The sequence below is a fragment of the Arvicanthis niloticus genome, unplaced genomic scaffold (assembly GCF_011762505.2).
Source record: "Arvicanthis niloticus isolate mArvNil1 unplaced genomic scaffold, mArvNil1.pat.X pat_scaffold_293_arrow_ctg1, whole genome shotgun sequence".
In the NCBI taxonomy this organism is placed as follows: Eukaryota; Metazoa; Chordata; class Mammalia; order Rodentia; family Muridae; genus Arvicanthis; species Arvicanthis niloticus.
Window position 1 is genome coordinate 1,374 of NW_023045951.1, and position 72,089 is coordinate 73,462.

General features: G+C 34.4%; 1 protein-coding gene and 1 pseudogene across 1 annotated transcript; both read right to left on the reverse strand.

Annotated features, from left to right (window-relative positions):
- Nucleotides 1-7,384: 7,384 nt before the first annotated feature.
- On the reverse strand, nt 7,385-42,421 carry LOC117701876 (kelch-like protein 1; the record flags this gene model as incomplete). Its single annotated transcript, XM_034493285.2, has 3 exons — nt 42,241-42,421; nt 25,862-25,998; nt 7,385-7,581 (listed from the first exon to the last, which is right to left on the reverse strand). Coding segments are annotated over exons 1-3 (411 nt in total), but the record flags the coding sequence as incomplete, so codon positions are not given.
- On the reverse strand, nt 17,241-17,592 carry LOC117701877 (ubiquitin-conjugating enzyme E2 D4 pseudogene; annotated as a pseudogene).
- Nucleotides 42,422-72,089: the final 29,668 nt, after the last annotated feature.

The window sequence follows — 72,089 nt, forward strand, 5'->3', positions numbered from 1 at the left end:
TAAATTTTCAGAACAGATCACCAGTGCCTCAGGCTCTAAGATCAACAATTGACAAATGGTATCTTATGAAACTGAAAAGCTCTGTAAGGCAAGGATACTAACAATAAATAGAACAGCAACCTAGACATTAGAGAAAAATCTTCACTATGCCTACATTCAATAAAGGGCTAATACCAAAATATACAAAAGAACTCAAGAAGTTAAACTGCAAAAAAATCAAAAAGCTCCCTACAGAGTTAAACCAAGAATTCTCAACTGAGGACTCTCAAGTGCCAATTAAAAGAAGCACTTAAAGAAATGGGCAATAATATCCTTAGCCATCAGGGAAACACAAGTCAAAACGACCCCTTGATTCCACCTTACACCAATTCGAATGACTAAGATCAAAAACTCAAGCAAACAGCAGATGCTGGCAAGGATGCAGAAAAAAGAAGAACAATACTTCTCCAATGGCTGGTGAGATTGCAAACTGATACAACCACTCTGAAAATCAATCTGGAGTTTCCTCAGAAAATTGAAATAGTTCTATCGGAAAATCCAGCTATTACCACTCCTGAGCACATATCCAAAATATTATCCACAATATCACAAAGACATGTGTTCCACTATGTTCATAGCAGCCTTATTTGTAATAATCCGTAGCTGGAAAAAAACTCAGATGTCCCTCACTGAAGAATGGATACAGAAAATGTGGTTCATTTACACAATTGAAATACCACTCAGCTAATACAAATAAGGGTATCATGAATTTTGCAGACAATGGATGGAACTATAAAATATCATCCTGAGTGAGGTAACCCAGATCCAAAAGACATACATGATATGTACTCAGTGATGATGGGATATTAGCCCAAAAGCTCAGAGTACCCACAATACAACTCCACAGACCATATGAAACCTAACAAGAAGGAAGAGCCAAGTGTGGATGCTCCAATCACACTTAGAAGGAGGAACAAATTAATCACAGGAGGCAGAGGAAGGGAGGAACATGGGTAGGAGAGATAAGGGGGGACAAAAAAAGGGAGGACATGATCATTTATAAGCAGAGAGAGGAGAGACACCCACGGAACCCTGAGAATGAATGAAATTATGCAGCAGTTTGGGGTGGGTGATGTGGGGAGCCACTAGAATGTTCCCAAACACCAAGAATATGAGAGGTCTCCAGGAACCAATGGGGATGACCTTAGGCAAAATGACCATCAGTTGGGAAATGGAAGCTGAAGCAACCACCTCCAGTAGATAAGACATAGCTTCCAATTGAAGAAAAGGTGCCATCCACTCATTTCAAAATGTTTGACCCAGAATTGCTTGTCTCTAAAGAAAATGCAGAGACAAAAATCTAGCAGATACTGAAGAAATGGCCATCCATAGACTGCCCCACCCTGATATCCATTCCATGTATAGGCACCAAACATCAACACTATTGCTGTGCCATGCTGTGCTTGCAGACAGGAGCCTGGCATGGCTGTCCACAGAGGCTCTTCCAGCACCTGACTGAGACAGACACAGATACTTACAGACAACCTTTGGACTGAGTTTGAGGATGTCTATGGAAGTGTTAGGGAAGGATTGAAGGAGCTGAAGGGGAATGGAACCCCAACAGTATCAACTAACAGGACCCTCAGAGCTCTCAGGGACTAAGCCACTAAGCAAGAGCAAATGACCCCTGTTACATATGTAGGCAGAGGACTGCTTTGTCTGGCCTCAGTGGAAGGATATACTTGGTATTGTAGAAGCTTGATGGCCCAGAGGAGGGGATGCTAAAAGGGTAAGGTAGGAATGGGCAGGTGAGTGGGTGAGCACCCTTGTAGAGGCAAAAGGGAAGGGAAATAGGGTGGGGTGTTTGTGCAGGAGGCAGTGGGAAGGGGGTAACTTTTGAAGTGTAAATAAATAAAATAATTAAACAAGCAAAACTGTAGAACTCTCAGCTCTGTCTCCAGCACCATGTTGGCCTTGATGCTGCCACACTTCCTGGCATGATAATTATTACTAAACTTCTGAAACCTGTAAGCCAGCCTCAACTAAATAATGTTCTTTATGAGTGGGCATGGTGTTGGCATCTTGTCACAGCAATATAACCCTAAGATACAACTTGAAGAATATGAAAAATACATTACTAGATTAGGGAAACATCCAAATCACACTATATGGCTAAAAAATAGGTAGGTAAGCTGAATCTTGAATAGTCATGGAGGAAGTCTAGGAAAGCTCAGGAAAGTTTCTACTAATGATTTCAAACTTCACTGTAATGTAAGTTTTTTTCAGAAACACTATGTAAGAAGATAGTGTCTTCTGTAAAACCTACCAAAAACTGCAATTGTTTATAACACTAATAGTGAGAGGCATAGCTTTTAAGTACTCACTTGGAACTTCATTTTAATATTTTCCTAAAACTATACAATCAATTGCCTATTTGTTTAAAGATTCTGTTAAAATATATATTTATCTTTCAATTTTCCTACGTATGTACTTGCTTTTACCTGTGTGGGATAATGGCTCTTGTGCTACTTTTCTTTGATATATGCTTTTCACTGATAAACTATAACCTTGAACTATTTGATGAGAGGAATTATAGGTTTTGATATTTTTTATCATATTCAAAAGGCAGAACTAACCTTAAGGCCAAGTGGAAGTTATGATGGTAGTGAGACATCTGTCCCATCAGGAAAAGATGCCAACTCTGAATTATACTTTGAAAATCCCATTCCACATTCATTTTTAACCCCTGATGCACTATTTTATATATGTATATAAGATATATTATATATATATACATAATATATATAATATATATAAAATTTAATAAAAGATGTATTGTAGGTAAGCTGAATTATTATTATATATACAATACATCTTTTATTATTACAGTATCTTTTAATATTACAATATCTTTTATTACATACAATATATCTTTTATTATTTATGTGTAAGTGTGAATGTCTGTGTGGATAATGTACATTTTTATACATGTGCTCAAAATGACAGTGGTGTAATAAACCTCCTGTAGCTGAAATAATAGGTAGTTCTGAACCATGATATGTTGTAGATGTGTATCGAACTCTGGTTTTTCACAAAAGCAATAAGTACTCTTAACTGACGAGCTGCCTCTTTAGCCCTTGAGTTATACTTCATATACTATTTAATATAAAAATTTACCTTGTTACTAAAATTAAAATGAAGAATGACAAGTGCATATCCTACTGGTTTTTTTTAATATAACTTCTTCACATCAATCACATAAAACCCATCTATTTTCATGGCCTATTTTCATTCAATGAAGATAAATCATACTGTTTGTTTATATTTTTGGTTTTAAATGCATCTTCAAATTATGTAAAAATATTTTCCTTCTTGTGATCCACATGATTTTTTTCATATTATACTTTACTGTTTTTGAAATGTGGCATTCATAATTACCTAATGTTTATTAATGAAAGATAATAAATTATTCAGTGACTTTCCCTCAGTGATTTTTAGAGCTGTTTCTACACGCATAAGCCAAAGATTGAATTAGTATTGGAGATTCCATTTCACACTGCTTGTCTAATATTGGGTTTTCAGTCAAAACTTTTCTACGGGTTTTACACATGAAACACTCACCTGGGTCACACAATTGCAAAAAACAAACTAACAAATGATAAGGTCTGGTTTGTGCAAAGCAAAGTTCTTAGGAAGCAAATAAAACTAAATCAAATTTCTTAGGAAGCAAATAAAACTAGACTACTCATGTGTAAACAATTTGAATAAAAATTTGAGGGAATCTACATTATGACATTATACAGATAGTAGGAAAAATGAGTGTTTAGTGTTACTGAATTCATTTTTAAAAAGTACAACTAAAAGTAATAAATATACTTTGAAAGCATAGATGATATAGATTGACTAATAATATGCTCCTGATTAAACAGAATCAAGAGGCAAATTTGTGATCAGAAATTATAACATCAAATGTAAACGACTATTTTTCAAGTGTTAAATGTTAAGGAAGAAAAACTACAAAGGACAAATGGGTAGAAATGGGTAGTAACTATTTTTCTCTTAAATATTAACCATGAACAACTGAAGGATACTGTATATTCATAGTTCTGAAATTTTGGACATAATTTAAATTTCAATAGACATAGTATTACACATAATTCATTCACCATCTCAAAGATAAAATTTTATGGAAGCATCAGAGCATACAATATCATACCTAGAAATCTTTCATTGTTTTATGTGTGCTTTCATAAATAATATACACATTAAAACTGTAAAATTAGTGTTAATTTTTCAAACAAAGTAAAGGCAGTCCAAGCAGCTGCAAAGAAAACATTTTTTATTACTGAATTAATAATTTCCAACCAGACCAGAAGGGACTATTATCCCTCTTGATATGGCAGCATACTGTTATTTGGCTAAGTAAGCCTGGGGCTCTAAACTGTAATGAAATGTGCCCAATTAAATGACAGCAGGTGGACCTTGATATTTTGGTTGATAAAGTACTTGTTTACACTGATTTTGAATGCTTTATATCATTTCAAAAATGGTGCTGTGACCTGTCATGGAATCTTTCCAAAGATTCAGTAAGAGAATAACAATCTGTTTCTTCTTTTATCTATGAGTTTTATCAAACTTTTAATCTGATTAAAAATTTAAAAATATAAACATTAGAAGATACTGAAATTCTAAGATTAATGATTAGGATACTTTTAAATATTGATTACATTTGTAACTTAAAAATGATTGTTCTGTTTTACTTTTGAAATAAAAAGGATCAAAAATTTTTACTTTTGCTTACTATGTGTAATTTTACTGTGAGTTGCTAATGAAATAGTCTATAACATTTTATTTATTTATTTAAATAATCAAAATCAAAGTTACTTATATAAAACATATTACTAATCTAGAGTATCCTTTATTGTATGTATGTGTATGACATTAGAATAATTGTACCTAGCAAGTGAACTATAATAAATATTGAGTTTTGTATCAATTTATACTTTCTTTACTGGAAGTAATATGAAAAATCCATCAACATGAAAGAGACACATTTAAAATGTACAACTCATGGGTTTAGAGATGACTCAGTGGTTAAGAACATTGTTATTCTTTTTTAAAAATAATTAATTTTATTTTCAATGTTCATTGGTGTTTTGACTACAAGTATCTCTGTGTGAGGTGTCAGATCTCTGGAACTAGAGTTAACACAGGTGTGAACTGCCATGTCAGAGGATTAAACCATATTCCTCTGGGAGAGCAGCTGAGTCTCTTGACTGCTAAGCCATCTCTCTTGTGTCCCCGTTGCTGTTTTTGAAAGTGACCTGTAGCGGCGTATGTTCCCATGCTAATTATGCTACCAAAAAACCTGTTTTCAGTATTCCTGCACATGAAGCTAAAGGAAGCCTGTCCCCAGTGATGGTTGACTAGTAAATAAAGTCAATGAGTGGGCAGGGAGATAGAGGTAGGACTTTTAGGATTCTTGGGAAAGGATTGAGGAAAGAGGAAGAGGGGAATTCTGCCATGACGAGGGCATAGGAGAAGGACCACTTCTGAAGGCGCAGGAGGGCGAGACAGCCAACATGCAGGTTCAAAAAGAAAGTGGCCCCAGGAGAGCTGCCCAGCAGGGTCCGGGCAGTAATGATAAAATATAGATTCAGTAAATGGTAACTTGGGTATATCGGAGGTGAGTGTCTTTAGCCAGTGGAGTTAGGGAGTGGTCTAGCCATTGAGCTCTTTAAGGTATTTAAAATATAACACTGTGTATGTCTGTCCTTCTAGGGAACCCAGAGCATTGGGGCAGTAGCAAGAAGCATGCACATGTACCCACTGGGAAGTAAAGAGCAGATTAACATAATGTTTTATAGAGTAAATTAGCATAATACTAAAACAGTGACCCAGGTTCAATTTCCAGAAACCTTATGGAGGCACACAGCAAAAGGTGCACATACATACATACATACACACATGTGGATCAAACAACAAAAGAAATAAGATAAAATAAAATTTTAAAAGTTAAAAACATAAAAATAAGGTATACAATTAAAAGGACTTTTACAAGCTTTATAATTCTGATGAAAGCACCACTATAGAATGAAAGTTGTTGCAAACCAACCACAATTTTGAAATGTTTCAAGGATATTTGTTGACTGCTTTGCATGCCTCTTATACTTTCGAATTATGAAAACATTTTGTAAAGTTAACTTTAGAAAATACATACCAAGTGTTGTCTATTTGTAAATATTTGCCTTGAAAAAAATTGCAAATTTGTATACCAGACAGGCATAAGAACTGGCAAGGTGGGCGGGCTCAAACCCCGGTATCTCAGAGATCTGAGACAGCAGGACTGGAGCTGCCTTCTTCTTGCCTGCTCTGTAGCATTGACCATGATGCCCAACTGAGAGGACCTCAGGCAGTCAGTCACATAATGCAGCACCTCAGATGCCTCTCACATGCTAACAAAGCATCTCAGTAAACTTAGACTTCAGCTAATGACCTTCCCTTCCTGGATACTCTCATGCCCTTCTCAAAATAATCCCTGGTTCATCCCAAATAAAGTATATGCATTCACATGCAGAACCAATGAAGAAACACGAACAAGCTGAGATAGTCTCAGAGAGCTGTTTTTTTAGAGATGGCCAATCAGAAGAAAGGGGTACAACATTATGACTAAAGAAGAAGGCTTTCTCTCATTTCCTGCAACTGAGGCACTCAGCACGAGCTCCCACTTGGATTGGACCCTGTTCATCTTCAGGTCTAGCATGCCATGACATTCTCAGGCCAGTAAGAGAGATGGGGATACCCTGTCCCCTGCTGTTCCTGACTTCTCCAGGCAGTAAATTAGAGGTGCCCATGTACCCAGAAACATTTATCTCAGACCAAGCTTTCATTTTTCTGGTTTGGTGAACACATTACTCTGATGCCCTGAAGGGGGCTTCAGACTCTGCCTTCTCTCTGAGCTGGTGTATTGGCAGTACCCAGACACAGCTGGCTGAGAAAGACTGAAGCAGGGACCCATACCAATGACACAAATAAACACTGTACACTACCCATTTCAGTTGCAAGATTAATATCCACAAATCTTTCAGATAGAGTTGCCCTATATATAATCCTATATGATAGACTTTGAAAAAAAAATTGGTTTATCAACATTTAGAATCCTAGATAGTCAACATCCAAATGTCAATATTGTGTATAAAAATAATAATGTCATAAAATTAACATATGGCCAATATTATTATTTACCTTGAGACTTTAAAATATTATGTAATAACAGTCAAAATGAAAATATACTAATCACATGACACATTTTAATCACAAAATGATTATAGGAAGCCATAACAGTTCCTGTCTCATTTGATATTATACTGCAATACTCCACTGCTTAAATATTAAGTCTCCTTACCATGGTATAGCTGTGTGCCACCTTCATTAATTCAATACATCCTTGAGCATCTGCAAATGCCCGGATTCCTAAACAGTTGGATGGATGCAGAAGTTTCATGAGGAAGTGACAACACACTTCAACCACTTGAGGGAGCTGGAGAAGGCACGCAGCTGCAAGGAGGTTTTCAATCGTGTCTTCTTTTAATTCCAAACAACCTAAAGTGCAACCAAAAAATTGTATGAAATTTGTTTTTTTTAGCGTTTCTCACATGGCTCATATAGTAACTAGGTCTTTCCTCACTTAAGTTGGGATGTTTGACTGTCCTGATAATGTGCCAGTCTTATACAGGCAGCATAGTTACTCTTAATTAATATGTACAACAGTACACAAACAATTAACATTCTTTAAGAGGTATTTTCAATCATTTTTTCCTAAGAATTGATGACATTTCACCTAATATATGGAATATATTTTAAGTTCTTGTCATTAAACTGTCAGCAAAAGGGAAGATTATGTATTAAAAACTGTAACACACTTAACCTGCCCTTCATCCACGCATGCCCTCCTCTACTAGCTGTTTCAAGTGATAAGTAAACCCTTCTAGAGGAGGAATGTAAGATACAAGAGAGACATCTAACATAAATCAAAACATGGACAGTGTGGTACACACTAGAATCACTAGCTTAAAAATGTTATTAAATAACAGATATAATAAAATAAATATTTAAATATGCAAATATAACAATTCATAAATATATACCTGTATTTATAATAATAAATTAAAAAATAGTAAAGACATCTCAAAATTTATAATAATGTACTAATTATTGAGTCTAATGTGCTAATTATTGAGTTGAAGTCAAACTTTACAGTTACATGAAATTCAAAAAATATTGTCATTATATTATATATTTGGGAAAATATTTTCTAAATTATTTAATAAAGTCTTCAAAAGAGTAGAAACATACTTTCTAAACAAAGATGTGAAAATCAGATAAATGTTGATAGCATATGTTTAGTAGTATAACTCTGATTTGAAATAGCAGACAGATAAATATCTTTAATTTTACATTCTCTCAGTAGAATTTGTACACAAACATCAGGCTTGGCTTGCTATTTGTGAGAAGCAGTACTTTCCAGAATTATTCTTGGCTGCAGTCTGAGAACTTTGGCTCAGAAGACTAGAAACCACTGAACTTTCACATATTTCCTTCTGCATGTCTGGAACACTTGTACATTGCCATTAAAGGTTGCCTAGGTGACCAGCCTCTAGTATAAAATTTCTAGTTATAGAGTCAGTAATGAGTCTCCCTGCCTGGTACAACTTTACATATTTTATCACGAATGAGTATACTGGATCCCTCAGGCTTGCACTGGATGAGAGCTTCAGGAGTGTGGACTTCATGTTCTTTGAATGTATTGGATGAATCTTTGTCTCTTTCTCAGGGTGCTTTATATTCTGGTTGTCATAATAAATTACGGGCATTGGTGCAACAACGAGCAAGCTCTGTTCAATTATTTTGTGAGCCACTGTATTTAGATAAAGTTTTGGAAATTTCCACTTACAATGTTCTGACCATAAAAGTTGGAGTTTTGAGCTTAAAAGACAAATGTGTCAGGGTTTCATTCATCCCAAATTTATATTAACATCCATTGTAATTATATTTAACATTCTACAAACATTTTAATGGAAATGTAAAATGTGAATTTATTATTGTTATGAGTATGTGATGAACCCAGACAATCCCAAAATTAAACAACTAATAAACAAATTTAAAAAACCACTTAAAAATGTAGTACAAAGTGAGAATAATTAAACTGGATAAGGTAGCTCCTAACAAACACAAACAGAACAATGGATATGAACAATGCATCTATAAATAAGAACATACAAAATAAAATCACATGGAAAGCAATGGCTAAAAGTAAATTGAAAGGAAGATAATCACTGAACAAGTCAAATAATCATGAACAAACCATGTAACACACTTTATAAAACTTATCATATATAAAATTTACTCAAGAAAGATTATAGGCATAAAAGTTAAACCCTGATTATAAATCTTATTTAAAACTAAAAGAAAATCCCTGTGACCTTAAGTCAATGAGGTATTTTAGATAAATATCAAAGTATAATCCTATAAGGATGGAAGAAATTTGACTTCATGAAATTCATCTCAAGCAGCACAGTATGAGAAACAAAGAGCTAAGTCTTGAATTAGGAAGGTGCCTACATATCATATACCTGATAGAAGATTGTCCAGATTGTACTAAGATCTCAAAAATCCAACCATAAGAATAAAATAATGTAAAGGTTTCTATGTTTCCTTTTTGTAGATAAGCTCTAAGTAAAATGACCTGATCAAGTTCTAATCATGGATTAGAGATTTTTATTTTTATTTAGTTTAATTTGTGGGCTGCAGGGTTTTCTCCTGTTGTGGAACAGTTTCCAACATTGCATCCGGAAGGGAAGGGAGGCTGTTTAAGCAGGAAGGCAAACAAGTCAAAGGACTTCAGGAAGTCCCTGAAACTGACCAATTGACTAGGCCTGTGCAAAGAAGAAAAGCTTTCACAGAGGAGCTGGGCTGGAAAGGAGACTCTCAGAGAAAAGCTGAAAGATGGCTCTGAGACCAAGCCAGCTGCCTGAAAGAAATAGAAACAAGCTAAGCAGTCTGTAAGAGTCTCATATCAGAGTCACTCGCAAAAGACACTCTCCAATGTTTTGAGCTGCTTGCAAGCTATGTCGTATGCCCCGGGTTTCCCAGATGTTGTAAGCTGGGATGAACCTAGGTGATGAAGCTGTTTTTGAGTCATTTCTGTGCCTGTCACTCATCACTCATATCCCTGTAAGTAACACCAATAAAATTTATTGGCTCACCAAGTTGGAAAAAGAAAAGGAAAAAAAAAAAAAGAGAATAAAAAAGGCAAGAAAATTTTAAGTAGAAAAGGTTTTTGTTTGCTTACTTGTTTTTCCAGCTGAGATGTATGCATTAAAATTAGTGGATGTGATCAGTGTTTCTTGAGATCCTCAACACTACCACAGTGAAACGATGTGAATCACAGTTAGCACCAGAGCTGAACCTTGTTTGCTGGAACTCCACAAATAAAGTGGGAAATGCTTTTGCACTTTGACTTTTTCTAACACTCATCTATTCTATTAAGATTCAGCTGAGGCCAAATAAATGAATCTATCATACACCCTTAAGCAATCATATATGTACTGACAAGTCCTAGAATGAGTGGAACTATCCTCAAGAAAACACCTCGCAGTAATAAGGAAGATGCAGAAACATGACTGTACTAAGTGATGGTGATGAATAGGAAGAAAATTTCCCCAAATTAATACAAATTTCCAAGTCACTAAAACTCTTTAAAAATTCTGAAAAATACTGTACTTATGCATTCAGAATATATATATATATATATATATATATCTCCATTCTAATTCTATTTCATTCTAGAAATACATATATATGTATATATACATATATATTTCTCTCTATATATACATATATATATATTTCTATATATTTATATACACACATATATACATACATATATACATGTTCAGTTTGGGGTGGAAGCAAGAAACTTATTTCAGATACAGAACCATAAAATAGAAGCTTTATTTTCTGAGTACTCAGGGAGGTGTCCAGTTGCAGTTCTGAACTGTATTCCTGAAGGGAGACTTTACAGCATTTTTAAAGGACTGGGGAGCTGCAGTGTCATTCACTTGTATTTTGTATTATTTTGTACTTTGGATTTTGACATTATGGGTTAAGAAAGATCGTTTGTTTGAAGACTGGCCCATATCCAGGGCACCTGGCTTCATTCTCTTAGATATTAGGTCTGGATCTCATAGTGACAAGGGGACAAAGGAGCAGGCCAGCTATGTGTAGTCAATAGGAGCATAACAAGCAGTTGGGTATTTACTTTTACAACTTATGTACCTTTGTTTAAACAATAGCCATTGTAATCTTTACTGGTTAAAAGGCAATTAGCAAAACCTTTGGAGAAGTGGGACAGGTGTTCTTTCTAGGCCTGGGGACATGAACTTGTCTGACACTGCCATCCAGACAAGATGTCTGGACTCCATAACTTTACAACTCCATTTCTTTACAACAGAAGCTGTTCAGCTATTGGGAAGTCCCCAGATTCCCTAGGGCCTGGGACTTTGAATTTTGTCTCTCCCAATATTAGATGATGTCTGAAAATGGAATTGCACTAAGTTTATTTGGCTTGTTCCCAACACATATACTTATTAAAATGTGTACAAATATGTATGCAACAAGAAATAATGGAAAAGGAAGCCATGAAATTTGAAAGAGAGCAAGTAGGTATTTATATAGGGTGAAGAAAAGGAGATGTGGAAACAATCCAAAGAAAAGTTTTACAGCAAAATGAGGTCTTCCAAGCTGTGTAGGTTTTGGGAATAAAAAAAAACAAAGCAAAACAAAAACAAAAAAACAAGAAGATTCCAAAAGGCATAAGAAAATTTTGGTGTCAATAGATGCATGTATTGCTTTTGGTAGTTATTACAGGTTTATGGCTGCATACAAATGACAAATTGAGGAAATTGCTTATTAACAATTTTAATTAATTAAGTATGTAGTATATTGTGATCTTTTTCTATAATACTATATTGAATAATCTTAGGGTAAATTATTGTTAATTTTAGTGATTAAATTAAACTATGAACATTACCTGTCTCAGAGAGTTAAAATGCTTTATTATTTTCAAGTTCAAATATATCCAATGGTAGAGAATATTTTTAAAAGCCAGAAGGCACAAATGGAATAACAGCAAGTGTTGAGCTTGAATGCACACAGATTGAGCTAGCTCATGCATGATATATTTCTTTATATATCCATAACTTGACCATTTATTTAACATACTCAGATGCTAAAAAGGCAAAAATTGGCCAAGTATTTCACTTTAAAGTTGCCTAAAAATATGTGAATACTGTTAACGTGGAGAAAATGTAATTTTATGCTGTTATTTAAAGCTTACCTTGGAGGCATAGTATTTCTGAGTAGGTTTTGTAAAAGGGAAATTCTATAAGTTGGCACTTGGCTTCTGTTATAGCTTGAATTGTAAATGTTCCCTACAGGGTTAGGTTTACATCCTTCATTCCCAGCACGTAGCATTATTTTGAAAGCTGTGAGAACTTTAGAAGGTGAGCTACCTTGCAGAGGTAACTCACTATTGTGATCTATTGCTGGCTACATTTCACTTTTTTCTGTTTTCTCAGCTTCCTGCTCTAGCCCAGTGAAGGATACTTAGAAGTATGCTTCTGGCATAGTGAACTCTGATTTTAAAAATATGTTCATTATTATTGTTATTACTGTATCTACAATTCAGCCATTGCTCTCCCCTTCCATTCCCTGCTCTCACACCCATCGCATTCCTCCTCTCTCCTGTCTCTGAGAGGATGATCCCCCATCTTCAGACCTCCCTGCTCCCTAATTCCTTAAATATCTAGAGGATTAAGTGGATATTCTCTAACTGAGGTTAGCCCAGGCAGTCCTCTGCTGTATATGTATCCTGGTGGAGGGGGGACTCAGACCAGCTCTTATAAACTGACTGGTTGGTGGCTCAGTGTCAGATCTTAAGGGTCCAGATTAGCTGAGACTGCTGGTTTTCATATAGGGTCAACCTTCTCCTCAGCTTCTTCTAGCTTTTCCCCAATTAAACCTCAGGGGTCTTGACTTCAGTTTAACGTTGGGTGTAAGTATCTGTGTTGTTTCAGTTTGCTGCTTCTTGGGCCTCTCTGAGGACAGCCATGCTAGGCTCTTGTCTGTAAGCACACCCAGCAATAGTAATAGTGTCAGGCCTTGGTGTCTCCCCATGATATGAACCCCCAGTTGGAGCAGTCACTGAATTACCTTTTTCTACGTCTCTTTTCCATTTTTGTCCCTGCAGTTCTTTTAGACAGGAAGAGTACTGGGTCAGAAATTTTGAGTGTGGGTTATTAACACCTTCCTTCCACTTGAGGCCCTGTCTATCTACTGGAGGTGGACTCTTCAAGTTCTCTCTCCCCATTCTTGGGCATTTCGTCTAAGGTCATTCCCATTGAGTCTTGAGAGTCTCTTACCTCCTAGGTACGTTCTAGAGGGTCTCCCTACCTCCCACCTTTGAGGCTCCATGTTTCTATTCATTCTGCTGGCCCTCTGGGCTTCTCTTGTGCTAGCCTCCAATACCTGATCCTGTTCCTCCCTTCCCCACCCACTCCCCTCTCACACCCAAGTCTCTTCCTCCCTTTGCTTCCCATGGTTATTTTCTTCTCCCTTCTAAGTGGAATTGAAGCATCCTTACTTAGTCTTTCTGCTGGTTAAACTTCTTAAATTCTGTGGGTTGAATCCTATGTATTCTGTATTTTTTTTTTTTTTTGGCTAATATCCACTTATTAGTATATACCATGCATGTCCTTTGGTTCAGAGTTACCTCACTCAGGATGATATTTTCTAGTTTCATCCATTTGCCTGCAAAACTCATGATGTTCTTGTTCTTAATAGAGGAATAGTATTCCAGTGTGTAAATGAACCATATTTTCTATTTCCATTCTTCAGTTGAGGATCATCTGGGTTGTTCCCAGCTTCTGGCTATCACAGATAAGGCCACTATGAACATACTGGAACATATGCTCCTGTGGCATGGCGGGGCATCTTTTGGGTATATTCCCAAGAGTGGTATAGCTGGGTCTTTAATTATGTCTATTTCCAATTTTCTGAGGATCTGCCAGATTGATTTCCAGAGTGGTTGTACCAGTTTGCAATCCTACCAGTAATGGATGATCTCCATGTCCTCACCAGCATCTGCTGTCACCTGAGTTTTTGTTCATAGTCATTCTGATTAGTGTAAGGTTTTTCACTAATTCAGGGTTTTTTTGATTTGCATTTCCCTGATCACTAAGGACTTTGAATATTTCTGTAAATGCTTCTTGGGAATTCTAGATTCTTCTGTTGTGAATTCTTTAATTAGCTCTGTCCTTTTTTTAGCTTAGGTGTTTGGGTTTTTGGAGAATAGCTAATAGAGATTATTATTATTATTATTATTATTATTATTATTATTATTATTTTAGATATTAGCCTTCTATTGAATGTGGGTGTTAATGAAGATTTTTCACAATCTGTCAGCTGACAATTTGTTCTATTGACTGGGTCTTTTGCCTTACAGAAAGCCTTCAGTTTCATGAGGTCTCATTTATCAATTGTTGATCTTAGACTCTTAGGGCATTAGTGTTCTGTTTAGAAAAATTCCCCATGTGTTCAAGATTCTTTCCCATTTTCTTTTCTGTTTGATTCAGTGTACCTGGTTTTATGTTGAGGTCCTCGATCCACTTAGACTCAAGCTTTGTGCAAGGTGACAAATATGGATCTATTTTTATTTTTCTGCATGTAGACTGTCAGGTAGTCTAGCACCATTTTTGACGATAATTTCTGTTTTCCATTGTATGTTTTTTAGACTCTTAGTCAAAGCTCATGTGTTCTTAAAAGTCTGGGCTTATTTTACTCCATTGATCAACCTGTATGTCTTTGTAACAGGACCATGGGTTTGTTTATTTCCCACTATTGCTTTGTAGTACAGCTTGAAGTCAAGGATGGTGATTTCCCTCAGAAGTTCTTTTATTGTTAAGAGTTGTTTTTACTACCCTGGGATTTTTGTTGTTCCAAATGAAATTGAGAATATCTTTTTCTATGTCTCTGAAGAACTTTGTTGAAATGTTGATGGAGATTGCATTGAATCTGTAGATTGCTTTTGGTAGGATGGCTATGTTTCCTATGTTAATTCTACCAACCCATGAGCATGGGAGATCTTTCCATCTTCTGGGTTCTTTGTTTTCTTTTGTCAGAAATTTGAAATTTTTGTCATACAGATCTTTCAATTGCTTGGTAGTATATTTTATACTACTTGTGGCTATTGTGAAGGGTGTCATTTCCCTAATTTCTCCCTCAGCCCATTTATATGATTTGTATAACAGAAGGTTATTAATTTTTTAAGTTAATTTTATATCCAGCCACTTTGCTGAAGTTGTTTATCAGCTATAGAAGTTCTCTGGTAGAATTTTCGGGGTTGCTTATGTATACTATCATATCATCTGTAAATAGTGATATCTTGACTTCTTTTCCAATTTGTATCCCTTGATTCCTATTTGTTGTTTTACTGTTCTAGATAGAACTTTGAGTACTATATCAAATACATATGGGGAGAGTGAGCATCCTTGTCTTGTTGCAGATTTTAGTGGAATTGCTTAAAGTATTTTTTCATTTAATTGGATTTTGGCTGGTGGGTTTGCTTTTTCACATTCTGGTGAAATGAAACCCTTAAGAACTATTGGGTACTTCTTCTTTTTGACTTTTTCAGGGTTGACTTCGTCAATTTTTTTGTATATAAATATGAAAAATATCTGAAAAATTATAAAAGTAGATATTCTGAACAATCAAGATAGATTGTTCATAATGGAAGTGTGGTTAATTTTAATGTTTCGCTCACTCTTTTTTTTTTCTTTTTGTTTAATTGGCTATTATATTTACATTTAAGATTTTATCCCTTTACCCCACTTCCCCCCACTTCACTCACTCTTAAAGTAATCCTCGAACTCAATTAAGGTCTCTGTCTCTGAAAGATAAAGACTTAATATTCTATTAATCACAATCCACTGTAGATTAACTAAGATTTTCAAGTGTAAAATAGATTAAAAAATATTCAAAATATTACATTAGAAGCAATAAATATGTTTAGACCAATACAAAAAAAATGAGTATTGGGCTGTTTACATTTCTGGGAGACATATTTGACTCCCCTGTTCTAGAGAGCTGACTAGAAGCTAGAGTTATTAGCTAATATTAGATAACTAATGTTTATTTTCTTTTGTTACATTGCAAATCTAATACAAGATAATGAATGGAAATATAAAAATTACATTAGTGAAAAAAATTAGACAAAAATATATACAAATCATAGTTAGCACAGAAAAGTATTTGAAAGGCACTGGGACACTTGATAGGATGCCATGCAATCCTGTCTAACTTCTCTAATTCGTAAAGCAGGAAAATATAGTTACCAAACTCAGAGCAACATTAAGATTAATTCAATCTAATGTATTTTTTTTTCACTTCTGAAGGAATTTCCTTTTCATTTCCATTTAAAATACCTCTCCTTCCTTGTGTTCCAGTCTGTGAATGGCTTATGCTTGAATTTCATGTTTAGTTCCCAGTGGGAAAGCCTCATTACTTACAAAAGCATAACCCAAATCTCTCCATGTCTGAGAATCCCATCCTCTTTCTCAGGGTGTTACATGCATTACATGCCCTGATGCTCCTCACATGCTGTTTGCAGCATATAGAAGAAGGTAGCAGAAGATGGCTTTCAGGGGATGTTGCTCCAATTTCCAGGAGCCTCCAGGATGCACTCTGACTCCTGAGAATATAGTTCTGTGGCAGACTCTGGCAGACAAAGTAAGAAGAGGCCCACTCTGTGGTCATGTGGTCAGAGAGCAGGCTGGGCCCCTGTATAGTGCCACAGTGAGTAGTGGCACCATTTGAGGACAGGTACAGGAGGCATGCATGGCTTGGTTCCCCAGACACCAGCAGACAGGCTGGAGCCTAGACGAACTCTGGCGTAACCAAGAAGATTGTTGATCCAAACGGTAGTTGCTGATTTGGCATCAAAGTGTGGTACTGTCAAGGCCACAATGGCTGAAAGTAGCACCAACATGCTGTAGCCAGAGAAGTGAGTACCAACACTAATCAAAGATGTGTGAACAGAAGATGTTCTGTGAGTGCCTTAGCCAATAGCTCAGAGGTTTATAGGAAGACCACTCTGCCTGGCAAGCTTATTTTGGACAGGGTCTCCAATGGAGCCTTCAAGGCACTTATATAGCATATTTCTCTGTCCACTCTCTTGCTAGTCTGTTGTACTTCTCTCTGTCAGCCTTGTAAATGTGGGCTATTTCTGGCACCAGTGGATCATCAGGGTTGGGGTCGCAGAGCAGAGAGCAGATGGACAGGAGAACTTTAGACACAGTCAATGCTGGGGACCACTGTGACCTGAGGGTGTCCAGACAAATGCTGCCATTGCTGTTCATATTAGGGTGATAGATTCTGGTAGTGAAAGCAACAGTCATCACGCACAGGTCTTGAGGAACACTGAGCAGGAAGATCCCTCTGTAAGTCGGTCAGTTCCTTCTGGATCCGTTTCAGAGCCATGCTCCCACTGGTAGGGCCCCACAGGCCCATGGGGCATCCTAGGGGGCCCAGTCTAATGTCTTTAAGGAATCAAACTTGGCAGAAAGAAAAAAAAAGGGATGTGCTAACCCACTAAAAATTTAGAAAGTCATTATGTGTTGTACTATGGTAATTGTTAGAACTTGCAAATAAGAGTCAAATATGTACCCTGAATAGCCAGCCTATTAAATACCATAGATTGTTCAATAACACTGAAACTCCATAGAGTACCTCAAAATATAAATATATATTTTTTATTATTTCCCCAAACTAATCTTGTAAAATTCATTTTTACATGTATTGGTAGATTAAGAAACATATACACACAAGTGCTAAAACAAATAAGGCTAACTTACTTAATTGATTATTTTTATTTTTTACAGTAATTTTCAAATTTTCAAAAATTCTAGGGAAACTAACTAAAGTTTTAAACAATGATAAGGCACAAAATCAGTCTTTGAAGAGCCAGTATGTTATATTGAATTTAGAGTTTACTGTCTATTAAATTCTCTAGGATTAAAATGAGTATTCTGCTAATGTGCTTGCATAATTCATGCCACTTGAATTAAACCAGTTATAAAAAAGAATCAATGATTTACTTTTAATTATCGTAAAGAAGTCTGGGGGAAATTTAGTGGGTTAAGTCCAGGAAGAACATACATATTTTATTATTAAAAGAATATTAAATATCTTAGTGCCTTTGTACTGATATTTATTTCACTGGAATGTTGGCAGTAAGCATAAGCTTTCTTAGCATTCCCTATTTATGTACAAATATTTTCACTTTAGTAGCACCCAAGCATCTTTTACAAACGTGTTAACTCTTCAGTATGATTACACTTTGCTGTTAGGCAGTTTAATTTCCTATCCTTCTTTTTTTAAATTACCACGATTAGATAGACAGCTTCCTGTATTTGAACTTTGTCCTTATCAGTCGTTCCCAGGACCTGAAACTCTATTGGTAAACTTGCATTTCCACCAATCGTATTCATTAGAACTCTATTTCCTTAATCATCAATGAGCACAGTTTATTTTCATTGTTGCAGGGATTATATAAGCAATGAACCAAGAAGAAATTTCTAGAAGTGTGAATGAAAGCAGTATTTCAGTACGATGATCTTATGTACATTCTTTAAAAATATTATTTTATCTAAATTTTCATCTGTGATTAAAATTTGAGTACTGATACGTATATGTGTGTATATATGTAAAAATTATGTATCAAAATATACATCTCTATATATCAAAAACATTTTTATACCAAAAACTAATTATTATTGGTTGTAAAGTTCCAACTTAATTAAACATAGGTTCCATGTGCAATTCAGCATGTTGTTATTAAGAGATTAGTAAAGGGTACAAGATAGTAGATGTATAGTAAAATAAGGTATTTGAGTACGTTCACAGGAAATGGGGCCTCACACATTAACTTCTTCAAATATTTGCTATCTATAAGCCACTAACTTCGTGGCTTAAAGTCATGGGGATGATGAACAGTGCTTTGAACAAGCCACTATAGAGCCATAAGGGTGTCAATTTAAGTGACCTATTTTATTTTGAGAGAGAGACTTATAAGTCACTCTAATGAACTCCTGTCATAACATACTCTGTAAAAGTAAAGAATGATAGAGAATGAAACATTCAGTCTGTGTTCTGCCATTCATATTGTAGTAACAGGCTTATTGGATTATTATTGATCTCTGCAAGATTGCATATCCTGACCTGACTGGGCTGAATTTCAGTAACATTAGAGGTATTCCAATTACAGTCTAAAAAACAATGTTTCAATATAGTAATTAAGAGGATAGTTTAGATTTATCTTAAGGTGAGCTTGTCAGTACATTTTTGTAATAATTGTTATTCTTCAAATACTCTTGTAATTTGAGCTTTACACATTCTTAGCATCTTCAACTACACATCGGAATAATTTTTAATAGCCAGAATATAATATCTGACTATCTAATCATATCTAACTCATTTCTAAGTGATTTGAAATTAGAGTAATGCTATATTTAATGCCTAAATTTTTCTTCCTTAACTCGGTAATTTTTTAGATAATTTATGGGATATTTCCAGAATTATCATTGGAATCAGTATACCTAATTAAAGACTTTACATAAAACAGATTCTATCCAAGTTCATATATATGAATAAGTAAAGCTAAGAAAGGAATTTCATGTAGAGTAAAATAATTTCTGAAATATTAAGTTGGTTTAAACCTGAGCCCTTAAGAATATCAGCTGTTACATAGTAACTCAGATAATTCATGTCTAGTTGAATTTTTGGCAAACAGCATCCTGTGCAAACCACCAAGCAACCAGATTATTGCCAAAGCTATTGTTATCCTTTCATTAACTGATGGTAAAGCTCTTTTCCTGAGGACACAATGTGAATAACACTTTGAACATGGAGAATTTGACCTACCTAGAACTACCATACCTATTGAATAGTGATGAAGGTACTGAAACATCACTCTTTATGCTACCAGAAGAGAAAGGTAAATATTCACCCAGTTACAAATGCTTTTTATTTATTATAAGACCCGCCTGCAAGATAAACTGGTACAAATATCTGACTGTAGTTAAGGCTCACTCTATAACCTGGTACCCATGCCTGACACTGGTCAGCTGGTCAGAACCTGATACAACAACATACATGGAGGTAGAAGAAAAGAAATATTTCTGTTCTGCTAAATAAATGTGGCAATAAAATAACTCCTATCCACATTTTACTATACACATAGATCAGTGACTTGCTGAGGAATCATCCATCAGAGAACCTTCCCCTCTAACATATGAGAACTGATACAGGAACCCAAACTGGACAACATGCAGAGTGAGAGACTTTGGAGCACTCAGTACAAAATAGAATAACTTCATTAAATAATTACCCTCTGGGATTAGGGAACTCTAATAAAGAAGAGGCAGGAAGATTGCAAGAGCCAGAGGGGATGGATGACATGAAGGAAAGAAGGCCTGTTTTAGACACAACAGGACTGATGCAGTTATGAACACACAGAGACTCTGGTTGCATGCACAGAGTCTGCACAGGCCTATGCCAGATGGGATCCCAGTGCTGACAGAAAGTGGATAAAAATGCCCATATCTAACCTAGAAACTATTTCTATTTGAAAACCATACTCAAAGGAAATATTAATTTTTTCCATTGGAGTCTCATTTGGTATACAAACCACACTTTAGGGCAGGCTCATGCTAAGTAGCTCAAATGCATTATGGAGACTTTGTCTTACTGTACTTGGTCTGGGCTTTCCCCCCTCCTTTACAGGTCTTCTGCTTTCCAAGTTGGTTTGTGTCAGGTTTCTGTATCTTCCCATCTGTGTCTTAGTGTCCTTACATGCTCTTTGTGCTTGTCCTTTGGTCCTGTTTTGTGTGTTTGTTTGTTATGTTATATTTTAGTATGTTTGTTTTTTTTATTATCTTATTTTATCACTACTATTAATTTTGCTTGTCTATTTTTATTCTAGTAAAAAAAAAGTGGGGGTTACCTTGATTGGTTAGAGAATTAAAGAGAATCAGGGAAAAGGCCAGCAGGGAAAATATAATAAGAGTATGTTTATATGAGAAACATATCTATTTTTAAAAATTTTAAATAAAAGCAGAAACAGAAGAAAAGCAGAAAATATATATATTTCTACATGCGTACGACTTGGCTCACTAAAGATCAGTAGTGTCATAAGCAGAATTTTTAAAGATAAAGGGAAAATAGTATTAAATGAAAAAAATTTAAGGAAAAATTTGAATTTTCTTAGTTGTTTAATCAATAAAGTGTTATTAACCTTATGACTAACATCATTGTTATAATTAATATAAATTGTCTGTTAATATCTCTATAACATCAGGGCCTGTGAGAGGATGAAAGTATGATATGTTCTAGTAACAAGAGAAATTTTTTTATTTTCATTTTTAAATTACCATCTTATATACAACCAACTCTTTAATTGTACAAGCATATAGATAACAAATTTATATATCTATATATATCTATATATATCTCTCTATATATATAATATGGATGCCATATATATATAATATATGTATAAATATATAATATATAAAATATATATGTATATATATGGCATATATATGGCATATATATATATATATATATATATATATATATATATGACAGGCTACAAAGTAGAACTTTAGAGTTTGGGAGATTATGTCTAAGGTTCTGTTTCCCAGAATTGGAAAAATCTAAAGCAAGTCAATTCCAAGGAAAAATCTCTCACAGACAGCCAATCAGGAATTCAATCATGAATCTGCCCCACCACCTAGCTTGAATCAAGTAAAGTCAATCAATAAAAGTACCCCAAGTCTCCAAGAACATTACTCAATCACAAAGGCACCTATATTGGAGACAGAACTAACCAATCAAGGGAAAGAATGGTCAAAGTCTCCCAATCCTACCCTAACAGGCGTTAAATTGACCCTGGATATCCACACCTCTGTCTTCCATCCGGAAGTATGTTGAACCCTGGCTATTTGAGTCTGGAGAATCATTCTTCACAAATCGCATACACTTATATTTTATATGTAGAAATATATAATATTCTTGAAATATTATAATTTTTATTTTTAACATATATTCTGATTTCCAATTTAGTTTCTAACAGTTTTTTTTGCATATACCTATGTGTATTTCAATGTCTTTATGTGTTCTTCTGCTATTCCTTTGGCTCTTTCTTATCTGTCATTTTGTTTTACTGTATTCTGTTATGTTTGTGTTTATTTTACCTTATTTTATTATTGTTTCTATTATTTTTGTATTCTTATTTGTATTCTAAGGAAAGAAAGGGCGTTATTTTAATTGGGTGGGGAAGTGGAGAGGATCTGGCAAGATGTCCTTGAAAGGAAAATAATTAGAATACATTTTATTTTAAAAATCTATTTAAAAAATGACATAAAAAGAGAAAGTAGAAAAATGAGGGAAAGATGCTTACTCTTGCTTGTATATATTTTTCCTCACTAAAACATACAATAGCATGCTTTTTATTGTAAACTATTAAGATTATCCTTTTTATGTATCTTTCCTTAAAGTAACTCATTTTATTTGAGCTGGTAAAACTCCAAAACTTCTTTGTTTATAGCAGACAGAACAAATCATATCATTGTTGTTTATTTATTTCTTGCTGATATTTTCTAACTTTTGATTCAATTGTTTCTCATTTTTGTCCTTAACATAGGCAAGAAGCAGGGAAGGTGTTTCCCACACTTTGAAATGCATCAACGTATATCAGCAGCATGATACCCGGAAGATGGCTTTTCTTGCTTCATATTTAAGTTCTTCAAACTCTACAATCATTAAAGACTGCATTGTTCAAAAACAAGGGCATATAGGGAGAGGGGCTATAATTTGACAATAAAGATGATGAACTTCCAAGACTCTTAGCTTCGTCTTCAAATTCTGGCTATGACATTCAAAACTTTAAAGCTGCTGTAAACAAAGGTCTTGTGGTTGTTTACCTATAAGACCCTTGCTGGTAGACTGGCTCAACAAGTTCAAGCCCTGATCAGGACATATTTACCCAACAGTTGTGGGCCAATTAGTATCCTGTTTTTCTTGAAATTGGCCAGACATAAATTAGATGAGGCAACTCCCCTAAGAGATTAAAGAGACCACTAGCATTCAATAGGAAGCTTAGATTTGGATTCAGGGTTTCCCCTTCTGCTTTTTGGAGGGTCTTCATCTTTATTTCCTGCTTTATGTCTTTTCTCAACCCTAATAGAAGCCTTTCTTCAACTGATGATTCTGTTTTTATTTACTTTTTCTCTATAGTTAGCTGACATGCTCCAAATTTTGACTTCCTTTTAATTACTTAACTGGCAAAGCAAATGAACCATTTCAAGACCTTCTTTGGGTAACAGGCAGTGGGAAGGAAAAAGAGAAAAGATTCTCAAGTAATGTTTTATTTTCTTACTTGCTCATTCTTTTGGATGAATGTAATTATTTTAGGTCTTTTCAAAGTAGTCATCTAGATCATGGAGATAGCCTGTAATTAGACACATGTAGAAATCTTGTATTCTTCCCTATTTGTAGAAGTGAACACTTGCCTTTTTCCATGGTTATGAGTTTTACCTTGTATGCAACAAAGCCAAGTATATAATTGATACTACAAGTGCTGTAGTATTACCATGTCAATTTATGGCTTATCTGGTAAACTTACGTAAACATACAATTGGAAATACATCAGTCTCCTAATGTAACTGTGCTTAATAGGCAAAGGCCACAGTACAAATATGCATGGGGTGGGGGAGAAGTCCAAAGTATCAGTGCAACTGGGAGTTAGATTTCTATTCTTACTTTCCTCTAAAAGTAGAGGCATATTTGGGTCATTCCTCTCAGCAGGAATTTCTGAAACAACATCTAACCGTGTATAACAAGATAGCTAGTGTCTTTGGCCTAGTTTTTGCTCTTTGCAAAGGTAAGTTGGCCAGGGCATGGAAACTGGATATGGGAACTGTGCTTTGCTCTTTCTGGAAGGATTCCTAAAATATTAGCTATATTACCCTTCCCCATTCTAGAAAAAAAAAAAGGAATATAAATTTAAAAATAACATTTATTAGTTTTTCTATTTAAAAAATTTATACACTTATAAAATTAATTCTGGTTCCTCTCACACCCTTACATTCCTGTCTTCCTCCCTTATTATTAACACTCCGTCCTCTTTGTAAGCTCCCTTCTCATATCCACTCCTCTTTGTGACTCAGTGACTTCAATGTGAACTATATTTGAGACCATCAGTTTTTGAGCATCCACTGGAGACTGATGAGCTCATCTGTCATTAGTGGGGACATCTAAAAAGCGTGGACATCTGTCAAAGTGGAGTCAGTCCCCCCAGAATCCAACAGTAGCCAGATGTTCGTAGGGGTTTGAGGTGGTATTGTCGATCACTCGATATCTATAGTTCACTGATAAGACTTTTTTCTATGACTATCTATGTTGTCTATTTAGAAGTATAAATAGACTCTAATTAAATTGCGAAGTTCAGAATAGTCCTCTCCATTTGAGAAAGTTTTACACAGTAGTTTTAATGCTGGTAGACCTTAATTTTCCTAAAATCATCTATCTCAGAATATTTAGAATTGTACATACGTTTTCTCTATTTCTTTGTGATGTGTTTTCAAAATCTTTTTCCAGTTTTATATTCCAAAAACATTTTTCTCAGTGCCTTGAATAGAGCCTTAAGGGAATTGGTAAGTGTTTTTACTACCCTCAACAACAAAGATATGCAAAGATGACTTTTCTCTGCTAACCTAAGTAGACAATAAAAGGAGTTAGTGTGCTTTCTTCCTCATCTCAAGGCTTAAAAGCCTGCTCCCTTAATTCAATCCAGTTATAGTCAGACTAAACCAAGGTCTTTTTCTACTATTATAATAGCTTTCAAAAAGTCTTAGATTTTATAGTGAAAATTCTGCTGTGTTTAACTATATATTAATTTTTTGAGACAAGAAATGTCTGATTTCACATCACATAGCTGAAGCTAATATTAAATTCTATATGCAAGTTTCATGTATTTCATCATTTCTTTATTTATTTCTTTTAAGATAATCATCCTTTTTTCCCCTTGTAACTCTATGTATCCTAAGATAATTGATCTTCATGAGAGGAAAAAGCCAACTTATTTGTTAAATCATTCTTCTTTGTTATAGCTCAGAATTGCTTATGTTTGACAAAGAAAATTTACAACACTATGTATTTTCAAATAATGTAATGTCCAAAGGACTATAAAAATATAGTAAATTAAAAAAAAACTTTTCAAATCTCTAAGGGTAGTGATTCTCCAAATTCTATTTAGCATTATTGTACCCTTCAGCTCAGTTGTCAAATTGATATAAAGGTCATGAAAATTTTTAACATTAAGTAACACAATAAGAAAAATGAGAATTATCTTATTAACTCATATTTCTAAAGAGATTCTTTTTATATGATTAATGTTCTAGCCAACTATGTGTTGAATGATTAACTCTCTATTTCTTTTTAACTTTATTCCATCCAAATACTGGCTTTATTCATGTATTTAATCCTATGTAAGTATTGTGTGAAAAATACAAAAAAAAATCTTTATCCATTTGTGATTTCACTAAATATAAAGACCAACTTTTGTATGTAGCCCAATATGCAGCCTGTAACTGAAAATTTAATGATAAAAGTTCAGTTGGTTTTTTTTTTTTTAGATTTGAAAATCCTAAAGCCAGTGTTAAAATAAACATGATTTCAATATGATCTTATAATTATTTTACTGTACCTGTATATGCAAATTGCACAAGATCCCAGAGTGCATTTGGGTCTATGCCTTCCATCTTGATCTCCTCTTGCTTGGCTTCACAGACATCACTTGTAAACATGGCAGCAAAATAGTCAGAGACAGAACTCAGAACAAGCCTGAAAGAGGCACAGGTTCTATTTTAGGCAATGCATGTAGAGCACACAACACTGAGTTCAGCAGACACAATGTAGAACAATGAATCAACCATCAGCAAATTGATCAAGTTCTAAATTTATAGCTTAAATTTAAAAGATAATAACAATAACAGTGATGACGATGGTGATGACAAAACATGTTTAAACAGGTGTGTCCTGCATGTGTAGATACTGACATTTCAAGAAGTAATAGGTTTTTAAAACCATTGGCAGGTTGTGTATTATCTGCAAGAGGTTTACAGAAGTATCAGAAAAAAATACTCTCTTTTGCCATTCTCCTTGTTTGCCCATCAGAAGTAGATGTTTTAACCCTGAAGCAGAAACAAACAAACAAACAAAACAAAACAAAACAAAACAAAAAAAACAAACATAAATTTTGGATACAGGACACAGAGTTTGCACATGGAACTGACACAAAATTTTTTTTTTTTTTTTTTTTTTTTTTTGCTAGCTAGGATACATTCTTCCAAATATTTATATTCATCAAAGCAATGTAAGCTTAATTTGTTCTATACTGCTTGGATTATGAATATTACAATACTGATCTACTGGGAAATACAAATCTTTTTATGAAAACACTATGCGTATACTATGACTGATTTTGAGATATTTACAGACTGTACTTTGAGACCTGTTCTACAATAAGGAATACAAAGCTTACTACTGTAAGCCTAGTCAAAGGCCTGTCACTGTTCATGACACAAACTAAATCTATGACTGTTATTTTGCTAAGTAAACATGTATCAAAACATTCTTTTAAACATTCAGGGCTACACCTAGGGACTAATGCTATTATTTAGCCCTGGGCAAAGTGGCTTGTTTTTTTACACTGGACAGTGGATAATGAAGAGACTTGACCTGTTGAAAATAAGTGAGATCTAAGTGTTCAACTCTAAATAAGAGGTGGTATCTATAACCTCTTCTAAGGATACTGGGATGTTTTAGAAGAGAGAGAAGAACGAATATAAAGGCATACTGTGTGACATACTATGACACACGGAAGCTTACACAGCAATATGTTTTCGTTTTATTGTTTGTTTGGTTGGTTGGTTTTGTTTGTTTTCTTTAGTCGGGGTGGAGAGGAGTGACTGTGATGAGACAAGGAGATGAGTGGCACTTGGAGGCTTGAAGTGAAAAATTACAAATAATCAATAAAGAAATTAAAACAGAAAGAGCCTACAGAGGAGAGTACTGTTAATAAGGGCTTTTTTAAATATATGGCACTGGTGTCACAACCAAGAATGCATAGCAGCTACGGATCCCTAAACTGGGTTTGAAAAAAGAAAAGAAAAGGAGGGGAGAGGAGAGGAGAGGAAAGATAGGAGAGTACTAGAGAGAGAGGAGAGGAGAGGAGAGGAGAGGAGAGGAGAGGAGAGGAGAGGAGAGGAGAGGAGAGGAGAGGAGAGGAGAGGAGAGGAGAGGAGAGAAAAGGAAGGCATGTGTCCATTATTCTTACACTGATTTGTGATGGTGGGAGTATGAGAAATTGAGGATGTATAGGCAATTAATTGTTTTTAGGGAAGGGCTATATTTGTAATTTTATTCACTGATGTAATTATTGATAAACCTCCATGATCTAGTTTTCTTAATTGTGTTCATATGCTCATATATGCAGCTTTAATTTATCTTTAGTGGGTCAAAACAAAACAAACATGACAGTGGGAGAAGAACATGAGGACTTCAGGGACAAAAATGATGGCCCTTTAGTCTTGTGAAGGCTGGATGTCCCAGTGTGGGGGAATTTGAAGGCAAGGAGATGGGAGTGGGTGGGTTGGGACACATTCTCATAGAAGCAGGAGGAGGGGGGAGGGGATAGAGGGTTTCCTGGGGGAAGGGAAATGGGGAAATGAGATAACATCTGAAATTTAAATAATAACCAATTAAAAGAGAGAGACAGAGAGACAGACAGAGACAGAGGAAAAGGTAGTCTAGTGACAGGCCCAACTTGGGATCCAGCTGAAGGAGAGGCTTCAAGGGTTGACACTATGACTGTTCTGACAGACTGAAGCCTAGTGTAGCTGCCTTCTGAAAAGCCCAACAAACAGATGAAAGAGTCAGATATAGACACTTAACGCAACCAGTGGACAGAAGCTGGGGACGCCTCTGGTTGAATTATGGAAAAGCTGCAAGAAGCTGAGGAGGAGGGCAACCTTATAGGAAGACCAGCCTTTTCGACTGACCTAGACACCAAGATCTCTGACTCTGAGCCACCATAAAATTTTAAAAAGAACAAAATAAGAAAGGGCGAGAAAGGAAAAATAAAGGGTTATAAAAATGATTAGTGACAATATATTGCATATATTCATGAAATTATTACACAGAATTAAATTAAAATTAAATAATGAAATATACCTTTTGAAAGTATAATATAAATAGTACTCAATGAGCCATTAAAACCTAAGCTACACATTACTCTTGGCTATTATATGACTTCATGATTTCCTGCTTTAGCAAACACAACTTGGTCATCAAATACATTTGTACCATTTAATGAAAATTATGTAAAATTAAAGTATAATTATTCCTTGCTCGATTCCACTTCAACAAGGATTTAAATATATAATGTATAATTGGTAATAAAAACTTATATTTTCTCTTTTTTCTAATATTCATTATTTCTCTTTAAAGCATCAACTTCCTATCAATAGTAGAAAATGTTTTTTTAAGGCTTATTTTAGTGTACCTCTGAGGACAAAGGGATTTCTAGCTTTCATTTATTATAAATATTTTTCTAGTTGCATCTACAATAAATCATAAAATATTTTTACTTAATAGAGGATAGAAAATTTATTTCTTTCATTTATGAAGAAAAGACAGTACTTCATTATCATCCAGACTTTATTAGTTTTAATAGAAAATGGGTTTTCAAACTTTTTTATGTTGTAATGTAGCATTTATTTATAATTATTTTAGATTTGTCTTAGGATTTGTGTGGGATGCTATGGCAAGGCCTTACTCTTGGCAAACACTCACCCTTGGCTCTCCTATCTACTATTCTTCTTTCTGCTTACCTTCCATGATTCACTTGTCAGTTCTCAGAACTTCAAACAAGGCCTCATAGCAACCCACCTTAGTAACTCTTCCTTCTGATCTCTAGATTTAGCCAACATCCTACTAGATAGATATTTTTAGAACCCCTGGTAATGGTGAGGCTTTGTGAGAACAACAGGTATAACTTAGACCCCTCAGCTGCAGCTAGCTTCCTCCACCTGCAAAGCCCTCTTTTGTTTCCTACCCCTCCCCATAATCTGTTTTCAAGTATATAACCTGTGTGAACAATAAAAATTTTGCCAGTTTGATTAGACTTGTTGACTTGTTGACTGTGACTCCTTATTTTCTCACGCATCTCAGTCCTCTCACAAAGGTCTAAGGGTCCCACTTGATTGTCCAGCTGGACTGGACAGATTTGTATCATTTTTTTCAGTGTTACACACACACACACACACACACACACACACAGAGGTTTTTCTTCAAGGACAAATGACAAACATACACGTGTATATGAGTGTGTGTGTGTGCTAATCCATAGTTACTTTCACTTTAATTTCTGACCTTATGTAATAGTGAGATTGACCATTTTAAGCCAATGATCACAAACTGTTTGTATTGCTATTCACACCTCTTCATCCAACTCATTCCCCACTAAGTCTAATAAAATGTGTTTTAAAAATTCAGAGTACCCATCATATAAGTTTTCTTTTATTGCGTGCACAGCACCTTGTTTTCCAGTTAATAGAAATATTTCTCATGTGCTATTTTTATATACCAATATAACAAAAAATATTTTGAATAGTTTTCATTGTTACTTTTATAAACTTAAAGCCAGGAAAAGTGGCTCATACCTGCTTTCTTATCTTTTGGGATGCTAAATGAGGGTGATCACTAGGTTGACCTACTTACAAACTAATAACAAATAATAAATAGAAATATCAGCTAGAGATATGGCTCTGCAGTTAACAATACTGCCTGCTCTTTCAGAGGAAATGGGTTTGATTACTATCATTCACTAGACAGCTCATAATTATCTTTAAATCATTTTTATGGAATATGATGTCCTCTTCCGAATGTGACGATGTCAAGCATATATGCAGTACATAGTCATACATGTATGCAAAACATTATTTACATGTTACATATTTATATAAAATAATATCTATACTAGTAATTTTAATTTCACTTAAAAATTATATAAATATAAAAATATTCACTGCAAGTCAAAAAAATAAATGAGTATAAAATGATCAGTTTTATCAAAGTGTTAAGTAAATGTCTCCATAAATATCACGTAATAATTAGTAATCATCTCCATAAACATCAGGTTGGGCATCTCTCAAGGAACAAGTATTTGAATGTAGATTAAACCAGTTTGGTCTTACACACTAAGTTGGTATTACAGGCTGGTCACATTTTGAAGAGCAAAATATTTTGTGACCTACACTGTGCAAGTTTGGATCATCAAATAAAATCTGTGTCAGCTCTAGGAAAATGCTGCCAGCTCAGTCATAGTAGTGTGAAAAGATTAATTTTGCATTTAGATTTAGTGACACAAAAGATTTGAAATAGAATTTAGATTTAATATTTGGCAAAAGTTAACATCTTTATACATGCATATTTACCTTCAGTTAATGTAGGGAAAGCTGGAGCAAAAACTGATGCAGTGAGTAAATGCAGCCACTTTTAGGAAAATCTCTATTTGGGGACACTAAAATGTAGTTCTAAATCTATTAAAGATTTTTATATTCCATTTCAATTTATTATGATGTTAGACACTGTCAACCTCACACTTTTTAAACCTACTTTTATTTAAGTGAGAGGAGTGCAGACTTTTTTATTTTATCTCAGTTTTACCCCTTATTCAGTAACTTCTCTTCCTTCTACTCTGTGACCTGTCCTTTGCTGTAGACTAATATGGGTTTCTGTGCTTTGCTTTAATATTCATTTTTGCAAAATCGCCTTTTTAGTACTACTTTAATAATTTGTATGATGGCATTAAATTTTACTGTGATACTGCAGTACCTCTTAAAAAAGAAAAAGTAATACAATGTCCAAAAGTTCTACCAGCATCTGGCTGTCTTTATACTAAATTCAGTGGACTGCCTCTAATTTTCTTATCTTTACACAGTCTTATTTCCAGTTGCTGTTGTGCCATTAGGGTTCTTCCAGATGACATGGAAGTTTTCTGGTACTTTTTTTCCTATGTTAAATAAAACACAAATTTATCTTTTAGTTTGTTCTGGGTCTATGTCCTTTTTATAAGACCCAGCCATTCTGAATCTGTATTAACATAAGGCAAAGGAAAAAGGACACTTCTTCCCAAAGGCTTCATTGGTCCAAGAAGGCCCTTGCACTAGAAGGCCCCATCCTCTCCATCTGCCAACATCATCCTCACCTCTAAACCAGTAATGGAGCTAATAGTAACCAATACTGCTACATCATGGCCTCAAATGCTGCCTCTGTGAAGCACAGTATATCTATGTGCATCAAATAAGTTCTATATGCCCCTAGAAAGCTGAAGAAGACAAGGTTTAATCTTTGATTCATTTGTTCCTCTGCCCTTGTGAACTTTTGTTTCTTCTAAGAGTATTTTATACACAAACTTTCACACATGCTTTCTATGCTCTGGTGTTACCAGGCCAGTCTATGTAGATAAAGTCCTCTTTATCTTCACACAGCCTTCATATCTGGTGTAGAGTAATGGTCCAGCTTCACTGACCATCTGATATTTTCTTCTGTGCTTATTTTTATGCTCTTCTTGGTCACTATATAACATGTTATAATATGTTGGAAAGATAGTCTTTTCGGTTATGATACTCCTGTGTGTTTTCAAGACAGATGACATATATACCCATGTTTTCAGAGTTTGTATTTTACTATTACCAATTATCAAATATATATCAGGTGCAATGAAAACCTTTCATGCCTTTGGTTTTTCACTTTATAATATTTAAAAAAAACTGAGAAAATAAAGATTTTCATTTCATTTTAGAAATACTCAAATTGTGTTAAACAGTGCCAGATATACAACCAAGACCATGAATTTTTCCCCTCAAAAAATCTGCATTAGCTTTTAATTAACTATACATAGTATTTCAAATCCAAATTTTCTTATTGTTATTCAAGATCTCTCAGACAAATCTTTTTCTCAATTTTATGTCTGGATGAAGGCTTAAAGAAAACACAATTTGATACCACCAGAAAACTATGATTTCAAGCTGGACAGTGGTGGCACCTGTCTTTAATCTCAGAACCTGGGAGGCAGAGGCAGGCAGATTTCTGAGTTTGAGGCCAGCCTGGTCTACAGAGTGAGTTCCAGAACAGCCAGGGTTATACAGAAACATTGTGTCTCGAAAAACAAACAAACAAACAAACAAAACCGAAGACAATGAACATTTTAGACCCTAGAATTATTTTCTTTAAATCCTGGTAAAACATTATCACTGTATATATTCATCCTTTAACTTGTACTTCCAGTCTGGGCCAGAGCACTGAGTAGATCCTGGGCAGCAGCTGTGCACCCAATCTCACAGAACCCAGAGGAAGTGGGCCTCCCAGGAGCTCTAACCTGGGCAGTATCTTAGGTAAGAAGAGAGCAACACCTGCCCCAAATAGGGAGTAACTGGGACCCACTAGGACCCAGGAATTCACTCCTGACCTGAGTACTGATTCCTTTCTAGTCGGAGCCCTAGCACTGAGCAGATCGTGGGCCCCATCTATAACCCTAGAAATAACAGCAACCCACACAGTTCTGAAACAACCAAGATAATAGGAAAGACAAGATCCAGACAGAGACAGAGCAGGTAGCACTAAGGAGATCCAGATGGTGAAAGGTAAGGACAAAAACATAAGGATCAGCAACCCAGGGTACTTGGCATCATTAGAGCCTAGTTCTCCCACACTAGAAAGTCCTGAATTTCCCATATCACCAGGAAAGCAAGATTCAGATTTAAAATCACTTCTAATGATGATGATAGAGGACTTTAAGAAGGACATAAATAACACTCTCAAAGAATTTGAGGAGAATACAGGTAAACAGGTAGAAGCCCTTAAAGAGAGAACACAAAAGTCCCTTGAAGAATTACAAGAGAACACAACCAAACAGGTGAAGGAGTTGAACAAAACAATCCAGGACATAAAAATGGAAGGAGAAGCAATGAAGAAATCACAAAGGGAGATTACCCTGGAGATAGAGAACCTAGGAAAAAAATCAGGAGTCATAGATGCAAGCATCACCAACAGAATGCAAAAGATAGAAGAGAGAATCTCAGGTACAGAAGATACCATAGAAAATATTGACACAACTGTCAAAGAAAATGCAAAATGCAAAAAGTTCTTAACAAAAAACATCCAGGAATTCCAGGACACAATAAGAAGACCAAACCTAAGGGTAATAGGTATAGAAGAGAGTGAAGATTCTCAACTTAAAGGGCCAATAAATATCTTCAACAAAAATATAGAAGAAAACTTCCCTAATCTAAGGAACAAGATACCCATAAACATACAAGAAGCCTACAGAACCCCAAATAGACTAGACCGGAAAAGAAATACCTCCCGTCACATAATAATCAAAACACCACATGCACAAATCAAAGAAAGAATATTAAATGCAGTAAGGGAAAAATGCTAAGTAACCTATAAAGGCAGACCTATCGGAATTACACCAGAATTCTTGCCAGATACCATAAAAGAGAGATGATCCTGGACAGATGTCATACAGACCCTATGAGAACACAAATGCCAGCCCAGGCAAAACTCTCAATTATCATAGATGGAGAAACCAAGATATTACATGACAAAATCAAATTTACACAATATCTTTTCACAAACCCAGCATTACAAAGGATGATAGAGGGAAAGCTTCAATACAAGGAGGGAAATTATACCCTAGAAAGAGCAAGAAAGTAATCCTCTTCCAACAAATCCAAAAGAAGATAGCTACACAAAGATAATTCCACCTCTAATAACAAAAATAACAGGAAGCAACAATCAACTGTTCCTTAATATCTCTTAACATCAATGGACTCAATTCCCCAATGAAAAGACATAGGCTACCAGTCTGGATACCTAAACAAGACCCAGCATTTTGCTGCATACAGGAAACCCACCTCAGTGACAAAGACAGACACTACCTTAGACTAAAAGGCTGGAAAACAAATTTTCAAGTAAATGGTCATAAGAAATAAGATGGAGTAGCCATTCTAAAACTTCCAGCCTGAGAACACAAAGGGAAGGACTCATGGCTCTACCTGTATAGGTACTTGAGGGTGGTCTTGTCAGGCATCTGTGGAAGTGGAGGGCCTTGGTGCCTGAAAGTTTGGATTTCCTAGTGTTGGGGTATTCGAAAGCAGGGAGGTGGGAACGGGAGGATGGTGGGAGCACACCCTCATAGAAAATTCCGGAATTATATGGATTAGACATGACAGAGGCAGGCCGCCAGAAGATTAGATTCCAGAATTCAAACAAACAATTATCTTGATACTAAAATATATTTTGAGAATTGTATATTGCAGAATACACAGCCTAGGTGTATCTACTCATCAAGCAAGCTGAGCAGACCTGGTTGAACTTCTGATGTCCTGGAATTTCAGCTGGATGCAGTGAAGACACAGCATCAGAGGCTTATCAATTTATTTTCCCCTGCCCCTCTTCTAATATCTGAATTCCTGTTATCAGCTTGAAGAAGTTAATGAAGAGTCAGCACCCCTATTCCCTGGGCTTAGGAAATGAGGTGGTTAATATTGGACTGTCTTTCTATGGAAAAGTAGTGGTTTTGTGGGAACAGGGAGGAATAGCTAGGATTTATTGCATAGCCATAACCTATTGGTAAAATTTGTATAACTGTTATTAAGCTGACATTATAGTTTATTGAATGGTACAATATTTACTTTGATTTCAAATTTAAGGGTTTTTTTCCCATTGGTACAAGTTTCTTACTGATATAAAAGTGAGATTAATATTGTTACTCTCATAGGCAATGTACCTATATTTAGGAATACAAGGTTTAGACCCAGTCCTTCTTTAAGTTTTTTAACTTATTTGAGATGGATAGCCTGTAAGCTAAGGTCCTATAGTGAATTCATGTCTCTGAGTTTATTGTTAGGGTGTTTTCTATATTTTATTTAGAAATATCTGAGAGGAGTTAACAGACAACAGTCCAGATTGCCTTACATGAAGAGTTGATTTTCAAAAGGTCAGAAGGCCACAGTATTGACACTACAAACATTCCTGTATTAATGTTCATTTTGATTAGAGACATGTCTGCTCCAGAAAGCTTTTTGTCTTGGATTCTGAGAAGAAATTGAGCATCTTTGGAGTTACTCCTGTTGTGGTTAGACAGCCACTAGGCAAGAATTGCCTCTTTTCATCTACAGACAAATTACTGTCCAGAAAAGGACACACTTGCAGAATAGTCGACTGATTATATCTGACAAGACAGAGTAATCAGCCCTTAATAATTCTGCATCACTAGGACTGTCAGATGATCTTGGGCCAGAAGGCTAAAGATCGGATGCTCCAACATTTTGTAGTACAGAGACTCTCCAGGTGTTTAGTGGTCTCTATAAATTGGCTAAGTTTTAGAAGTTATTCTTTTTGCTTCCCATAATTTCAGTCAATTCATTTTAGATTTCTGACAGGGTTGAAGACTTATGTAGTCTTATAACCAATGCTGGCTATTTACTATGAGAGAAAAGATTTGAGAGGATGGTTTTCAGCTGACATTCATTCTAAAGCCAAGAAAAAAGCCAGGTTCAAAACTAAGTCTTTTAGTTAGGAGAGATGACAGAGGTTCTGGTTAGTCAAAAAAAAAAAAAAATTGAACTGGGTATTAGGTCTATCTTGTACCTTACTGATACAAATTGGTATAGTTATGCTCTAATTGTATTTTTAGAGAAAAGTTTTATTTTAACAGGAAGGGTGTCATGTAGGAGGAGCTAAGGTGGGAGTGTAAGGAAAGAAAGAGGAGGAGTAAGGAGAAGAGGAGGAACAAGGAGAAGAAGGGGACATGGAGATGGATATTGGCGTGTCTCTGCCAGTCAAAGATAGTTGGTATATCTAGGTTGGGTATTGGGTTACACTTCTGATTGTGTGGGCATCTTGTTATTGAGCATTACCAAACTTATAAAGCCTTTGATTAACATTTTAAAAATTATTTATAAAAAAGGTGTATTTTAATTAAAAAAAGAAAAAAGAAAAACAACAATTTCAAATGGAAAAAAATAACATGAAATAAATTAAAAAAAAGAAACCCAACTTGTACTTCACCAATTTATTGCAAATTATTTCAAGCCATGACACCTAAATTGGATACTTTTAAGGACATGACAACTAATGCTTCATTTTCATCTTTAGTCCCTATTCTTGCTGAATAAGCTTTAAGAATTTATGGTGCATACTCAAACATACTCTTTCTAATAAACAATAAACTTAAAATCATAAAATCATTTCAATTGATGTAATGGTTTTCATATGTGTGTGTGTGTGTGTGTGTGTGTGTGTGTGTGTGTGGTTATTTCATTAGATATATTCATTACCCATGATTGTTTGTTTTAAGATTTCAAATAATACCAAACCATGAATAAAATGAGTATTTTAAAATAATTTTTGAAATTTAAATATAATAATATAATTTCTCCCTTTCATTTTATCCCTTGAAATCCTCCCATATACACCGACTCTCAGGAATGCAAAGACAAAACTCTCCCCCTACCTCTCCACCCACCTTCATCTGACCTGCAGAGCCTGAAATATTCAGGTTAGCTTCCATTCCTTAAATAATGTTCTTGCTCACTGGGGTATTCCAACCTGTCCTGTGAAGCCTGCTATCCCCCCAAAAAATCTCTATTCTCTAGTCACCCTCTGCCTACCTTCATCAGACTTGCAGATCCTGAACCATATAAACCTGCTGAAGTGGAAGCATACAGCACAAAGATACCTATCAGAGGGCTACTGAATCAGGACCAAGTTCAAGGTCCAAATTTCAAGGTCTCTTCTGAGATTCATCTAATCACTGAAGTTTACTGCTGCATACAGACACCATAACCAAGTCAAGTCTTATAAAGACAAAATTTAATTGGTGCTGGCTTTACAGGTTCAGAGATCGAGTTTAGTATCATCAAGACAGGAGCATGGTAGCATCCAGGCAGGCATGGTGCAGGAGAAGCTGAGAGTTCTGCACCATTATCTGCAGTCTTATAAGAGAATACTGACCTCCAGGCAGCTAGAACTAGGGTATCAAAGCCCACACCCACAATGGTACACATGGCCATAACTAATACTTTTATTCCTTAGCCCAAGAATATACAGATCGTCACATTCCAATCCCTAGCCCCCATAGGCTTATATAAACATATAAGTCTATGGGGACCATGACTAAACATGCCATAATGCTAAATACATTCAGTCCAGCTTCCAAAGTCCCCATAGTATATAGCAGTTTAACTCAATAAGGTTAAACGTCCGAAGTTCAAGGTTTCTTCTGAGATTCGTCTAATCACTGAACTATAATCCCCCAAGCAAGACAGGAAACCAGCAGGACAAACTCCAAACTCTGCATCTCCATGTCTGATGTTAAAGTAGTCTTCAGATCTCTGACTCCTATTTCATCTTTGTTGACTGAAACAAACTCCTTTCTCTTGAACTGGTTCCACTTCATTAGTAGCTTTCCTCAGCAAATAGCCCATGACTCTGGCATTTCAACCATCTTGGGGTCACCAAAGCAACATCATAGGTGATTTTTATAGAACTTGGAGGACCAATTCTCAAATTCATATAGATATGCCAAAAACCAGGATAGCCGAAACAATCCTGAACAATAAAATGACATTGGGAGGAATCACCATCCCTGACCTCAAGCTGTCATACAGAGCAATAGTATAAAGGACACTGTCAATGAGACAAAATGACTGGAATAGGATCTTCACCAACCCTACCTCTGACTGAGGCTAATATCCAAATTTATAAAGAATTTAACACCAACAACACAAATAACCCCATTTAAAAATAGATACAACCACTCTGGAAATCAATTTGGCAGTTTTTCGGGGAAAATGGGAATAATTCTACCACAAGACCCATCTATACCTCTCCTGGGCATATACCCAAAAGGTGATCCACCATTCCATAAGACACTTACTCAACTACATTCATAGCAGCTTTATTCATAATAGTCAGACTCTGAAGAATGGATAAAGAAGACATGGTAAATCTACACAATAGAGTAGTGTTCATCTATTAAAAACAGAGACATCATGAGTTTTGCAGGCAAATGGATTGAATTTAAGAATATCATTCTGAGTAATGTAAGCCAGTAGCAAAAGAATATGCATAGTATATATTCACTTATCAGTGTATATTAGCCATAAAATACAGGCAACCCATGAAGCTAAGCCAGGAGAGCTCAAACAAGGATATTTGAATCTCAGTTAGAAGGGTGGATAAATTGTTATAGGAAGCAGACAAAGAAAGAAAACTGGGAGGAGGAGAGGATGAGGGGAAAGATTAAGGGTCAGGTGTGGGGAGGGGAAAGAGAGATGTCCAAATGCTAAAAGAATGAATGGAAATCTGAAACAGTTGGGGGTGTGGACATAGGGGACATTTCCAGGATATGGCATAGACCTTAGATAAGGAAGGTGCCAAAGAAAAAATGAGATGACATTAGCTGTGACTCACAGCATTGAGGATATGGAACCTGATGAGGTCACCTCCTGTAGTCAGGCAGGAAACCCAGTGAACTATAGAGACACCAACCTACCCACAAAACTTTTGACCCAAAATTTATCCTGTAGACAAAATACAGAGACAGGGGATGGAAGAGAGCCTGAGGGAATGGCCCACCAATGTCTGACCTAACTTGAGATGCATCACATAGTTAAGCAACAATCCCTTACACTATTAGTGATTTTCTGCTCTGCTTGTAGACAGGAAGCTAGCATGGCTGTCCTCTGAGTGGCTCCACCCAGCAGCTGACTCAAAAGGATGCAGAGACCAAAAAGGGAATAGAGTTCTGGGACTCTTATGGAAAAGTTGGGGAAAGGATTTTAGGCTCTGAAGGAGACAGGAACTCCACAGGAAGACTAAGAGAAGGTGAGGGGAGTGGGTAGAAGGATCATGGGAAGGGGTGACAGGAGGGGCAGTGAGCAGAATGTAAAGTGAATAAAAGGAATTCAAAGATACTTTAAATCTATCTATCTATCTATCTATCTATCTATCTATCTATCATTCATTCATTCATTTGTGTGAGCCCGTCTGTGTCTGTGAACATATGGATGTATATTGTAAATATAACCTGCTCAGACTGCTTAATTAGTTTTTCAAATGTTTCAATTGTTTGTTCAGAGGTTTACACTTAAATAAAATAAGATTAGTAATAGATTATATTCAACCAAAAACATGACATTTTAGGTATGGGTTAATAATTGTGACCATAAAGTTAGAAACTTTCATATACTATACTAATCATTGTCATCGGTTGCTTCCTGGACTTGAAGGTAAGTTTCTGTAGCTGTACATTCCATACACTTCAGTCACAAGAATATGAATAATCTATCTTGACTGTCTCTAGAAATCTGCTCCCTGAATGTTACTATCCACAGTATGTGAATATAATATTTGAGATATCATGTGTTTTTAAACAAATATAAACATCATTAATTAATGAATTTATGATCAAATTGAAGTAAATTTAGTCATATTAAGTAAGAATAAATTGAATTTTGAAGGATATAACTGTAACGGGTTGACATGTAATAGGTATTGATAACTTACAAATATATATTATATACATAATGGTGAAATTAAATTTAATATATAGGAAAATTATTGAAAATATTTTAACACATAGGCAAATTACCTATTTTATTAACTATATAATCAAAAAAATCTAAAAGTAAGATATCTCATTCTCTTGCTATCTACATGGAGTTATGTTCGGTTTCCTTATTGATACTAAGATTCAATTATGAATTATTTGCTTATAATACATGTGTGTTATAAGTATACTTCCTATATACTTTAGATTACTCAGAATTTTATAATATAAAGTGGTAATACATAAATACTATGGTATAATATACAAAATATTATGATAAGAAAGATAATATACATGTTTAGTTATTGTAATTTTTAATTATTTTAAAATTATTTTAATTTTAAAATTATTGTAATTTTAAACATAAATTTACAGTAAATTTATCTGTAAAAACATAATATCATGTAGAGTTCATGGAAGTAGAATTATTAGTCTAAATTAGGCAAATAATGTGTGGAGATATTCTCCTTAAATATATTTGAGTATAAAATAACTTTTGTGCTAAAAGTTGATGTTGCATAAATGTAAATGTTAATTTCAAACTTAAACTAATAACTTTTTCACAATAACCTTAATTGTTTAAACAAATGATAGAATAAAATATCTAATTTCAGATATTAAGCATATTTGTTAAATTATAATTTCTTTAGTGTCAATAGATGTCAGATAAAAATAATTAATATGGTCCATAGTTATCTGTGATGGTGTAGTACACTAAAAATATCTACAAGAGACGAGCATTTTTTCCATTCTTACATCCACAGTTCATAATGTATCTTGAAGTAAGTTAATACTCACAAACATTACCCTCCTCTGTACTCAAACTGTGTAATGTGGCTTTAAGAAAAAGCATAAAGGAGGAGGGCGAATGGGATAGGGGGTTATACAGAGGGGAAATAGAAAAAGGGGATGACATCTGTATTGTAAATAAATAAAATATCAAAAAAATAACCCCAAACCAACAAACAAAAAACAAACAAACAAAAAACTGATGGAACCTTGCTGACAGGAGCATGATATAGCTGTCTCCAGAGAGGCTCTGCCAGAGCCTGACATATACAGAGGCAGATGCTTGCAGTCAATCACTGGACTGAGCAAGAGGTCCCCAATGGAGGAGTTAGAGAAAGGACTGAAGGAGCTGAAGGGGTTTGCAACTCCATAGGAAGAACAATAGTATTAAGCAACCAGACACCCCAGAGCTCCCAGAGACTAAACCACCAACCAAAGCATACCCATGGCTCCAGCCACATATGTAGCAGAGGATGGCCTTGTCATTCATCAATGGGAAGAGAAAGGCCCCCCTGTGAAGGCTTCATGCCCCACTGTACAGGAATGCCAGGGCATGGAGGTAAGAGTAGGTGGGTGTACCCTCATAGAAGCAGGGGGAGAGGGATGGGATAGGGGTTTCCAGGGGGTAATTGGGAAAGGGGATGACATTTGATATGTAAATAAAAATATCCAACAAAAAAAGAAACACAAAACAAAAACAATAAAAAACAATGAAACAACCAACATTACTTACCTTAGAATCCCATGTAGTCAATTTTTACAACATAATCTAATGTATAGCTGTAATCATACTTTATATATTCTTCCATGCCATAAACAAGATGATAGATGTATTTTTTTTTTTGCTGAAAACAGCAAATATAGATGTTGAAAGCAACGTTCTAGAATCTACCATAATTGATGCAACATTTATGAATACTGATTGATAACCAATGATGGTTGTTTCCTGGATCAGGTGGGATTAGTTGGAGACAGTAACTCAATCCTTGTAAAACTCTGTAAACATTTCTATAAAGTGTCCCATTCCTTCCCTATGCAACACACTTTATGCTGTTTACGAGAATAGGAGTAAAACCCTTTGTGAGGAGAAGACACACGGTCACATGTTAGAAACACACAGGAGGAGACAAAGACACATGTGCAGAAAAATTCATGAGACAATTGTTTTTTCTTTCTAGTGGTGCAGATTCAGACTAATGCAACAGAGGATTGACAACATTGGTATCACGAAGCAGAGAATTCAAATCTAGACTGGATTTTGGTTGAATCACCCCAATTGAAAGTGCTTTAATTTGTTCTCTCAATGTGACATCAGTGAGTTATTGGTAACTGTGAGTTAATTACTATAGCATTTAATATATACAGTTATTACAAAATTTATAAAAATAATTATTTTAAATCTTTAGATTTCTTTTATTTATTAGTGGTTAAATAATTAAAATAATGTGATAATTTTCCCCTGAATGTAAAGTAGTAGTGCAACAGCAACCCAAAATGTCAAGAAATTATAATTTTTACTTATTACAGTGCTAGATAATTCTGCAATCTAAAAACTAGTCTATTAGTTTTATAAATATGGATACACAATTGCAATATTGACACTCCCATACCTATGAGCAGGTATCTTTCGATTCCCAACTATCAGGATGACATCACAGAGCTGCTGTTGCTTTAAATAATTCTCCATCTTTCGAAATGATTGCTCAGCATGGTGAACAGCTTGATAGAATTCTTCAGAGCTACTGGAGTCCAAATCACTTTGAGGTGTCAATGAATGATTGGTTGCTGTCAACCTGTAAATCACACACACAGCAGAAAGAAGATGTTTATAAAGTGTCAGAAATGGTCCAGAAATTTATGTCTAGTTTTACAATTTTGGGAGCTTTTATTTTTACATACATTATCATGGAAAACAAATAAACAAAAATGTCTCTATCTATCTATCTATCTATCTATCTATCTATCTATCTATCTATCTATCTACCTATCCTTCTATCTATGCACATATTCACATCTAAAATGCTATCCCAGCTCCCGGTTCCCTGCTCACAGAGTCCCTCCTGCATCCTCCTCTGTTTCTTTGAGAGGGTGGGTTCTCTAGGTAATCTATCCTGGTGCATCAAGTCTCTGACAGATTAGGCATACCTTCTTCCTTGGAGGCCAGGCAAAACATCACTGTTGAGGAATTAATATCAAGGTAAAGTTACAGCTTTAGGGAGACCCTCCTTTTCACTTGTTGGGGTTGTCACATGGAGACTGAACTGCATGCTTGCTACATATGTGCCAGGGACCTTGTACCAGTTCCTGTATAACCTTTGCTTGGTGGCTGAGAGCTCCCAGGCATTCAGATAAGCTGTTGGCAACTTTATTCTAATAGCCATAAACTGCAAATAACCCAGATATCCCTCAACCGAAGAATCGATACAGTAATTGTGGTTCATTTACACAACGGAATACTATTCAGCTATTAAAAACAAGGACATTATGAATTTTATGGGCAAATGGATAGAAGTAGAAAATATCATTCTGAATGAGATAACTCAGACGCAAAGTACATATATGCTATGTACTCATTAATTATTAGATTATAGCCAAATGTACAGAATACCAATGATACAGGCTACACTCCATAGACATAAAGAGGTTAAACAAGAAGGAAGTCCCAAGTGAGGATGCTTAAATTTGACTTAGTAGAGGGAATGAAATATTCATAGGAAGCAGAGAGAGGGAGGGAAGTGGGTGAGAGAGGGGAAAGGAAAGGCAATAGGGGGAAAGATCAGGTGTGGGAAGAGACAGGAGAGGTGCCAGAAGTCTATGAGAATGAATGTAAATCTGCTGCTCCCAGGGATAGGGTGTGGGTGGAATCTCTCAGGAGTCCAAGTCATGTTGAATTAGGGAGGCTCCAAGGAATCAATCTAGGTGATATTAGCCAGGATGCCTAACAGTGGGGACATGGAACCTCAAGAGGCTGCTGTAGCCAGGCAGGAACCCCAGGAGGGATAAGGGCACCAATCTACCCCACAAAACTTTCAACCCAAAATTTGTCCCATGTAAAAGAAATGTAGGGACAAAAATAGAGCAGGTTACTGAAGGAATGACCAACCAACAACTGGTCCATGTTGAAATTCATCCCATGGGCAAGCACCAATCCCTGACACCATTAATGATACTCTGTTATGCTTGCAGATAGGAACCTAGCGTGGCTGACCTCTGAGAGCCTCTACCCAGCAGCTGACTGAAACAGGTGCAGATATTGACAGTCAAACATTGAACAAAGGTCAGTCAGGGAATCTTATGAAAGAGTTGGAGGAAGGATTGAAGGCCCTGATGGAGATTGGAATGAATATTTTAACAAGTAAATTTAATAAAGATTATTTGCTTGAGAAAGCAGGATACAAATTAAAGAAGTCTTTTCTTGTCTTAAAAGGTGACTTAAGATAGATCTTCAATAGCAGAGTAGCAAGTTAGTCAATCTGAAAAAGTCACAGAAATCATACAAATCACATTATGTTAAAACTACTTCAATAATAAATGGATGCAAAACTACAAGAAAATAAAATTTTAGAAGTTGATCAAAAAAAGGGATAATGCTACCCAAGTTTTTAAAATTCATACGAATGTTGTAAGAGATTGGCTGTATAGACACTAGACCTCAATACAGTAACAAAAGTCTGGAGCAAACACAGTAATGGAAATGAAACGTATTCATCAAAAGCTCATATGAACACCCTTTAGTTGTAGAAAGCAGTCTGTTACTTCATAAGCAAATATGATATCAATTGAAATTTTCCCTATTGTGATTAAGAAGAAAATAAGTGTTTCTTGCCCAAGCAACTTTGTTGGAAGTTCTCTAGTGTACAACATGAAATAAAGTAAAACTACTTTATTCATGATAAAGTGACCCATTTATATCAACTAGAAAAAAATGTTTATGTGTACAGAGATCATAAAAAATCCACAGAATGTCTAAAATATATGAAGCTACAGGAGTATTTTGTGTTGTCTCTTATCAACATTACAGTTTTCAGAGATTTTTCATGTTTCCTTTTAAATATTCGAAAGTAGTATAAGTTGTGCTATGTTTGTCTTTCAAGATTTTGCCCCATAGCAGTATCATGATAATCACATAAACACATGGTATAGATATTCACAAAACTCATTGCAAGGAGCATAGGTCAGTGTAGCAGCGTCGTACTATAAGATCACAGGTAGCAAAGAAATACATTATAAATGTACTGAGTCAGAAATACATTATAAATGTCTCCAATGAAATCCTGGTATTTCTAGTCCTGTGTTTATAATTCATGACTCATGCGTAAAGTTGAAGATATTAAATACAACCCTGCAGAAAGACTCCAGCTTTGTTTGAAACAGAACTGAGAAAATGGTTCCACCTGCAACCTTTAATCAAAACTGAGCTACAAGTTTAATGAAATGATTTAGTGTGAAAGTTTCATGCTTAGTAAAGGTTTCATCGTTTGTGAATGTTATCAAGAAACAACTTACTAAGTTTTATCAAGTAACCTAAGTAATGATGACTATACTATGAAATAAATTGGGTAACAGATGCTTAAGTCTTAGTGAGATTCCAGAATTATTTAAAATATAGGCTGAGACACGGGTTGCATATTTTAGACCAAACTGTACAAAATCAAGCTAGCTGCTTTCTAGACAGAGACCCTAAGATTCCAGTCCATACTGATGACCTAACTGCAGTTGACATGGTAGAGTTAAAAAAAAAACCATGTTTTTAATTTTGTTGTTGTTTGTTATTTTAAAGGTTGTAGCCACTAGTAAATGTTGGAGTGGATGGTTCCACACCAAGATATGTAAGGACAGAAAAAGGCAAATATTGTGAGTGAATTAAATAAAATATAAGACAATAGTAATGATTATGCTGTGTAGTGTTGGAATATTAGAGCTAAACATGGGGTGGAAATTATCAGCTTTCTTTGTATACATGTATGACAGTCTCTTTATTAAGAAAATTTAAAACAATAAAAATAAAGCCAGAGAAAAAAAACTGAAGAAAAGCTGAGGGTCACGACATTTTTTTCTTCTGTATTAGTTTTTACCTAGACTTTTATTTTTCTAAAATTTTTCACATTTTTTTTTCTACACGTCTTGAAATAAGTCATTTTCCTCAAGGTCTTTGATCTGTCAGATAAATGGTTGTGTTGGTTCAATATGTTTTTTCTTGTACAATTCCCATAAATCATTTCCTAATCTCAAACTTGGGTAGGATTAATGTACATCAACCTTTGATCCAGGATGAGATTTAAGAATGAGCTTTTTACACCAGAACACCTCTTATTCACAAAATGAGTTTCATTGCTTTGTCTCCTTCCCATTAAAAATCAAAGTTTACAACATGATAAGTAAAAGTATAAAAGTTTAGAAAATACATATTATAATCTTTAAACATGTTTCTTCTAAGTATTAAATAAAAAAGGTTGCTTTGGTCATTTTTTCATATTAAACTCGAGTATTTCAAGTTTAAAATTTTAAGACCTTTATAATAATATATAACACATAAAAGCATCTTTAAAAGAATGAATATTTTAATTTTTAACCTTTATTATAACAGGTAAAACATTAGAAAATATAATAAATACATTTAACAAAGTGAAATTATAAAATTGTTTCAAATTTGATACAGGATAAAATCATCATCAACCTAGCATACTTAAAAATTAAAACAATTATTGAACTATAGCTTAAACTATTCATGCTATAAAAATATAACCTACTTTATTTCACAAACATGTACCTTGAAAGAGATGTTTCATTCATTAATGTCTCTTTTTGACTCACGAAACAAACTTTAAACCACTGATATTTGAGTTCTTTTAACATGTAACTTTCCTTAATTGTCCTCTGTAATTATTACTAGTGTGTGGGTAGGAGAGAGGGAGGGGGAGAGAGAGACAGAAAGGAAGATCACTATATATATATATACATATATATAGTATTGGTCAATCCCTGAAGGAAAATGATTGTCGTAATCAACTATTTATTACCTGTAGCTCTTAGCCTAAGTGTGGGACCTATGAAATTACCTTCTATGTAAATTGATATTGGTTTTATGTAATTCTCATTTAGTTGACCTTATTGAAAAGATACATGTGTGTAGCTACTGAAGATATTAAATTTACATATCATTAATTTCACAACTGTTTTTTTAACTATTCATGAATAATAGCATTTTCTAGTGTGTTGCAAGTATGTTTTATCTACAACTATGAGGAGAATACTTGAGGAGATTAACAAGTGTTTAGTGGATGATAAATATATGAAATTATTATGAGTTAAGTATATTTTAATTATTTTTCTTTTTGAAATTAAAATATAATAAAATGTTCTCTCTACTTCATTTCCTCCCACACCTCTCCTTATTCTCTTTCAAATTCATACATATATGTATGTATATGTATGTATACACACACACATGTTCTCAAATACATAAATACAACATACTCATTCTATACAATGTTACTGTACAAATATTTTCAAGACTGAAATTTGGTATTTGATAACCAATTTATGTGTTTTTAAAGTGTTATTTACCATTGTTCATTTTATTGGTTAGTTTTGGATGTTTTATAGAACTCACGAGTCAGCTATGGAGAAAGTTAATACTAATATAACAATCAAACAAATTTAAATACTAATGCCTAACACAGTCTTTTACTGTGTTATTTACCATAGCTTGTTTAATTAGTAACTTTGAATGTTTTATAAATTTTATGGAACACAACAATTCACTATAGAAACAGTTAATACTAATATAACAGTCAACCAAATTTAAATATCAAACATCTGCCTAAGTTAATTTTCAAATAATAGTTTTCATTTTAGTTTGAGTATAGTGTCAGGTTCAGTACTATTAAAGAATATTCCTACAATATCAAATAATAAGAAATAAATATTAAAATAGTTCTTGGTGCAAAAGCTGAATATAGTAAAAGTTAGAATTATTTAGTGAAAACTTCACTCTATTGATCTCTACAATGTTAGTATATACTTCAGGTAATGAAAACAATTTAATTTAAACTGTTTAAATAATGCATAATAGGTGGGTATAATTTTAATTAGAATAACTAACCCATAATTAAAAACTATTAAAAATTATAAATAAAATGAGAAAGTTAAAAATAAAATGGTAAGCCATGCTCAACACACTGATTCAGAAATAACTTATTAAACCCGGGAGAGGAGATAGAATCTGTAAAATATTATAGTGGATAAAGTTCAAGCACCAGGTGTTGATACTTAGATGAGAGAGAAATGAAAGTAGTCATTAAATGTACTTCTGGGTACAATTTTATTTTATATAATGGGAACTTTATGTAACATTTTTAATCCAGTGTATTAAGATATAAACACATACACACAGGTAGGACAGAAATGTTTTTGAATAATATTTTGGGAGGTAAAAAGAATATATATTTTGGTTGCTTTAATAGATTCTGAAGTTTAATTTTTACATATTTAAAGCCAAATAGTTTTTTACTCACTATAACGCATCTGAAATAAGTAATGGATGTATTTTAAAGTTTTATGGCGTAAGTATTAGGTTTATCAACAAAAACATTGTAAAACTATTGTAGTGAATTATATATACTATAATACAGTGGTTATAGCATTGAAATGGATATTCTTAATTGCCAACTTGACTACCTCTGGATTTAACTAAAAGACAAGGAGCTGTATACCTATGAGGGATTGTTTTTAATTAAATCATTTGAAGTGGGAAGATCCACCTTTAATCTTGGCAACCCTTTGGGCCACAGCATCTGGTAACAGACTATATAAAGGAACATTCAAAAAAGAATATTGTGCTCTTTTTGCCTGATTCCCATCACTCTGCCTGGCAAATTTCTCCCTTCCCAGGCATTTCAGACTATTTGGGGGGAGGGGGGAGATTCTAACATATACTGAAGACTAGCTGAGACATCCTGCCTTCTGGATTTAACAATTACTGTGTTAAATAATTGTTGGATCTTTAGCCCTTCTGTTGGTACACAGGCATGGTGGGACAAGCTGTCCTACAGCTGTGAGTCATGCTAACAAATTTGATAGACAGATAGATAGATAGATGACAGATGATAGATAGATAGATAGATAGATAGATAGATAGATAGATAGATAGATAGTCAGGTAGATTAACTCTATGTGTTCTCTTTCTCTAGAGAATCCCAACTAACCCAATGCTTTTTGTTTACCATTGAGAAAGGTTCACCAGCTATTAAAAGAGCAGTTTTGAAAACTGTTGCTTGTGACCATGAAGAATAATCTCTGCACATATGATTAGATCTCTGTTAAGCTTCTAAAAGATAATTTGTTGAGAAATAAAGGTAACCACACTTTCATAGCTCTCTATAAGCAAAATATAAAATTTTTAATTATACCATTGTTATATGCAAAAACACATTTGAATAATTATCTCTACATGCTAAGGCCACTTGAACAACTACTTTTGGATTGGATTTAAGGGCTAATCCTCAGGAGGAACCTGGTGCTCTGAATCTGCCTAAAAGAACACATGGTTGTCTAGCTCTACTAATTTTATTTTGCTTACTGGACTTGGTATCAGGAAGCCTTATAAATTGATATGCATACACCCTAGATTAGAGAAGCTGATAGACCTCTTTATTTTGTGCATCATATTACCTCTAACAAGTACCCATCACATAAACTGTTATGATTTAGATAATGATAAGGAAGGTATCATATGCTGAACTATTTGGAAAAATCAAAAAAAGAGAGCAAATGCATTAAAAAGAAGAGTTATTATCAGGATGTCATGGAGATGCAAAGTGTAAGGAGGTTGCAAAAATTCTTCACTAAAATAAGTACTGTAATAAGTAATTAGTTATGTAACACCTATGACTTTCACTTTGTGTCTTTTCTACTAAAATTTTCCTACATTTTACCTAAAGTTTTATATATATATAAAACTTTATATATATAAAAATTGTTTTTTAATTGTTTCACTGCTGCTTATAATATCATAACAACTAACTAACTAAAGAGCTTAAATGCAAAATGCTGTGACAAAGCAAACTAAATATTGTCACTACGAAAAATCCTTAAGTGGAAAAGGAACTCACAGACTGAGTCATTCCATGGAAAATAATCTGTCAAGTAAATGGAAGCAGAAACTACCTGGCATTGTTATGGTGACAGCAGATAAAGCATACAGCAAACCATTAACCAGAAATGTTGACACAATCTTCAAATAAAACACTCACCAATACAATTCTAGTTTTAAATTTCACACATACAGAAAATATTGGGCCTCATATTTCATAAAACAAACATTAATGGGCATAAGTTGTCTGATACATCATGATACAATTTAAGATAGAGATAATTTTCTGTCTGAAGCCTAGTTTTTATCCAGGTCACCCCTGAATCCCCATGCTTTCTATTTTCTATCATTATCTGGGAATTGAGAGGGAGTTGCATATTTTATATGCATATATCTGAAGTACCAAGTTGACCAGGACATACAAGCATAGCATGTAGAAAACAATTCAATTACTTCTTAGCAGACTCTTTCAAATACAAAAGTATTGTATGTGTGTCTGTGTGTGCATGCATAAATGTGCATGGCTGTGCCACGTGTGTGCCTTTTGTGTTCTTCAGGGTGTGTGTGTGTGTGTGTGTCTAGAAATCTGAGTTGGGTTACCTTTTATTATGCTACCTCTCGAAGTTACTTAAGTTAATTCAGAGAACCTAAGCAGCTACATTGATTTGGACACTGAATTTATTTGTAAGAAGTCAGCCAAACCGCTTCTCCTGCCTGATGAAAATACTTATCCATTTAGGAATACTAGCCTGTATTATTTGATGAATTTTGAGGAAGACAACCTGTAGACAATTAAAAGATCCAGTTATTATTTTATTATTATTTATTTGGCTTCTATTAGTGTAATCCTCCTTGCAATTCAGCTTTAATTACACATACAGGTACACACACACACACACACACACACATCAGCATTGTATCATTGTCTCACTTTAGCATTCTGCCAAATGATATACCTGAAATTGACTCTGAATTTGTCTGGAAAGTTTATAAAATAATTCATTCCATCATTATTGAGTAATGTTACATCTTAACAAATTCTGAGACATTATAAGTTTTCTTTCTTTTTATTGGAAATAAATACTTCTCTCAAACAAAACATTACAACTACAGTTTTCCCTCCCTTCAAACAACCTACTCTCTCCCTCATCTCCATACCTTCTTTGTTTCCTCTACAGAAAAGAGTGAAAGTCCAAGAGAGGACAGCCAGACATGACAAAATAAGATATTATAAGCCAAGGCAACGTTCTCTTATCAATGTTGGACAAGGCAATTCAGTAGGAGAAAAAGGAGTCTCAAGAACAGGCAAAGGAGTTAGAAATATACCCTGTCCCACTGTTAGGAGTATCATAAGAATACAAAGGTAAACGTCATAGCATATACACAGAGGATTTGTTACCATTTTAGACCCCTTCCTTGCTGTTTCAGCCTCTGAAAGAAAATAATGAATATGCATCTATAAGCTTTAAAAGTCTTAACTCTGGTTTAGCTAAAAATTTACAAATGACCTGCATTCCCTAATAAGGAATTCATAAAATTGCAATAAAGTGTTGGGTAATGTAGATAACCTATACCATGAAAGCATCAACATATAAACTAAGAAAGCTTATCAAACAAATTCTTTTTCATCTAATGAACTGAAGGCCAAGGCTTCTTGCCAATTTTATCTAGAAAACATATTCAGTTCTTAAGAGGCATTCTGAGATTTTACAGGATATATTCAACATACAGAAGTGCCCCTAGACCATAAAGGCCACCCAAATTTCTCTCCCTCATTGATTTCTTCTACTTAATTGCTTTATACAGGAATCCAGTGTATATATTCTCTAGAGTGATTGCAGTTTAGAATGGAATGTAATATAACATATCATAAGCACTGTCTTATCATTGTCATATTAAGTTGTTTAAAACTGACCCACCTGTCCTGGTAATATTTATAGAATATTTATCAAATGCACTCTTATCAGAAGGCAGAGACAATTGGATATCACACTTTTCACCTACCAGAAACTTTTCTGGATGAGCAATTATTAGAAAAGATAAAGATAGAGATCTGCTTTATACATGGCTTCTGCCAAAGTGGGTTTGCCTTAATAGTCTAGCAAGCAAGAGACTGTCTTTAAGCCATTTAAAGCTTTGCACTCAGATGTTTACTCAAGATAAACCTGGACAATTTGGAATCACATCAAAATAAGAAGAAAATCTAAGCATGAAACTGTCATACATGAAGGGGTTTGAGAGGCAATATAGTAAGTAGGGTGCTTGCTGTGTAAACACCCTACTTGCTGAGTTCAGATATTTATCCCTCCCACAAAGTACCATGTGCAATAACAGATACTTAAAATCCCACAACTGAGGAGGCAGAGAAAAAAGGATACCTGGAGTGTGTTGGCCAGCCAGTCAAGCTGAAAAAATAGTATTCCTCTTCAATTAGATATTCTGTACCAAATTATAAGGGCAAGCGTGAAGGAGGTAAACAACAGATATGGACCTTTGGTCTAAATACAGACACTAACAGACAGACAGAGACGTAGAAACAGAATTGTCATAACCAGTAACTAAAGAAAAACAAATTATTGTAAATTGTTAAGAAGAAGAATGTGTAAACTTCAAAAGTGATAAAAAGAAATTATTTGTCATTCCTATATCTTAAAATGAGCTATAGCTATTCATTTAAAATAAAAAAAAAACCTGTAAGATCATATAGGTAATCCCCACTCCATCAATTAAGTATGGTATTGGAAGAATAAATGAAGGCATGTATATGAACTGCATTCTAGTCAGAAGAATTTAGGTTTTTTTTATTTCATGCTTTTCTAAAATGCTTTTATATATTTAACCTTTTAAGTAGACTATAATGGAATTAAAACTGGCATAGTTTTTAAGAAATTAATGATAGATGTTTTCAAAAGAATCATGACTGACATATTTAGAAAAAATAGAATGAAATCAAGCAAAGTTAAAATGACTTGTTCCTTGACTATGTGCGTCTATTGTATTGCTAGTTCCTCAACCTAGAACTGACCTTAATAAGTGCATGTAATTAAAACAGTATAAAGGCAAAAAAGGAGGAGGAGGGATTAATGGGAGGTATGGGGAAAGGGGATAACATCTGAAAGTTAAATAAATAAAATATTGAATAAAAAGAATAAAATAAAGTAAAAAATGAATGACTTAACTAATTTAAAAACAGAATGACAGTAAATCTGTGCTTACCCAATTCAAATTCTCAAATCATATTAAAGTAAGTTACCACCAAAATAAAGGCATAGATAAATCAGCACTCTTCAAAACAGAGCACCACAATGACTTCTTATTGCTAAACAAGATCATTAATCATATAATTAAATATTACTGTATAAGTGAATTAGAAAACTATGATAAATCAGTAAAATAAACCACAGACTAAATAGACTACATGTGTGAACATCAGATAAGACTTTTGAAATGTATTTAAAGGAAACACCAAGACAGCTTAAACCACATATTGACCCTCACACACTGCTACTACAACACTTAAATGTACTGCTCCCACCAGTAGACAGGTTATGCAGACAAAGCATAAACAGAGAAATGCAGAAACCAACATATAGCACAAACCAGTGTTTCTCAACCTTTCTAATGCTGCAACCTTTAATAAAGCTCTTCATGTTGTGGTGATCCCCAACCATAAAATTATTTTGTTACTATTTCATAACTATAATTTTACTATAATTTTATAGTAAATTATAATGTTAAACATTATTTGGCAGTAGGGAAATGTAAACCAAAACTATGTTGAGCCATTACATGTCGGAATGGCTAATATCAATAACATAACACTAACGTTGGTGTGAATGCAAACAAGTGTAAATGCTATGGAAATTGGTATGGAGATTCTAAAGAGAGATAGGAATTGATCTGCCTCAGGGTCCATCAATGCCACACTTAAGAATATGCCCAAAGAGCTCACTATCCAACCACAAGAACACTTCATTTCTGCTGTGTTTGTAATAGCCAGAAATTGGAAGCAACATAGATGTCTCTCAACAGAAGAATGCATAAGACAATGTGATAACTTACACAACTATTATCCAGCTATGTTAGAAAAATGACATTGAATTTTGTGGTAAATGCATGGAACTAGAAAAAAAATACCTGAGTTATGTAACCCAAACCCAAAAATATAAATATGGCAAATATTCACTTAAATATAGATATTATCTCTTAAGTAAATGATAACTATGCTATAATCCATAGACCCAGAGAAGTTAGGTATAGAGAATGGGTCTAGGTAGAACCTGTATTTCTCCCTGAGAGAAGAAAATAAAAGAGGTGGACTAGGACAGAGAAACAGGAATGGAAAAATCAGGTGTAGAGTGGGAGGACAGAGAAAGAACACAGAGAAAGACATCTAGTATTGAGAAGTTTTGAGAAGTTGAATGAAAACCTAGTGCAATGGAAACTTTCTAAAATGTACAGAGGTGATGCTAAAGAAGTCTTTAAATAATGAGAGAAACAGAACCAACTGGCCATCTCTTTTCACCCAATGAAGTTAAAGCAACTGAGGTATTGCTCAAAAGGTTCCTATGAAAATTCCCTAAAAATTCATCCTGTTGAAAGGCTATAGGTTGCTCCAAACTGATAGCCGGGACACATTGCTGAAGTCACTACCCACACAATTCATTGAACATTGAGATGTCAAACTGGTTCCTACAGAGAATTTTCACCCTGATAAAATAGCATCTTTGATACAGTAATCACTCTGAAGGCTTCCAGAAATATAAACATCAACCCATTCTCAAAACCTTTGATCTATAATTTGTCTAGTTTGTGAAATAAGGGCAATGGGGAACTTATAGGAAACTTATAGGAAACTGCCTCCCCCCCCCCAATTCTGATTTAACTTAAGGCCCTCTCCATGAGATGGAATTCATCCATGACACTGTTTGGTAACCATGAACCAAAGATTACATATCTCAGAGACATAAAGTAAAACCAAGAACTACTGGCCTTAAAAAAGTGACAATAAAATAATACCTAATAATATAATATTATCCTATACTCATAGATCAGCCATCATTCCATCCATCATCAGAGAAACTTCCTTCTGCTGCAGATAGGATCAAATATAGACATCCACATTTAGATATCATGGAGAGAGAGAGAGAGAGAGAGAGAGAGAGAGAGAGAGAGAGAGAGAGAGAGAGAATGAATGTCAAATTCTTTTCTTCAGAGATCAGGGATCTTGTGGAAGAGGTAATAGAAAGAATGTAAGAGCCAAAAGAAATGGAAGACATCAGGAGAATCACACTTTCTGAATCAACTAAGTAATGTCAATTTGAACTCACAGACACTGGAGCTACAAGCACAAGGCTGACAAAGGTCTGTAACAGGTGTATATAATATATATGCATGATATATATTATATATACAATTACATATACAATTATATATATAATTTTCAGTTTTGTATTTTTATAGGACTCCTGGGTGTGTGAACTGGTAAAAACAAAAAGATAGTTAAGAGAATGCTAATTGAGAAATAGACTAGGAAAGAATAAACTACTAAGAAAACAAATCATCTTGTAAGACTGAAAAATATCTTGGAAAATGTTGATTTTGTTTGACAATTTTACAAATGATCAAAGATAATGATTATTATCATCACTATTAGCTGTGAGTACACATTTGAAGGGTTGAATATTGCACATAACAGATTCAAAGTAGTACCACATAAAGCCAATGGTTTTAATTGTCCCAACTAACAGACCAGATTCTTAATAGCTACCAAGATTAGGCATATTCAGGATTGATAAGCAAAGGACAATTGGATCCATTCCCTTTGTTGTACATGTGGCAAGTATAAAAACACTTAGAATATTATGATTCTGTTATCTTAACTAATATGTGGGTAGATTCTTTCACCTTTATTTTACATTATTTTTTTATCCAGTGATAGGACACTATTATCTAATATTGATGAATCAAAATGTTATGATTCATTTATATACCTGTTAATTTTCCATAGCTCAAACAAATCAGTCATGTGCAAAAATAATTAGAACATATATTAAAACTGAAAGTCTTTTCTACAGAATTAGTTCAATAGGCACACAAATTTTTTTCAAATGAGGAAATTCTTAGGTTTCAGAATTTTCAAGTGAGTTACATTATTATTAAAATATGAAATTCACAGTATGGAATTACAAATTTTCATCTTGAGTGAGGTAACCCAGGGCCAAAAGGCATGATATTGTATATACTCACTGGTAAGTAGATTATTAGCCAAAAAGTACAGAATACCCATGATACACCTCACATTCCCAAAAAAGTTAAACAAAAAGGAAAGCCCAAGCAAGGATGCTTGAATAACAATTATAAGGGAAAAAAAATAGTTATAGGAGGCAGAGGGAGGAAAGAAACTAGGGAGGAGAGATGGGAAGGCAGGACCAGATATTGGGAAAGACAAAAGAGAAGTGCAGAGGGCCAGGAGAATAAATGGAAATCTGCAGCTGCCTGGGTTGGAGAGCAAGGGGAGACTCTCTAGGAAGTCTCAGAGACCTGAGTTGGAGGAGGCTCCCAGGAGTCAATTCTGGTGACCTTATCCCTCATGCCTAACTGTGGGGACATGGAACCTGAAGAGGACCCCTCCTGTAGCCAGCTAGGATCACCAGCAGAGTGATGATACACTATTCCAACTACAAAACTTTGACCGAAATGTGTCCTGTCTGAAAGAAATGCAGGTTTAGTCCCTGGAAGGTACCGTTTGGTTGATGTTTTTGTTCTTCCTATGGGGTGCCAAACCACTTCAGTTCCTTCAGTGCTTCCCCGAACTCCCATGACTCCAGCTGCATATGTAGCAGAGGATTGCCTCATCAATGGGAGGGGATGCCCTTGATCCTGTGAAGGCTCAATGCCTCAGCATAGAGAAATGTTAAGGCAGTGCATGGGTGCCCCTCCCAGGCATCCCCAGTCCCTGGGGAATCAAGTCTCTATAGGATTAGTGAATCCTCTCCTACAAAGGCCAGACAAGTCAGATCTCTGCTATGTAATCTAATCTTCCTTTTAAATGTTAGCTTGATCTGCCCTTTTTTTTTCTATAATGCATGCATGCTGATTTTAATGGAGGTAGAAATTATTTGAAACTGGAAGCAAAATAAAAATATTAAGAGAACTATTAATTTTAGAATATATTTTCTATTTATGTGTAAGTAGTTGCAAATAGTACAATTAAAATATAAAATGAAAACTTATCATTATATATAAATGGATATGTAGATATATTTGATATCTAAATATATCATGTATACACTTGTATGTATATATGTATGTATATACACATTTATACCTATACAAATCATATGAAAACTTAGTAAACATATATATCATCCATCTTTTCTATCTTATTTTTATTTGGGAAAACAATCCTTTTTATATTCAAAAACAAAGAAAGACAATAAAAGTATGTTTAACTCATAAGTGTTAATTAGGACATCAGTAATCATGAGAAAGAATGTAAAATTTGTGGCTAGACATGCTGAAAGAAAAGTGATATAGAGAAGGGAGGAATGAAATTTTAAGAGAAAAGATACACAGGATGCTTTAAGATTGATATAGCTGTCTCATGAGAGGCTTTGCCACAGCCTGACAAACACAGAGACAGATGCTCACAGTCAACCATTGGACTGAGCATGGTGTCTCCAATGGGGTCCCCAGTGGAAGAGTTAGAGAAAGGACTGAAGGAACTGAAGGGGTTTGCAACCCATAGGAAGAGCAACAATATCAACTAACTGGATGCCCAAGAGTTCCCAGGAACTAAACCACCAACCAAAGAGTACACATGGAGGGACCCATGGCTCCAGCCACTTATGTAGCACAGGATGGCCTTGTCAGAAATCAATGGGAGGAGAGGACTTTGATCCTGGGAACGCTTGATGACCCAGCATAAGGGAATGCAAGGACAGGGAGGCAGAGGCAGGAGTGGGTGAGTGGGGTAGCACCCTCATAGAAGCCGGGGAGGGAGGATGAGAAAGGGGAGGATATCCAGAGGGTAAACTGGGAAAGGGGATAACATTTGAAATGTAACCAAATTTTAAAAAGACTATGAGAAAGTTCAAGAATGACAGCAGTGAGAGGGTACAATACCTGAGCACTATTGTGCTACCCTGTAAAAGAAAATGACTGCTTTCATGGTTCTTTGGTTTTGACATACATAGTCTTATAAAGCACATGCTTAAAAAGTGAAAAATCATTTAATCAGCTGACTTGTTCATTAGCTATACATTATAGCTATACATTATATTAGCTATACATTAGCTACTTTTTTCACTGCTATAAAATTTGAATGAAATTGACAACATTTTATAAATATCGGTACACATTAAACAGATCAGGAGAAAATTAACCAAATTATGAAGGATATGAATTCTTTATCTGGCAAATAGAAGGATATAAGAGCTATTTAAGATAGAAAAAAGTGAAGCATAGAAAGCATCACATATAAAGATATTATAAAATAATGATTATAGGCACATCACTATATACAAAAAAATAAAAGTATTAAAAGACATGAATATGGATGTGATGCGGATTGCTGTCCTCTGAATATTTGGGGGGCAAATATGTCCCATTCTTCAGGGTTGATTCAAAAGCCATTTATGGAATACTTCTGATCCATACCACTGGGTAAAATGCCGATAAATAAATTCAAAACATTGTTCAAAATTTCCCAATTCCTCTTTTAGATTCAGCACACTATATATTGTTTATTTCATTTAGTAATGAAGTTTGACTGAATTATCTTGTAATAACAGCAGAACATCAACTGTCTGAGATACCATTCATGAGAAGGGAAACCGACACCAGAGAAATAAAAGTTATTAAGTAATCATCAATGGTGCAAACTTCAGGCATAAAATAAAAGATGTCAGAATATACTACAAGAAACACCAGATAAAAGTAACATCATAGCATACCATATTTCACTGAAAAATGTCTGATTAATATCTAATTGGGTTTTCTTTGCTTTAAAATGAGATATAATTTATTCTGTACCAGCAAATACATTTTTCAAATTATAGAAGCTGTTTTTTACTATTGCACCATATACAATACATATGCTTTAACTAAAGAAGAATTTAGAAGGCCAATTCATAAAGAATTTAAATCAGTTGTTTAAAAACTATCCTTTTTCAAGAATATTTCATAAAAAAATTTCAAAGAATGTAAAGAGGAAAAGCACAAACAAACAGTGTAATATCAGAAACTAGTTTTGGTTTCATAGCTATAAATATTTTAGTTTATTGGCCTTAATATTAAATCAAGCATTATATATAATGACTGTCAAATAGCAGTGTTTAAACTGTGTTTTATGTAAGCACAGTTCGAAGTAATAATACCTTATAGCAGCATTCATGATAGTTAATAATAAAATGGTCTACATTATGACCATCTGTAATAACTCACTAACTATCCCCTCTTCTGAGTGTTGGGACTTGTCAGAACTTATTAGTCTCTAGAGATTTGTTTCTATTTTGTTTTGAATAGACAGAGAGACAAAAACTACCAACTCTGTCTCATATATCTTTCTTATTGCTAATCTTCATAACATCTGTCATTAGATTTGAGATGTAAACAGAGTTTGGACTATGAGGCATTGAAATGTTTCCGTTGTGAATCTTTGTATATTTGAGGCCAAGTAAGCAGGTCAATAACTTTTCCATCAGCTTTCAATTTAAGTTCACTCTAAATATTTGTGACCACTGGAGCGAAGTGGAATGATTTTCAGGTTTGGTATTCTGGAGGGGTGGGTTTAGGTGGGTGATGGGTCCTGAGTGTTGCAAGCTCCCAGTTACAGATCTGGGGCATAGGGTTGTGAGAGAGGGTTCTTACCCGCTTCTCTGAGTGCAGTGGTTCCTCTAAGATGGCTCAGAATATGTTGTCTTCATGGGAGCAGATCAGCTAGGTGTCTGCCCCAGCCAAAAGGACCAAGCGAGGGCTTGGTTTTGCATTTGTTGCTGTTTTAAGGTTCCCCTACAGTTTTTTTTCTTTGTGTTCCTCTACATAGCTCAGGCTCATGGCTCTCCTACTACAGCTTTGTAAGTGTAGTGATTATAGGAACATGTTAGTGGACTATACCAGCTGTGGTTATTAATATTTGTATAATGAAAATATTTTTTTCATACAATATAATTGTAATCATTGTTTCCCTTTAGTTTTGAGTGTCCTTTATTTTGTTTGTTTTGTTTGGGAAATCTATAATTCCATTCAAATATTTCTGTCTTTTGTATTAAATATTTTGTCATGAACATACATCAAAATATTTTATTTTTCTTTAATCAATTATTTTAAGATTTGTATTATATGTCTAACAACCATGCAAAATAAAATATATAGCAAGTTCTTATTATTATTAAACTAAAGAGTATTTTCTGAATTTTAAAGTTAAATAAAAGAATGATGTTGACCTGTGAGTTTGCTGAGTGCCCTGACTAAGATGACTGGGAAGCTGTGTTGAATATATATGTTCCTGACTTACCTTTTGAAAGGTACCTTTTCCCTTAGGCTGCCAGCCTGTCAGGCTGAGCAGGCCAGAACACACTGTTTACCACTAGAGACTGAATAACAAAGAACCTGATTAAGGATGCACACCCCTTTCCCACACTGCTGAGCTGAAGTGCCAAGAAAGACTCTTCTTGTGGGGGTTGAGTCTTCCACTTTTTATTTGATGGTCTTACATTAAACTATAGGCCTTGATCAGAGAACTTTGTCTTGGCCTCATCTCTTCCCGCCATTGTTTCCCTGTTCTCAGCTTCTGTTACAGGTGAACCCCGTTCAGCTGTTGCTGCAGGCGGCAACAACCTTTGCTTGCCTAAATCCCAAATGGGACAAACTGCCTTGCCTCAAGTTTTTAGACCTTGTGGGACAGAGAATCAAAAAGAGAATTTATAATGTCTCTTATAATTTTCTTAAAGGTGACCAGTTATTAGGACTCAATCATGTACTGGTCTAGAAATCAATCTAATATTGGAAAAAACAATCTACATTTGGAAGACTAGATCTAGACATTTTCAAAGACATATTTGGAAGTTAGCTGCAATTCTCTATGATGTTATGATAGGAAGTGATAAAATTGGGACAGGATCTGGATTTCAAACAAGTGTTAATACATGTGATAAGGCTCTTTTAATTGTCAAGTTAATTGTCAAGTATTTGTTTCTTCTATATTATTTAATGTAAGTTGCATTGACTGTATAATTTCTAGTTATGTTAGTATATTGAAACCTGGCATGTCTATTACGGGGGTCTATCAACCAGTTTTTGTCTTATTTCCCTGAGTACTAGAAAACCTTGATTCTCTGAGAAAAACTTGAAAGTACTGGAAGAAGTGAGTTAGGTTTTAAGCAGAGGGTGGTGGGTTTGATTATTGCTGATATAACAGCTTTAATTTAATTAATTGCTAGCACCACTGCTTCTGCAGTAGTATTGACACAAGGAATTAAGACAGCTATTTTTGTTAACCATCTAGCAAAAAAATGTTACTAATGTATTGAGTATACAAAAGGATTTATATAGGTGTCTGGAACAATGGATTGATGCTCTATAACCTATTCAGATTATCTGAAGGAAGTTCAAGGTCTAAGAGTTAGGAGCCATCTCAAGTGTCATGAACAATATCACTGGAGTAGTGTTACTTCTAAAATTTACTATGATTGTCATTATAATTAGAAAAAAGTCTAAAGACACCTGTAGGGTATTTGGCATAATCCTAACACTTCTCTGGGTGTGTTAACTTTGCATAGTAAGATTTTTAATTTAAAGAATGCTGCTCTGTTGAACTTTGATGCTGCAAATAATGCCAATAAAATTATCCATGGCCTGAGGTCAGTATTTCCATTTTGGTCAAACATCAGGAATGGCATATATAACTTGATCATGCTAGCCCTTCTTGTCCTGGGAATACTTTCATTCCTGCCCATTGTTGTAAATCTTGTCTCTAACTACATCAACAGGCTGGCAGCCAAAGTACAAGATTTAAAATTGAAAATGGACTCTGAGACAGGGTTATTAATTTAACAGGTTGGTAAGCCAAGGACGGGTAAGATTCTGCACAGAGCCTTACCAACCTAAGACAGAAGGCATTGCTTATGATAATGTATATTCCACGATGGATAGGGAAGGCTTTCTTGTCAAAATGACCTAAGACAGGCTCAATCTGGTTCATGCAATAAAAATGGGGAGATGCGGAGAGCTTTTGGGGCTGCTTGGCAAGAATCTGACATGGGCCAAGGACAAGCAAATGAATTGCAGGCAGGAATCTGACATTAGGCTGGAAAAAAGAAGTAATTTCAGGCAGAAATCTAAATCCTAGGCTAGAACAAAGAAGAAATTATATGCAGGAATTTACATCTTAAGCTAGAACAAATAAGTAAGGTTCAGGTGTAAAAATGACTTTGGGCTAGGACAGGGAAGTAGGCTCACATATTTTGCTCATCCTGATAAGCCTTAGAAATAGTGATCACAGGAGTAATCACATGATTCTGTTTATTGTCATGCATATTCTTTGATTATCTGGAGGTTTATTGTCTTGCTTGTTCCTTGAATATTTGCATTTATTGTATTGCTAATTTCTCATCCTAGAACTGACCTTAATACTTGCATGTAATTTAAACAGTATAAAAGCAAAAAAGGAGGAAGAAGGATGGGATAGGGGATTAATGAGGTGGGGGTATGAGGAAAGGGGATAACATCTGAAGTGTAAATAAATAAAATATCAAAGAAAAAAGAAAAAAGTAAAGTTAAATAGTGCTGTATATATTTACAGAAAATTCTGATCCTTCGGATAATAATGATTTAACTAGCTATTTTAATGGATTCGATTCCTTTTAATGTTTAATTTATAAAATAGAATTTCCCATTTTGTTCTCTTCCTTGCTTTGTTGTTGTTTACTACACATTGATATTGCTACAGGATTGTGTAGGCCAGGACAGCCTTAGATTCATTGACCCATGCTTCAACTTCTCAAGCACTGGGATCATACACATGATTTGACAAAGATAGTTTGTAACACTTAATGTTTCATAGTAACTACTAAAATTATGTAAGTACCAGCCCAGCATGGGAGCATATGTTGATAGGTGAATTCAAGATAATGTAAGCAAATTAGCAAAATCTCTAAAATTAAAGGGAGAAATTCAATATTCCTCAGGGAACACTCCCTAATAGTAATTCAATCACAAGCTATTGTCCATAATTGAAAAAGAGGTCAGATTTGAGAGGGAGTAGAGGAAACACAAGAGGAGTTAATGAAGAAAGACATGGAGTATACATGGAAATATAGTATGGAATTTTCAAAGGATAAAAAATGAGCAAGAATCATAGGAAGAAACAACTAAATAATAAACAGCTAGAATTGTAATTCAGTGGTGCAGTATTCACTCAGATTCTGCCAAAAATTCTGATTTCATTTCTCAACACTGTGCCTCCTGAGAGGAGGTGTACAGATAGAAATAAGGTGGGAGTATTTAATATAGATCATTATCTTATTGTGCTTTAGAAGATCCTGGTTTTATATTCCAAGGATTATTACATTTTAAACACACACACAGAAAAAAATGCTAAGAGCTTTACAAAAGAGTTAATTTTTTTGTTTTATCTGTGCTTGAATAATTTTTATTCTAAAATAGATTTATCACTAAAGAACTGTAATTATAGAGTATAATGGATTAAATTGCATCTTATCTACAAGGATAATCACACAGTATAAACTTTACTAAACCGCTGCACTTAATATGTAGCCAATATTAACAGTGTGCTATGGAAAAAGCAGATAACACTTTGTAACATATTACTTAAATTTATTATTAAGTGTAGAAAAATAAACTAACAAAAGATGAATAACTAATCTTTCATTACTTTCTTAAAGGACTTGTCAAGATAAAAATATTTCATATGGTCATAAGATGCAAAATAATAAGTGAAACTTAATTAACCAATTGTTACCTTATTTTTGTAAATAGATAAAATAATCCATGTTACCATGTGGATATAAAAATTCAACCATCTGTAATTTTCATTTTATATCAATTATGTTACCATGAATTTTGATTTTACTTAATCAAAGTTGAATATATTAATAGTAATCATGAAATTGTGAATCTAATCTAAAAATATAGGTGTTAAAAAGCCAATGTAATTGAAATTACAATTCCTGTGTCTTTTAGTATTTCATGGAAAAAAAAATATATATATTTTATATATAAATATTTCCCATATATATTTATATTATATATATATGTATGGAAAAAAATATATATGTATATATGGAAAATATATATATTCCATATATATATATATTCTATATATATATATATATATAGAATATATATATATGGAAATCATTAAGTATATATGTTAGCATTACATATATGGCTATAATCCATTGTCAGGCCCCATGAGATTTCTTTCTTCCAATTAGAGTGTTTATTTTCAGATCTTATAGACCATAAATTTGTGAAAGTTGTGTCCTACAGATGAGGAAAAAAGGGTAGAAGGAAAGTGAGAAATCATATAATTATATTTTCATTTCAAACACTTATTTAAAAAGTATTTTGAAAATCCACAAACAACTTGAATGACAATAATGATACATTGAAAATAATATATTCAAAAGGTAAAACAATAAGCTAAGTACAAAATTTCGAATTTCATAAAATATACTTTTAGAAGTATCCTACTCTTACTATGTAAAAACAATAAAAATTAGACTTTATTTTACATTTTATTCTAGCTTATCATGGAATATCTTAGAAAAAGGTGAATAAGACAGACTATGATGAATTTGAATTCATGCTGCCCTATTTGTGATTATGAAAGCGCCGTGAGTGTAGAATAAAACACAAAAATCTAGGGAGAAGATAGTTTTGTCCAAATTTTTCTACTCCTCAGTAGAAAACTAAGATTTCAGGCTATCACCACACACACACACACACACACACACATACACACACACACACACACTGTAATATATATCTATTCAGTTACATACTTACGCATTCATAAAGACTTAAATGTGATGAATGAAGGTTTGAGAACATTAGATAATAATGAGTTTTGAAATGTTGTACACTTAAACATTTGAAGATAAGCACCTAAATGCAAAAAACAAATGAGACCAGATTTTGCTTCTGAGCTATTTAAAATTAATTAGAAAAGAATCCTAAATTTCTAATTGATTTTTAAAAATTTTCTAATATTAGAATAATTTTAGTATAAGAGGACTCAGAAACTCTAGGTATACTTTGAAATATAAAACTCAAAAATCCTTGCAACTAAGCATAGTTTTGGAACAGAACTTGGAAGACACATCATTTGGTGCCTCAGGAAATCCTGATGCCTTCTATGCATTTCTATTAGTGAAGTAAAATATAATATTGTAAGATAAGTTTACAAGTTAGAAGTCTCAGTATTCTTCACATTACATACTACTAATTACAGCTAATTCCATTCATGTTGTTGATTATAAACAAGCAAACAAAGTAAAATAAAAATCCAGCTATATTGAGAACAAAAGCTTACTTTTCCTACTGATGAGCAATAAGTTTATTCCAAAATAACATAAAAATTATTCTGATTCCCATGTTTTCCTAAAACACATTGAAACACATATTTAAAATTTTAGATTTTTAACATATGTATGCTCTTATAACAAATATTTAATAGATGTAATTTTTATTGGTCTTTGTTTCTCATTTCTCTGGTAAAAATATACTTACAAAGGCATTTTAAGAGAAAAACATTTTCTGTAATTAATTTGCCACAGTGTAACCCATCATTTCAGGGAAATTAAAGCAGAAAGGTCTTGAAATTGTTTATGTTACATCCAAGTCAAAACTGAGAGACTAATGTTTGCATGCATGCATGCTAGCTTGCATAGCTCTTACATAGTCCTGGATTGCCTGCACAGGGAATGGTGGCTACCTACAGTGGTTCAGTTTTCTACTCTAGTCAATATAATTTCCAATGGACTTTCATACAGACCAGCCTAATCTAAACACTTTCTCAATGAGTACTTGTTTTCAGCTCATTCTAGACTGTGTAAAATTAACAATAATAATTAAACATTACAATTCACTTATCAAAAATTTCACATAGCACAGAAATGTTTTGTTTTATATATGATGTTAGATAACTTTTATATTTTCCTTCACATTCCTCATGTTATATGACTACTAAATTGTAGACTATTAAAAAGAAAGCTTTTATATTCAACAAGAGTTTTGATTCAATTTATATGATTCTGAAAATACATGTGGTGTAAAAATGTGCTAAAGATTAGCAGAAACAATAAGTACTTATCTGAACAATACCCTAGGCTACATTTGATATTTATGATCACATTCAAATTTGAAAGTTAATGTAATTTGAAATTATCAGACCTTATTATAATATGATATTGTCACTTATTATTTTGTTTGCCTCAGTATCTTCATAAACTTTCCAGTGAAAGTTTTAAGTTTAAATTATTTAATTTTAAGTTATTGTATTACTATTTATGAATAAATTATCATATTATTACCAATATCTTATTACATAACACATTCCAAACATGACACTTTAGACTAATGAAGGGTTTGTTGGTTTGTAATCACACTGTATGTCCAGAAGTATCTACTTTTATTTCCTATGCTTGAAAAAAATGGGCCCCAGTATATTAAACACTTACCTGAATGATTGACTGTATCCTTATATGCTTGTACATAGCCAATGAGCACATATAAAAATTGGTCATTTATTCTAGTAATTATCCAACCTGCAGCTAACTCATCTATAACTGTGTAGCTCTCATTTAAGACTCAGAATTATTCTCCTCACACCATTCTCTTCTTTTCCTTCACATAGAATTTGATAGGCACAATTGATTATATATCCTTTATACTTACTTGAAAATAATCTCTTTCAACTATGTAAATTGCACAGAATACTTATATCAAAAGGAAAGGATTTTAATTATTCATCAGCATGGATCTGCTATTTTGATGTTATCAAAATAATTTATTATTCATTGATTTAGAAAATCATTTACCTTAAATAGAAGACAACTCAAATGAGAATCAATATTATCCTGATCCTGCTCACAACAGAGTGCTTTCAATTCATTTCCCCAGTTCTGTATTTTACATTTTTCACTGAAGTTCATGTGTATATGATGGCTCAGAAGTTAAAAGTGATTACAAAGATATCTTTTCATAGATATCTTTTCATAGAAAGTTCATCTTTCTATGCAGTATTTTTTTTAAAAATCTTATATATTTACAAAATGTATGGGAAATATTAATAGCTAAAAATTAAACAAATAGGAAACATAAAAGTCACAACATTCACTATTAAGAACTCCAAAGGAAGAACAGGGACAAAAAATAGAACAGAGACTGAAGGAAGGGCCAACTGGGGAAAGGACCCACCTCTGGGTACGTCATGTCTGCAAACTCCAAACCCAACACTGTTGCCTTGGTCAAGAGACACTTGCTGATAGGAACCAAGTATGTTAGTTCCTGGGGAAGTCAGACCAGCAACTGACCAATGAAGAGGTGGATGCTTGGAGCCAACCATCAGGCTGAACTCAGGGAATCGGATGGGGGAGCTGGCAGAAGGACTGGAGGAGAGGAGGGGGATTTCAACCCCATTGGAAGAACAACATAGGCTGGGATGACCACCCAGTTCTCCCAGAGACTAGACCACAAGCCAAAGAGCGTACTCAAAGTGATCTTTGGCTCCAGATACGTATGTAGCAGAGGATGGCCTTATCTGACACCAACAAGAGGGGTTGGCTCTTGGTCCTGGAGAGATTTGATGGCCCAGAGTAGGGGGCTGCTGAAATGGTGGGGCTGGAGAGTGGGGAAGGGTGTGGGAGCACTCTCATACAGACAAAACAAAGGGGGAGGGCAGATGTGGGATGGGAAGATGAAGGGGTAATCAGGAAGTGGAATATCATGGGATGGAGGGTTGGTAGAAGGGGTAGCCAGGAAGTGGGATATCATTTGATATGTAAATGAGTGGAATGATTAATACAAATTTTAAATAAAAATTTGAAAAAGGTAAAAAGACATCCATAATACAGAGACTGTAAACTTGCAGTCCTCTTAGTAAAAATATATAGTAAAAATATATAGTACCTGGGATCTTTCTAGTGGAATTAAATTCAGTTCCAGTGTCAGAGGTGATGTTTTAGAAGTACCTATCCAAAACTACTGATGAATAAACTGCATTTTAAGAAAACACTGACATTTTCATAGGATATAGAATGAAAGACTAACAAGACATTCAGCAGAAAGTTAGTACTATACAAGCTTTAAATACACATATATACAAAAAATCATACATACATACATACATGCATACACATAAACCCTACAACAGGGATAATGCTTCTCACAGAATCCATAGGTTTTCAAATAAAAAGTATACAGCACATTTTCTGTGTAGTTGGTGAGGTCTAAGAAACATGTCAAAAGAATATCGACTATTGTCATTGATCTTATCTTTCCATAAGAACTTGAAGCTAAGACCTTATTACTGAAGATAATATACACATTGTTCTTATGACATAAAAAAATAAATCAAATTAGTACTGAACAGGAAAGTTACACACTGCTAACTAGCTTTAATAGTACCGAAAGACATTATACAGGCTTCCTCAATAGCCTGATCCATTTGGTATTAGAGGCAGAGTCAATTTTGTGAAGAACTGGGCCTTGTGGTCTGAAACCTTCAAAGCTGTTTAAGAAACAAATTTGTTAGGATTTACAAAACTGTTATCTAAAAACCCTAGAATATCATTAGGTAGAGCTGAATGAATGAATATATGAAAATCCATCAACATAATCCACTATGTAAACAAACTCAGAAAAAGAATCACATGATCATGTCATTAGATGCTGAAAAGCCTTTAACAAAATCCAATACTCCTCCATGTTAAAAGTCTTAAAGAGGTCAGAAATTCGAGGTATACATCTAAACATAATCAAAGGAATATACAGTGAGCATCAAAATAAATGGAGATAAATTTGAAGCAGTCTCATTAAAATCAGGGATCATACAAGGCTTCTCACTCTTTCCCTATCTATTTAATATAATCCTTAAAGTTCTAGCTAAAAAAAATAAGACAATGAAAAGAGACGAAGGGGATAAAGTTTCCAAAGGATGAAGTCAAAATATCACTTTTTGCAAATAATATGATAGTATTCATGAGTCACCTCCAAATTCCTACCAGAGAGATCCTATAGCTGAACTGCTTCAAATTCAGCAGAATGACTGGATACAAAATTAACTCGAATAAATCAGTAACCCTTCTTTATATAAATAATAAACAGTCTGAGAAAGAAATCAGGTAAACAACACCCTTCAAAATAGACACTAATAGTATAAAGTATTTTGGTGTGACTCTAAGTAAGTGAAAGATCTCTATGACAAGAATTTCATGTCTCTGAAGAAAGACATTAACAAAGATATCAGAATATGGAAAGATTTCCCCTGCTTATGTATTGGTAGGATTAACATAGTGAAAATGGCCATCTTACCAAAAGCCATCTACAGATTCAATGCAACTCCCAAACTCCCATCAAAATTTCAACACATTTTTTTTACTTAAACCTAGAATAGTCAAAACAAATCTGAACAATAAAAAACTTCTAGAGGAATCCCTGACCTCACGCTACAGAGAAACAGTGGTAAAGATCACATGGTATTGGTACAGAGACAGACAGGTTGATCAATGGAATGTAATCAAAGACCGAGAAATAAATTCACACACATATGGACTTAATTTTTGACAAAGAAGCCAAAACTATACAGTAACAAAAAGAAAAAATATAATGTTCAATAAATATTAATGTGAACTTAAGATGATTACTAAAGCATGCCATGCTAGAAAAAAAGTAGAAAAAAATTTTGTGTTAAAACTAGAAGCACACAAATTCTATGAAAACTGTGGACCAAACTGTCAGTCTCCATCAGGACTGACAGCAAAATTAGGCAGCACCAACCTTGTGCTTGTCATGATACTTATTTTGTAAAGTATGGGATGTAGAAAATGGGTACACTACAAAGTCTTGTTCATTGATCTAGAGAGCCACTGAAGCCAGGCAATGTATAGCACTGTTACAGTTCAAATAAAGAGGCCCTATGAAAGCACTGCATGAAGCTGTACAGCTAAAAACTAAATTTAGTGTAGACTGTAAATGCTGGAGATGTCTGAACCTTGGGGTATCTGTCAAAGATTGTTTTAGGTATGGAGTGAGACTAACCAAAGACAGGGGATATGTGTGCTACAAGGGTGGTACAACTCCAGACCTTATGATCAGAAATAGTTTTAATAAAGGAACCAGATACATCATGGAACTTTAGGATTAGGTGCTGGTCTTGCAGTAGTTTGATCTTTCTTTGCTCTCATCTTTCCTTGTGAGTTCCAGATTCCATGCCTTTTGAAATTATAATGCTTACCTTTAACTTTTTATGTTAGAAGTGTATAACTTCATCTTATATTATTGAAGCTTGCAATTAAGAGACTATCTGAGAAGAGTCTCTGAGTCTAACGGTCGATCTTAAACTAGATTTATTTTACGTTTTCAAGTATATTTTACAAAGTCCAAGAAGTAAAGGGTAAATGGTATGCCTTATAATTTAAAAGTTTTCTATCATGATAGATTTGTGTTGGTTAATACTGTCAACTTGACAGGACACAGAATCACGTAGGAGACAAACTTAAGAGCATGTCTGTTAGGAAATTCTTGATGTGTTGAATTGTGAAGACCTATTGTAAATTTGAACAGATTGTTCTGGGGTCTATATTTCTGGACAGAATGAAAAGGAAGCTGTGCTGAGCACTAACATTCATTGATCCTTGCTTCTTTACTCCAAATATCATGTGAAGAGATGTTTTGGGCTGCAATAGTCATCACTTCACCATGATGGAGTACCCTCAATCTGTTAGCAAACTGGTATCATCCTTTTTTGAGTTGAATTTTTCAGATAATTTATTATAAAGATGAGAAAAATAACACAGACGGCAATAGGTTAAATAGCTGGAAAGCAGATTTTTTAAGGGGCATCAAACACTAACATTTTGGCAAATTATTATCCAATTGATTGGATACAGAGAAAATGTTAGAGTACCCTTTGACCTTCAACTCACGTCAATTGTCAAAAGAACCTTGTGACAGTCAGTGTAATCATTTGAGGCTTAAAGCTAAGTATGGATCAAAGGAAGAGAGTTATCTAAAATACTCAGTGTGAGTTTGGAAGGTCATAGAACAGCTGCTGATTAATGGTTGTGTTAAAAGGCTCTACTTCGAACACATTGGTAGAGGAGACAAATTCCTTAACAAAACACCAATAATGCAGTCACCAATATCAATAATTAATAAATAGGACCTCATGAAACTGAAAATCTTCTACAAGGCAAGGGACACAATCAATAGGACAAAACAGCATCCTACACATTTGGAAAAGACTTTCCCCAACCCTAGATCTAACAGAGGACTAATATCCAAAATATATAAAGAATTCAAGAAATTAGTTACCAACAAACCAAATAAAACAATTGAAAAATATGTATATAGCTAAACAGAATTCTTTCTCCTTCAATTTTCAAAAATTGGTTTATAGAATGTTACTAAAAACTATAGGTTCAGCTGCTTCTCTGGCTCTTCAGTAAGTTAAGTAGGCCACTGTTTTCAGACCATGTGTAATTATTGGTATTGAAAGCAAAATGGTCAAGCACTGTCTTGTGTCCTTTGGAAAACACCACATAAGGTGTACAGCAAAGCACATATTGATATGCACATATGTACTTGCAGACACCTGAGAAAACAGAGTTGATAGAACACAAAGAATACTACTAAGACTTTTCCATGAGAAATTTTTAAAAAGCCAAGAGTTTCTTACATTTTTATTGTCAATCTATGAAAGCATAAAGAGGAAAAATATCACATGTTTTTAGTTGAAAGGGTAAGAAACTCTTATCTTAGCATTTGGTAATATATACATATCATAAAACATACAAAATACATAGAGCCCTTAATATCTGATGTCTAATTAGACTGTATAATAAACTTATTTTTGTTTACTTCATTTTCTGTTTGTCAGCTGATTATGATGAGTCTTATGCACCTCAGGCTGACTTCAAATTTACTGTATAGGTGAAGCTGGTTTTGAAAATCTGACTCTATTGATTCAACACCAACAGTCCTAGATCTATAAATTATAGGCTCAATGGGAAGGCCTAAAGTAACTCTTGAGTGATTACTTCAAATCTTTGTCCATCACTGAAATTTAGTTTGCAGTTGTCGACATATTTTCTGCTTTTCCATTTGAAAGACCTTTTT